The sequence below is a fragment of the Pinus tabuliformis genome, chromosome 1_2, assembly GCF_031772625.1.
Source record: "Pinus tabuliformis cultivar Carrire ecotype Pingquan chromosome 1_2, CPIR1, whole genome shotgun sequence".
Taxonomy (NCBI): domain Eukaryota; kingdom Viridiplantae; phylum Streptophyta; class Pinopsida; order Pinales; family Pinaceae; genus Pinus; species Pinus tabuliformis.
The window spans coordinates 98525966-98598054 of record NC_142298.1 but is presented as its reverse complement, the minus strand read 5'-3'; the positions used below and the strand labels follow the sequence as shown (position 1 = coordinate 98598054).

At 36.8% G+C, this 72089-nt stretch overlaps 1 protein-coding gene and 3 pseudogenes across 2 annotated transcripts; all 4 read right to left on the bottom strand.

Annotated features, from left to right (window-relative positions):
* Window positions 1-32576: 32576 nt before the first annotated feature.
* LOC149204663 (glutathione S-transferase U17-like) lies at window positions 32577-33849 on the bottom strand. The gene is made up of 2 exons (XM_089394770.1): window positions 33438-33849; window positions 32577-33291 (listed from the first exon to the last, which is right to left on the bottom strand). Exons 1-2 carry the CDS (start codon window positions 33768-33770, stop codon window positions 32911-32913), a joined length of 714 nt encoding a protein of 237 aa, XP_089250896.1. The 5' UTR covers window positions 33771-33849; the 3' UTR covers window positions 32577-32910.
* A 4296-nt stretch (window positions 33850-38145) lies between these two features.
* On the bottom strand, window positions 38146-39642 carry LOC149204662 (F-box protein SKIP2 pseudogene; annotated as a pseudogene).
* An 8534-nt stretch (window positions 39643-48176) lies between these two features.
* LOC149204661 (putative F-box/LRR-repeat protein 8 pseudogene) lies at window positions 48177-49673 on the bottom strand (annotated as a pseudogene).
* A 304-nt stretch (window positions 49674-49977) lies between these two features.
* Window positions 49978-50679, bottom strand: LOC149204660 (glycine-rich RNA-binding protein GRP1A pseudogene; annotated as a pseudogene). The gene is made up of 2 exons (XR_016253017.1): window positions 50444-50679; window positions 49978-50196 (listed from the first exon to the last, which is right to left on the bottom strand). The product of XR_016253017.1 is annotated as a glycine-rich RNA-binding protein GRP1A pseudogene (transcript).
* Between the last annotated feature and the right edge of the window lie 21410 nt (window positions 50680-72089).

The following is a 72089-nucleotide window of genomic DNA, read 5'->3' as shown; positions in this document are numbered from 1 at the left end:
GAGATAGATGAATTTAAAGTAGCCATGATGAAAGAATTTGAGATGACACATCTTGGTCTCATGAAATATTTCCTTGGCATATAACTTGAGGAATTTGAAAAAGGAATTTTTATTTATCAAAATAAATATGCCAAAGATTTATTGTTAAGATTCAGGATGCAAAATTGCAAACCTGTTCCTACACTAGTTGCAACAAGTACAAGTTTAAGCAAGGATGATGAAGGATCAAATGTCAATCCAAATTTATTCAAAAGATTGTTTGGTAGCCTCATGTATCTCACAACTACAAGACTGGATATCATGCAAGGAGTGATTTTGATTTCCATATTTATGGAGACTCCAAAAGGGACACATTGGAGTGCAGGAAAAAGAATTCTGAGATACATAGCAGGAACTAGAGATTGTGGCATAATGTATGCAAGCACAAAAAAGAAGGATTTGATTGGATACATAGACAGTGATTTTGCGGGAAGTTTGGATGATAGGAAGAGTACTTCTGGTTATGTGTTCCACCTTGGTTCAGGTGTGATTTCATGGGAATCTAAGAAGTATCCCATTGTGACACTTTTGTCAGCAGAAGCAGAATATGTAGTAGCAACATCAACAACATGTCAAGAAGTCTAGTTACGAAGAGTATTTGATGGACTCAAGTAGAAACAAAAAGGATCAACAGTAATATATTGTGACAACACCTTAACGATTGCAATATCCAAGAATAGTGTGCTTCATCGGAAGAGCAAGCATATTGATACTTGATATCATTTTATTAGAGAACTTGTGAGCAATGGGAGAAGTTCACTTGAAGCCTTATAAACCTAGTGATCAATTGGTCGATATATTTATTGAGTCATTAGCACAATATGTGTTTGAGTTTCATAAAAGGAACTTGGGTGTTGTAAGCCTAGCTGAGGCATAGACCAACATGCATGTTTGAGTTGTCATGAGTCACGTTTTAGTTTAGCAGTCGTAATTAAGGGGAGCGTTAAAATAAGATAATTACTCCTACATGAGGAGTTAGCTAAACATAGAGAGTCAGTTAACTGAGTGATTGAGTGTTTGAGTGTTGAGTCAGTTCGAGTTAAGTGATAGATGACTTTTAGTGTGTGGTTGCATGTAGATGCATGTTAAGATATTCTAGGCAAGTCGCTAGTTTGAAAAGGATAAATACCCTTCATTAGGTTCATTGTAAGTATCATGTTTTGTGTGATCAATAGAAGAACCACAACTTGTGTATTTTATATGTGAATTTTATGCTTTGTCTCCTCTGTCTTTCCAATAGGACATTTCACCATGTCGATGTCGATTTTGAAATGCACGTTTAAGGCAGGATGAACATCAATGCATTTGCTCACGCCATTTATTCCTCTTCACCACCACACTTTCTATATCAATTCCTGTTCATGAAACACAATGAAATTCAAGATAATTATATCTCAACATTTTTTATACTGCTATAATGCAGGATTTTTATATAAACAAACATATAAGCTCAATGATAAAGACTAAAAGTTACCTAAAATCTAGCCACCATGTACATATCCATTGAATTTTCTACTCTTATGCTCTCTCGTGAAGTAAATGGGACCAACTGGTGCCTGCAATCAAGAAACATTTAATGCCTAACATATAGTTAAAATATGCCTAACATGTGTTTGAATATAATCTTCTCCAAGATCGACAACAAGATTCAGGCTCTTGGGGTAAATCTAAGAGTAACATTGAGACATAATTAATGGCTAAGAAGTCAATAGGTCGAACCCAAGGATAGGTAGCAAGAGTGCTAATAATGTGCCCATGGGAGGCAAGGGCACTGACATGTCCTTCAACAAGAATGCAACCCTACTATGATATGATCGAGCGGAGATGGATGTATGATAAATTATATGTTTTGTATCCACCTAGATCTTGCTCTTGTGTTCCATTTATTTTCATTACCAAAGAATGGTAGAATGGAGTCCAATTAAGAAAGATATAGATGGCGGGCTCAAGATTGTGAATATCCCACGTGTTTTATCTGTTCATGGCAGTGTTGGCTTGATTATTGTTGTGGTTGAATCAATAAATTTTTGCTTCTTCTCAATATGTTTCTAGATGTTGTTGGGTTTCTTATATTTGCATTTAATATCCTGGTTCAATGCCTTTCTGATGTTGGAAGAGTTGAGAGAAAATATGTCATTGTATTTGGGAGACTATAAACCACAATCAACGGGAATCCATGTTTTTCCTTACGAGGGCTACAGTTCCTTACCATTAACCCATTCATAAGTATAATGACAACATCAAGTTCATTCAATACTATTTCATGATAATTATAAAATCTCTCTTTAGCCCAGATAGCCATCAACCACAACTAGGCTAGTGAGTTGGTTTTATGTACAATTTTTTATTGCTTGAAACTTTTTTCAATTTAAATTTAGAAGAATGGCTTGAATCACATGCATTAATTATTAAGATTGTAGAATTTGAATATTATAGATATTTTTAAGAATAATGAAACCATTTTGTTATTTAAAAAATGCAAATTCAGTTATAAAAAATTGCAATTCTAATAATTTTTTATAATTTTTAGATCTCATTATATTATCTATTTGATATTGTCATAATGTGATATCTTCTAATAGCCATCTAGTTTTAAGAGTTTATTTTATTTAATAGGAAAAAAATTAATTGAAAATGAAATGTAGAAATAACATATTGTTGTCAATTAAAATGTAATTTTTTTAGCTTTTCATTATGGAAATGCTAGATGAATATATGCACATCAAATTGAAAATAAGATTATCCCTTCAAATTTGATCACTGGTCACAATGTCTACGGGTTGTGGCCTGTGTGAGACAAGTGATGAGTCAAGTAATGGTGGGTCGGTGATAGTCCATTGAATCGACTGATTCCTTTTAGATCGAGGGTTTAGGTTTAACCTTGGATGCGAGGTCATCTAAAAACCCCGAGGGACATCCGATTAATGGGAGATCAATGACCCACGAAGTAAATCAAACTAAACTGTATAGGGATCTTTAAAGTATGAGCGAAAGTTTCGCCTTACTTATGTCATCGAAGACTATAATATCCCATTTCAGTTTCCGAGGCACCCATCGCCAGAGGGATAGGCTTGCCAGATTTCATGTCTCTCAGATTTTTTATTTATCAAAAAAATCAACGTATATATTTTAAATTAAAACTAAAATTAAATTTCAGAAAGTTTGGTTATTTATAAATATTTTAAAATTAATATTTTTTTTTAAATCAATATATTTTTAAAAATAAAAAATAAATATTTAAAATTATTGATTTAGTTTTGAATAATATTATTATGAGATTTTAAAATTTTATGAGTGGGTTTAATGGTTAAGAGTATTTGTTTTCTCCTAAGAGGTCATATGTTCAAAACAAGAGGGGTAGAGTATGTATGCCTTCGTAGACTTAGCAGTCAAATCGTTATGTAGAAGTGGATCTCTTTTCCCACAAACAAAAGGGTGTCATACATCAATTTGATATTTGGCTTAAAAATAACTTTAAAATTAGATTATATATATATATATATATATATATATATATATATATATATATATATATAACAAATAAAAATTTACCTCTCTAATTTTCTTTTGTGAATATACTAGCAATTGTCCCAAAAAAGGTACAAAGCGAGGCCGATAGGATTATTAAATTGGAATTGTTGAATTTTTATAATTATGATATTATGTGATAAAGGATTAAAAAATATAAAATCCCAAAGTAAAAGTTGTTCCAATTAAATTTACTTTATTATAAAAGAACATTGAATCTCAGTGCATATTGTATCTACATACCTATTTGAAAATGGAAAAACACCCACTTTAAATTCAAATTATACTCCTCTATTAACTGGAAATACTTTATCAATATGAAATCATATACCATATACCTGTCTTAACTATATCCACTTTATTAATGTGGATTCATGAGCTGGGTGACACTCGTGGCGATATAAAAGTTTAAAGTCAAGAAGCTAAGTTAAAGTCAAGAAGCTTGGTGATAATCGAGCATTTAAATAATATTTTTGAATTTTAAATATTTAAAAATGGTATATTTATTCTGCATCAAAAGATAGCTTTAATGATAGAAAACAAAAGCTGCTTTGCTTTTATAATTTCTAACTTCAAAAAACAGGAAGCTGCCTTTACTTTTATAATTTCGAAAAACAATGTGATAGAATTAAATAAAATATCATAGACTGAAATGAACAAAATTATAATAAAATATAATATAATAGACTGAAATGAATAAAATTAAAATAAAATATTGAACAAAGAAAGTAGTAATCTTTCCATACAAGTAAAATTTAGTAGCTAATATTGCAGAGGGAAATCCCATCATGTTACAGAATGAAATCCCATCCTATTACAAGTAAAACTAAGAAATTCCATATACCACAATACAAGTAAAACTGAAACCAATCTTGTAGAGTGAAATCCCATCATATTATAAAATGAAATCTCATTCTATAGGATTTATTAGGGTCATTACAGTGAAAATAAACATAAGTGGAGAGCTGATTCACAAGGCATGACATGGACTCTGTAGAGTGAATCCCATCATATTATAGAATGAAATAGCAGTCTAAAGGATTTACCAGAGACATTACAAAGATCACTATCACAGTGGAGATCTGCTTCACAAGGCAAGACATGGATTCTGCTTACAGGATGTAAGCCATTCATTCACCACAGAAACTCTTGTTGTTGAAGATGAGAAGCAACACAAAAGTTAGTCATTCCACATCTACTACAAAACTTACAACAATATTAACATCATGCAAATATTCTCATCTATGAGGAGCTTTGGGGGCCTATAGATTACAAGAGAATAGCAGAAATTCTTCACTAAACATGTTAGTAGCGTAGAGAAAGGCTGGGTAACCGAGCTGTATGGCATGTATGGCCACAGTTCTACGTGCTTCCCAATGCCTTTCACTTTCTTCAGTACCTTGTTCGGCTTCACATATCCCATGACTGTCACTTTATGCATCTTTCTATTTATATACACCGTTTGAACTCCTGCACAAAATTTCCCACAGAAGAGAAACAAAAGTTATTACAATCATCAAAAACCCAGCTTATATTAACGTAGAAAAGAAAATGATGGGCCAATTGGCCTGTAGCTTAGAGGTAGATCTCAGTTGCAATAGGTGACAAAAGTTAGCATCTCCTTACAGAAATCAGTAACAAAGCTAACGGATTGGTAATGAGCAAACATAGATCCTAAGGTGCAACTTTTCAAAAGCCCAAAGCTAAAAAAATTGGTAAAACAGAGCAACATGAACTCTGAGCTGAAAAACTGAAGAAACTTTAAAGAATTAATCAGCACACAAGTAGTTAATGCTGAAAGCATTTGCAAGGCAGTGCATCATTCTTCCACTTTGATCCGCATTTCCACCATATGTGTCAGTTCCCCTTGTGGTTTAAATAACCAAGAAATGCCTCTTAGTTTTCCAGTATTGAACGACAAATTTCAATGACAGTTTCACCAGAGGCGAGGGAAAAATTAATGTTCATTTTAACTCAGAATACTTACAACATAAAACCAATCAGGCTTGAAGCCCCATAGCCTGTGCTGGTTGATGTTGTGCCTGCTGCTGTTGGTTTTGCTGGTAATTCAAATGCCTTCTGAATAGCATGATGTGTGGCTCAGGACGGTGGATAGCATAGTGCACCCACCCACGAGACTGTTGCACCCCAATTCCTCGCCACTCATTCTGAAAAAATGATCAAGTCCAACATGGTGTCACAAAATAAATGCATACCAATTCCTGTCACAATACATGGCTTGGGGCACCAGAGGAGACATTGATATAAAAGGCCTGGGACAACAACAAAGAGTGTACCAAACCCAACGGAAAATAAATGATTCTTTTTAGAACTGACAACCAAATACAAAATAAAGATATCTGATTTGGATCATTGATACTGTAGAAGAAAAAGCAACTCTTATAATTGCCAGCTAAAAGTAGAGTGAATATTTCAACATGTTTCATGACATAAGCTGCATTTCATTTTTTATCAGAGACCTTTAAGTTTCTGTTTCAAATATTCCAAATTAGACAATTTAGAATTTTCAAGTATCCAATGCAGATATGTGACATTGCAAAATTAGACTTAGATCCCATGCAAAATTCCCTCTGGCCCATGTCCTAGTCCAGGATAGTAGAATTTCTGCTGTCTGCTAGGGTCAAACCCTGAAATTTGGCAGCAATCTGACTGAGAAATGCATCGGCTCAGGACGGTGGATAGCATAGTGCACCCACCGACGAGACTGTTGCACCCCAATTCCTCGCCACTCATTCTGAAAGAATGATCAAGTCCAACACCGTGTCACAAAATAAATGCATACCAATTCCTGTCAAAATACATAAAAGGCCTGGGACAACAACAGAGAGTGTACCAAACCCAACGGAAAATAAATGATCTTTTTAGAACTGACAGCCAAATACAAAATAAAGATATCAGATTTGGATCATTGATATTGGTAGAAGAAAAAGCAACTGTTATAATTTCCAGCTAAAAGCAGAGTGAATATTTCAACATGTTTCATGACATAAGCTGCATTTCATTTTTTATCGGAGACCTTTAAGTTTTCGTTTCAAATATCCCCAATTAGACAATTTAGAATTTTCAAGTATCCAATGCAGATATGTGACATTGCAAAATTAGACTTAGATCCCATGCAAAATTCCCTCTGGCCCATGTCCTAGTCCAGGATAGCAGAATTTCTGCTGCCTGCTAGGGTCAAGCCCTGAAATTTGACAGCAATCTAACTGAGAAATGCATCGGCTCAGGACGATGGATAGCATAGTGCACCCACCCACGAGACTGTTGCACCCCAATTCCTCACCACTCATTATGAAAGAATGATCAAGTCCAACATGGTGTCACAAAATAAATGCATACCAATTCCTGTCACAATACATGGCTTGGGACACCAGAGGAGACATTGATATAAAAGGCTTGGGACAACAACAGAGAGTCTACCAAACCCAACGGAAAATAAATGATTCGTTTTAGAACTGACAACCAAATGCAAAATAAAGATATCAGATTTGGATCATTGATACTGGTAGAAAAAAAAGAAACTCTTATAATTGCCAGCTAAAAGCAGAGTGAATATTTCAACATGTTTCATGACATAAGTTGCATTTCATTTTTTATCGGAGACCTTTAAGTTTCTGTTTCAAATGTCCCCAATTAGACAATTTAGAATTTTCAAGTATCCAATGCAGATACGTGACATTGCAAAATTAGACTTAGATCCCATGCAAAATTCCCTCTGGCCCATGTCCTAGTCCAGGATAGCAGAATTTCTGCTGCCTGCTAGGGTCAAGCCCTGAAATTTGGCAGCAATCTGACTGAGAAATGCATCAAGCCCTGTAAAAAACTCTGTAAAAAATTACCAAGAAATCATAGATTCAGATTTTATTTCAATCAACGGCTCAAACAGACAGTGAATCATTGGGCTCTTCTATACGATGGATATACTAGTTTACCAGGAAGTAGGAAAAGGAACAGAACCTATGGATATTGTTGCTTATTTTCTGAAGGAATTGGCAGGGTGGGATTACCCAACTCTTGTGACTTAGGTATATAGGCAAGCTCTTCATTATAAGACTGGAAAACAAGAGACCTATTTCCAAGCCAAACAATGGGAGAATACTGTAGGGGGCGATTTCTCATTTGTGGTTCCTTACCAGGAGATTCTAGATCCTTCCTGGCAAAGGAAAGAACAAAATTAATTGTAGACCTTGCATTTGGAACTTTAGTGTTGCCCAATAAGAAAAAAGAAACTCTGGTGTTTGAAGATGATTTGAAGGATACCCATGTCATCCAAAGTTGCAAGACCTTCCAGAGTTTGCACTTGAACCAGGTCTTACCAACTGAAGAAACTTGTTTACCTTGAGGGCTTAAGTATTCAGATGGGTAGCATATCTAAGAAACTCCATGAATCATGCTTCATATTCAAGGATTGTCTTAGTTCGTTGCTTAAGATCATGGAACTCATTCAATTTCTTCTCCAAGTATTCAGCAGAAAGGTACTTTGCTCGAAATTCCTTTTCAAATTGTTCCCATGTCAAGGTAGCCATGGAGTAGCCCAATTGGGATTCTAAGTTCGTCCACCATAATAGTGCACTCTCATTAAATTGTTATATAGCCAACTTTTCCTTTTGGTTGCTAGAATAGTTCCGCAACTCAAAACATAGGCATATTTTTTCCAACCAAGCTTTTGCTACCTCCCCTTTTGTGGTACCCTTAAAGATAGGAAGCTTAATTTTTTCCAAATCTCTATGTACATCTCCATTAGATGGTATTTCTTGCCTCTCTACTTGAGATGAAGAACCATGCACTAAAGGATTTCCCCCAACCCTACTAATCAAGAATTCAGTCATCTTTTTTAAAGATAACATCATATCCCTTACTTCCCTGATGGATGTTTGCCAGGTTATTTATCTTGGGGAGTTGGAGATGAGACTTCCTTCCTCCTCCTTGATGTTCTCTCCATGATTACTTAACCTGACCATGGAAAAATTCAGGTAAGTAAATAAATATTAGTAGGCAAGCCCAAGGTCATAGAGTTTTAACTTGGCTCTGATACCATATGTAAGGTCCCACCTTACCAACCATCAGTATTATACTAAGGCTGACTCAAAATGCGATTTAAGTTTAAGTTTTTAAGACGTAAAAGTTAATGCAAGGTCATATATCTATATTTTTAATTTTAATTTTATTGGTATTCTTTACACTACACACTAATTTCTACTAACTAACTAACCCATGGTAATATTAAACTTCTCATTAAAGCTACACGGTCATGGTTCCTCAAGATCCAAAACTTACAACTATAAGTCTTAAAATCACATTTAAATGATAGAGTCTTTAGTGGGATAAATAATATCAATCTTTACAAACCACAATTTCCAATAAGCTATTTATTCATTCTATTGCAATTAAAAGTGTTTAAGAGTGACTAATTTGATTTTGTTCTATATAATATGCCTATGAATTATTTGGTAAAACAAAGGGAAGAAAGACAAGATAATTTTCCTTCCATGGATTTTTAATTCAATGGAATGATCGTGCTTATTCTTTGAGATATTTCCAGAAACACCTTGGTTGCAAACCCTAAATTCACTTAGTCATATTTATAGACAATTCATAGATGTAATTAGCTACAACTATTGAATTATTATGTCAAACAGTTTGCAAGCATGAAATGTACAGCCATTGAGGCATTTTTTCAAGCACTTACAACCATAACCCTTAAGGCGATTTCACCAAAATTAACCAACATGAATCTAAGATTACATAATTTCTTTTTCTTTGTCAGTAATCCCAATAATTGAACCTATTACATAAGTAGAACTGCCATCCATCTTGATTGCTGCATATACAAAAATTTAGGCACATAATGACTATAAATATTTAATAACTTTTACAAATAGCTCGCAACGATGTAGCTACATCCATCGGAGAATTTTGAACAACAGCTAGCAGTCACAAAACAAGCTGGTAGCTATTAAACTATCAAACAAGCAGCCACAAGTTATTTAAACTATCATTGTATTAACCATTGAGACTTTAAAATAATAATTACAAGTTTATATAACAGACTGGTTTCATAAAAGAGATTACCAGGTAAATCACATCTTAAAAAATGTAGCAAGACAAACCACCAGGCAACAACAGCAAATCTGTAAAATATAGCAGATTACAAAACCAGATTTTGAAACTCTGGTTTTGGAAATCAAAGTTGGGGTGACATGCTTATAAGTGTGATGATTATTACATAGGCCCAAGATACCTGTAAACATATAGCTACAAATTCTAAACATTCATGCTTCTATAAGTCATATACCATTGAATGTTGCTATGTTTGGCTATTTTTAACCCTTACAATTTTTTAATTCAAACTTTTTTCCAAAAAAAATTCCTTGTGGAAATTCACCAAACATTCTGTATGCAACATACAACTTATTTTTTTGCATGTTTGTTTCTAGCCCATAGAATCCAATTGTTGTAATCTTCACTTTGATATCACAATGCAACATACCCATATCGATGTTTAGCCATGTAACTAGAATTATCGCTCTGTACACATTACAACTTTGAATTTTTTTTCAACTCGGATAGTATTTTCCATAAACTACTCACTTTGACACCAAATATAATATGCCTAATATATGATACAATTATGCATTCCTTAGAATTTGCAATCAATGTGCATCCATTTATAATATCAATTTAAAGATATAAAATAGCTAATAAATACCATAAACGCATGTATAAAAAGGACGCTTATCTTTAATGAAAGGACCAACTCGTTATAAACGCCAAATATTCCAGCCAAATATAAACACTACTACTTGAACTCTCTCAACAATAAGTCACACCAAAGCTGGCATTATGACTCCACCAAGGAAAAGGCTACTTAAATCAACTAAGTGTAATAGTCAATACTAACGTGTGAGAGCCAATGTAACAAATTATAGTAGCAATTCCAACCTATAGTATCTCATTTCCCGCAACTTCCACAACCCAATGAATTGTACCCATTCTTGGCTTCACAATCCCTTAAGTTATCACATTTCCCTTCTAGGGACTTACAACAAGTTTGTCGAGATGTCTTAAAGTTGTGTTTTGAAGAACTACGATTGCCCCCAATGGATTTTCAAAGCACCCTCTACCTGTCACACAACAAATAATCTTACCCACACAATCCTCCCTTCAAGGCTCTAGTGTACCCTAGGGAAGTTTAAAGAGAACTATACATAGAATACTACTTATTATTTACAAGTTTCATAAGAAACACAATTACATTAGCTTTTGCAAGCTCAAATCCTAATTTCCATCACAAATAACCATCATAAAATAGTACAATCCCCCTTGCACACGGTCGTGTAGCCCGAGTGGTTGGACGGTCGGCTTGCCGCCGCCCCACCCAGGATTGACTCTCGTTGCATGCTAGTTGCTCTGCAGCATATGTTCACCATTCTGCTTCGCTATTTCGGCAACCTATCATGTCAAATCGCGCATCTGTACATATCCATAATGTAAATAAATGTGAATAATTGTGAAATAATGGGCTCTATATAGCTTCTAATGGGACTCGCCCCCCCTTTACTTAAAAAATAGTACAATCCCCACATTTTCCATTAAACTTGCCCTTTTAATATTCACAACCCCTTTTTGTCAAATAACACTCATGAGTCATTTTCCATTAGTTGAGAACTCATTCCATCCCTTAGTAACTTAAAATATAATCATAATATCATAACCTAAGAATATTTAATGGTTCTTCCCTATATTTCTAGTCTTATTTCCTTCTTATAAATTTCTAACCTCGGATCCTCTTTTCTTCCGGTTAAAAATGATATATATATAGAAGGCAACTCTAACATGTACACTTTAATATTAAATGATTTTGAAACGAAACTTATTATGATGATAACCATTCGGAGATGTAGTCATCGATAACCTTAAATTAAATCATAATCATTATACAAAAATATGCGCATTATAAAAATCCCATTAAAAGTAAAAAGTATTGAGCGCAGACGTAATGCATGATTTCACGTTATCGTCTCGGCTTTGTAGGGAAATGCTATTTCCAACCTTATAGCAAAGTTAATGCGGCCTGACATGGCCGCTCGATACCCCGATATAACACGCCGTTTTTTTTCCCTAGTCACCGCGTGCGTGTTATACCTGGGTATCGAGCGGCCATGTCAGGCCACATTAACTTTGCTATAGGGTTGGATATAAGAGTCGCCAAGTCGTATGGTCAAAAGAATTTTCAAATTCTAGCTTAATTCTCAAGCAATTTTGAATCTAGTTTTTAGTCTTTTCGCTTTAATTTGTGGGTCAGATTAGTTGCCTGTCATTGGCAATATTGTCTCATAGCTTGTGTCACAATGTCTAGGGGCTGTGGCCTGTGTGAGACAAGTGATGAGTCAAGTAATGGTGGGCCGGTGATAATCCATTGAATCGACTGATTCCTTTTAGATCGAGGGTTGAGGTTTAACCGTGGATTCGAGGTCCTCTAAAAACCCCGAGGAACATCCGATTAATGGGAGATCAATGACCCACGAAGCAAGTCAAACTAAACTATATAGGGATCTTTAAAGTACAACCGAATGTTCCGCCTTCCCACGTCACCGAAGACCTAGATTCATTTTAATTTCCGAGGTACTCACCACCTCGAGGGATAGGTTTGCCGGATGTTAAAATAGATCTAATCTAGTTTAAAACAAAAGAGATTATAAAAAAAAAATATTAAAAGATTATAATCTAGTTTAAGACAAAAGAGATTATCAAAAAAATTTAATTTATATATATTAGTAAGTTTTTTTAATTATCAAAAAAATCAACACATATCTCTTAAATTAAAACTAAAATTAAATTCAGGATATATATATATATAAAATTAAAATAAAAAAATATTTAAAATTATTAGTTAAAATTAAATTAAAATAAAATTCTCTACATTTTAATTATTTATAAATATTTTAAAATGTAGTATATTCTTAAGAAAATAAAAAATAAAAAATAAATATTTAAAATTATTTTATATATATATATATACCTTTCTAAGAGGTTTCTGTTGTGAATTTGTTAAACGTCTGTCATGCTTTAGTTCTGACATGTGACCATCACATGGTACTCTTCAAAAATATTTATTAACTAACATGACAATTTTAGTTAATAAATATTAAGAAAATCAGCGATCCATGTGTTCGGTCAAATTGTTGACACGATATTAACCAACTGTTATGTTTTGAAGATATTTGAAAATAGTGGTGATTATTTTTTCTAACAATGTGTGGATTAATTTTTTTTAAATAGAATTATATTACTTTAAAATATTAGACTATATAGCTTTTTCCATTTCTAATAAACATAATACATAGTGATACATTTACAAATATCTTGGTCTCATTCGTTCATGGTTCTTTTTTATTTATTTATTTACAAATATTTTTAGGAATTTTCAATCGAAGATGATGACAGAATGAAGTTTTTGACACATTTGCATTTTCTTTATCATTATCTAAGTGATCTAGTTCGTGGGTGTATTTTTTCTCACTTATTGTTGGGGTTGGAGCTATGGATGAGTCTCTTTCTCTTTTAATTGAAAGTTGAGCTTCCTTTGTTGTGAGTTGAGAAGGCTCAACATGAGGTTGAGTTTGTGGGGGCTAGATGGGCACTAGATTCTTTCTGTTGTTGTGTGTTCTCTTTCTTGTGAACTCTAGTGGTCTTGGATCATTTAGCTCCCTTTGGATCTTTTCATTCACGGTTCTTTTTGTTATCATTCGCGTGGTATAGGGCACTTGCAAAAAGGGGCACACATTTTCAAGATATATGGGCTATTAATAATTCCTGCAACAAAAACTAGTGTTTTCATAATCCATCTATTGTGGATGAATCCTATCCCTTTCATTGAAAAATGATTTTATGAGAAAATCCCTTAGTGAGCTCCACTTCGACACTCGTGTGAAAAAATATGATAAGTCCTTTTGAAATTCCTTTCATTGTCTATTTTGATGAAGTGACCCAGTAAATTCCCTACATCTTCTCATATATCTCTATGTAAAAACTGAATGGAAAAATTCATGAGGCTTATTCAAACTTGGGTTGCAAGAATTTTCATGTTAAGAAGAATAAAGTTAAGAAACCATGGTTTGAAAGAGAGACCAGATCAACCCCAAAACCAAGGTCCTTCATAAAAAACCTTTTGTGAGTTTAAATTTTTAAAAAGCACAAAAAAATTCATAATACAAAAATGAATCATTTCGAGAAAAACGCATCATTGTATTCTTAGACCAATTTTAGTTCACCATTCTTGAAATGCACATGTTGTGGGCTAAGTGCCATTAAAATGGAAAATAATTTCCTTTTGTGCATATCTGCACCCAAGAATTGAGATATAACATTATCAACTTCAACACATGGTGATTCCCCTACTTGTTCCACCATGAATTTTGATCGTGAGAAATCTTCAGGGTTTTGGAGATGCAGATCATAACTTTATAGCCTCTTTAAAGGATTTGGGTTTGGATGAGAAAGGCCCACCCTAGCCTTTTATAGCTTCTTTAAAGGATTTGGGTTGGGATGAGAAAGCCCACCCTAGCCTTTAGGTCCTCCTTGGGTTGGGATGAGAAAGCCCACCCTAGCCTTTAGGTCCTCCTCTTTTTCTTTTTGATACCTGAGAAATCTAGACATCTTTCATTATGCCATACTTGTTGAGTGATTTCTAATCCTAAAGTTGTCTTCCTCCGTCTAATCCTAAGTTGTCGCATAAGATTCTCATGACCTAATCTTAAATCCTGGCTGTGAGTGAGGAGACGAGATCTGCACACAAAGGGATCCCATTGAGAAAAGACCGTGAAATTGTGCAGATCCGGGTTTAAAGGACCCACCTGCGGATGAGAGTTTTCAAACCCTGCATGTTAATTTTGATGAAGCCCGTCCTTGAATCTAAAAAATCCAACATCAATATCTCTATCGCTAAAATCATCTTTCCTACGACAACGAGCAAAAGGTCGCTTAAACACCACGTGGATCGCACCACAGCGACCCCATAACTTTTCCGTGGCCGAATAGGAGATTGTCAATAGTCCATCCCGTCGTTGCTTTTATTGTGGAACAACTGTTCGTTGAGTGGATTCCTCCTTTGTGGTTAAGGAGGCCTTCCTGCCACACCAACGCCCATCTTCAATGATGTTGTCGTTGATCGTCTGGTGCCCACGTAGATTCGGCCTGCAGAAACCGAGCAAAGCACCTGAAAGTGTTAAATTAATAGCAATGTGCAAACTGTTAGATACTTAGCTCGGACGATTTTTTTCAAAAGATGTTAATAATTTTCTGTGGGTCCCATTAAATTAATGACGCCTTAGGCTTTGGATTTTTAAGGTTGGGTATGTTCCTATGGATTTATTATTCAAGGGTTGATTCAGAACACAAAACGCTCAACGTGAACAAAATTTCCCTGCCATAAATAAATAAGGAAAACCGTAAATGGTCGCTTTAAATGATTTCGTTTGCGATAAACCAATGTACCTTTGCCGATTCTAGATTGAGGTTTTGGGAAGCAGACATAATTTTTAAATTGGTTTTGATTTATTATAGCCATGTTTATAATTCAACATAAAGGTATTGAAATTTTTACGCATTCAAATTGGAAAGATCAAATTTGGAAAATTTGATGTGAAATTCGCTCCACAGTTCGAAGACATTTTGAGTAATAAAAAATTTCCGACTGCGCCCTAAAATCACAAGCTATATATTCTTGAAAAGCCCTTACGTAGGCTACATGTTACCAGCAGCTTCTAATCTCCATTCCATAGAAAATTCGTATAGCATGCTTTGGCTAACAAAATCTCTGTTCATAGAATTCCCCAGTTGGCTTGAATCCCAGGCATCTTCTTATTATAATGTGGACCATTGGCAGTTATCAGACTTGTCATCAAAGTGCTGGTTTTCCCCATGTGATTTGAGATATGGGTTCTCCGACAAATTAACCATCCGTTGTTCCTTTGAAAATGGGCAAATATCGTGCTTCAAATCCAGAACGTGACTCGGGGAATGTCGATATCATCATCAGAAGCCTCGGGGACATATGAAAGATAAATCCCCACTTCGGAATTTAGGGTTTCGCTTTCTTACCCACTAAAAATATATAAGGCCGTCGAATTATCCTCGGAGTTGGAGGGGAGATGAGAAATGAAACATGTTATTGCAATATGTCTTACATAAGAATATTATTGTGTCGAATTATCCTCGGAGTTGGAGGGGAGATGCGAAATGGAACGTGTTATTGCAATATGTCTTACATAAGAATATTATTGGCAAAGCTATGGGTTGACAAAATCTGAAGCTCAAAAATTATTAATTAGAAATTAACTATTTTATTTCAATTTGTTATTTATTTATTTATTATTATTAATATTTTTATGTAATTTGACAGTACATAACAAGACATTATAACATCTCTTCCATATTGGCTTGGAGAGAACCTCTAGACTAAATGAGTGGCGATATTAAGAGCAACCTTACTTGAGATAATGTAAGAATATGTGGATGACAATGTAACTTGTAACTAAGGATAGAGGAAATACAATTTAGGATGAAAAAGGAAGCAATTGCATTGTCAATAGTAGGATGGTGGGCACATGGATTTATAGGAAGGCCATTAGTACTAGATGCCAAATCTAGAAAGGATATTGTCTAAGTTGTAAGGTTCAAATTACATGTTGAACTTACAAAGAGGTAGTGTAATAGATTTTACTGATGATAGGGAAGATAGAGGGGAATATTTATTACTAAAAGAATCAGTAGATGTAACATACCTAACATATTAATGTTGGAATAAAGATGTGAGATGTCAAAATATAACTTGAAGATTAATCTATGAAATGGAGGTTCTCAAATTTATGCTTTCTTTGAGTACTTTAAAACTTATTTCTAATACAACCATCATCTTCTAATTGTCAGGAGCTTTCCAAAAATATGAATTTCATTTCAATTTAAGCCATGGGCACAAAGTTTTCCCAATTGAAAATATGACCTCTAAGAGTCACATTAGCATCCTACCATACAACATGGAAGACACATGGCAGTCCTTGTCCATGCGTCACCATGTCATAGGGCCACATCCTCATTTGTACCTCATCATCTACCTCCTCAACACTATTGTGCACTTTGGCCCATGTCAGTCCATGCTACAACATCGCTCTATGTCTTCATGTCTTCGGCTATGCCAACATGCCACATCACTCAAGACCTGCGTTCGTGCCACATAAATTTTCTACCCAAGGTGCCATGTTAGAACCTATTGAGTTCTATTAGTATTGAGAGGAAACCCTAATAGTTATTGTTTGACCTTTTGATACATGATAACATAGGGCTCAATATCCCATGAATAGACGGATCACATGTTGTCCATTTCCATTAGCCAACAAATGTATTGGCATCCATCAATATTGCTTGTTGTACTTCCCCATAACCGATACTCGATATCTCGATAAAATTTTGGTCCTTAGTTACGTTGCTTGACAACCCGAGAACCTTTTGCCTATGTTGACTCACAAATATTATTAGGGCTTGTTAACATCAAGGTTTTAGCACTAATCATTATTTGAAGTATTCCCAAATTCTTATTGCCTAATATGCCTGATAGATGACATTCTAATCTTCGATCCCTAATCTCTCATAAGTCGATAACAAACATCTTAATAGCAAATGGATTTATGCCAATGTGGTCGGTTGATAGGGATGCCTCTATAAGTTAACAAACGTTGTGAGGATCCATCAGTATTAGGGATACACATTGCATAATGTTTAAAATATTCATCAACACCAATAACTTGATACCCCATTCTTTGGGGCTTAAGCCCCCTCTATCTAAGCTCTAGGTCATGGAACCCTTACCGGCCCATATGACTAGGGTTTAGAGCTAATGCCTCCCATCCCCAAATTTCCAACAATCAATCTTCCAATAGGAAAACAACATGATTTCAATGGGCTAGAATTTGATTTTGAAAGGTAAAATAGTATGCCCAAAAGACTTATAAAGCTTCTATGGTCCTTAGTAACCAAAAAGGCATCCATAGAAAGTTTGTGACAACACTACTATGACATGTTTACCTTTTATCCTTAAACTTCAGGCACGTTCTTGTGTAGTTAGTGAGTCTCTCTAGCACCCTTTTGCTACTCTCCCAACAAGGTCCTCTTGAATCTCTTACTACACCATCATGTCTATGAAGCGATGATTGACGGTCAATTCCTCTTTGTCTTCCTGTAGTATACACATTTTCAGATTAATTTTTTTCTCCAAACTTCCATCCCATGCTTCCTCTTATATGAACTTCACATCTTTGTTGATTATGACCTTCTTGGTTAATGTATTGTAGAGCTTGTATGCCTTAGATTCATCACTAAATCGAACAAAAATGCATTTCTCCCCCTTGCTATCCAACTTCTTCCTTAACTCATCCGGGACATGTCCATACGCCACACATCCAAACACTCTCATGTGAGTGGCACTATGCTTTCTTCCACTTCATGCCTCTTCACGAACCATATTCTTGACACTTTTGGTTGGACACCTATTAATGATATATGTTGCACAAGAGAAAGCTTCAGGCCAATAATTATTTGGCAAATTCTTTGCCTTCAACATACTCCTTTCCATTTCCCTAATGGTCCTATTTTTCCTTTCCGTGATGTTGGAATTTACAGGGTAAGTTCCTAAGACAGAACACTAAAGGACACCGCTCACAAATAGAACACAGATCAATACACCAGTGTTCTTGACGTGGTTAAAACCCTCAAAGAGGGAAACAGTCTACGTCCTGAGCCAACGCGACCACTTCAGGCAATTTATTAATAAAAGAATGAAAATTTACATAAGCTTATCTCATGAACAGTTACCATACAAATGACCATCCATGCTCTTTAAATAGAGATCATGGACCAATCAGGTGTTAAGCCACGGATAAAGTGTCGGTAATACCTAGGAGAGAATGAACCGTCAGATCACTCCATGTCTAGAACATATCGTAACCGTCGGATTGTCAATTACAAAAGTAAATAGTAAAGAAACACACTTTACCTAACTCTACACTAGAACAAGTTATACTTAACTATTTCCTATGTGTCGGAATATCCTAACATCTCCCCTTAAGAACAAATTGGGATATGATTGAAGGATGTACAAATATGACACAATCGGAGAAGGAAGGAGGCATTAGAGCCTATCCCCCTTAGTGACAACTTCCTGAACTCCAACCATAAATCGAAGTTTAGTAAACTTTTCCTCTGTGAGAACCTTTGTAAATATGTCTACAACTTGATCATTAGTTGAACAATATTACACTTCACTGAACATGGTCATGAATGAGCTTTTTGATGAAGTGCATGTGCAGTTTAATGTGTTTTCTGTGCTGATGTTGGACTAGATATTTGCATAGTTGAATGACACTTTGATTATCACACCATAGTGTAGTCGGATGCTGCTGCTGAAAGCCAAACTATGACAGGATCTGACGAAGCCACAGGGCTTCCTTACTAGCTTCTATGACACCACAATACTCTACTTCTGCTGAAGAAAGAGAAATGGCAATTTGTTTCTTGCAAGCCCATGTAATAGGTCCTGAACCAAGAGTGGACACATAACCTGCAGTAGACTTCCGATCATTAGGGTCACCAGCTCAATTGGAATCAGTGAAACCAACCAATAGAGGAGATGCTTCCGCACTGCAATGAATCCAAAACTGAACTATACCTTGAACATAACGAAATATTCTTTTAGCTGCTTTCCAATGACTTTCATGTGGGTTTTTGATGAAAGGAGATTTTAGGGTAAGGTAAAATCCCTTTCATATCAATTTTTTGATCTTGAGGCCTGTGGGTTATGGGCCCAAAAACCTATCAGAGGCGTTTATTTGAATTTAAGCCCTGGGAAACACATTTATTGGAACCATAGGAATACACGGAAATAAACCCTCCGAACACATAAGCCAGACTTCAAATATTATAAACTCGCATTCATAAATAGTTGTGTTCGTCTCTCAATCCATCCCTTTCTGCTGCGCTTTCCATTCTCCGATCACTGATCAAACAACTTGCACGACAATCCTCCACCGTTGATCACCTCCTTTTGATTCGACGGTTGACATTGATTTTGGGTGGACAAATAACACGAGGATTACCCACCTGAAAAGCGGTTTCCTCTCTCCTCCCAGTGCTACATGTCGCTTGGTTAGTGGAATCGGGTGTTCACCCCGAATTATTGCTTACCACTTCTACCTCGCCCAAAATACCACTTCGTCTTGAGAAACCACCTCTTCGCTAATCATCTTCCGCGCTCTTCCACCATGCGATGACCGTTGATCTATGAGATCCAATGGATCATGTGCATTGACCCATCCATTCCTCTTTAGCTTGGTCTCGTTTTCCTTTGATGGATCTTTGCGTTAAAACACAGATCTTCCACATTCGTTTAAGCATGCGACACAACAGTTAATTCTATATCTTTAGATCACCATCGATCGTACAACGATTGATGGTCGATCAACAAATCTCGCAACATAGGATTTAACTCATACAATAATACACAAGCACACAATTCAACACAAAGCACAATTTTTTCTATTTTATATAGTATGATTACAAGCTAAGGCATTTCAGCCTTAGAAACAAGCTCCCTCTCGATTACATTTTGAACACTCTAGTTTACAAATCTTTTCCTATCACTTTGTCTCGTCTCTCCCCTATTGAACACACATATTCATCATATATATATATATAAGGGAACATTGGATCGGATCACTATGAAGGATCCGATCACATCCTTTCCTCAAATCTCTCAACTAATCTCTCTATATGCATACATATGGCAGATTACATTTAATTAAGTCCATCAAACTAGCTCTATTTTAACATAAATTTGTCCCCTATTTTGCTCTGATGGTCCACGTCCTCCTTGCTCTGCTTTGGATTCCTCATTTAATTAAGAGTGTCAGATGCTCCTACATCAGACTCCCAAAGCACAAAAATTTATGACCTCCTGTTCATATGCTTCTCCTTATCCCTTAGCAATTCTACCCACTTCTCAGTGGAACTGCCTTCATGATCTTCTGTGAGATGCAACCAACCTTTGCAGTAACAGTCTTCCTCTGCTACATGACACCTCACCAATATTTCTCCTTTCAGCTTAGTCTTTCAGCATCTTATTGAGCATTCCTCACTCCAGGTTTGCTGCAAGTCTTCTCACCTCCTGTTGCCGCTATCTGTATGACAGTAAGACCATAAACTCTCCATACTTTAAACAATTGTACCTCCTTCTCCTTCTGCTTGCACTCCTTCTTCCTTCTCGCATGAAAACTTTCCCTTAACCTTTCCCTGCTCTGATACCAAATGATGAAAGGTGATTTTGGGGTAAGGCAAAATCCCTTTCATATCAATTTTTCGATCCTGAGGCCTGTGGGTTATGGGCCCACAAACCTATTGGAAGCGTTTATTTGAATTTAAGCCTCGGACAACACATTTATCGGAACCACAGGAATACACAGAAATACACCCTCCGAACACATAAGCCGGACTTCAAATATTATAAACATGCATTCATAAATCATCAAGTCCGTCTCTTGGTCCATCCCTTTCTACCGCGCTTTCCATTCTCCGATCGCTGATCAAAAAACTTGAATGGCAATCCTCCACCGTTGATCACCTCCTTTTGGTCCAACGGTTGACATTGATTTCGGGTGGACAAATAGCACGGGGATTACCCGCCCAAAAAGCAGTTTCCTCTCTCCTCCCAAGTGCTATGTGTTGCTCGGTTAGTGGAATCAGTTGCTCACCCCGAATTACCGCTTACCACTTCTACCTCGCCCGAAATACCACTTCGTCTCGAGAAACCACCTCTTCGCTGGTTATCTTCCGTGCTCTTCCACCATGCAATGATCATTGATCTATGAGATCCAACGAATCCTGTGCATTGACCCATCCATTCCTCTTTGACTTACTCTCGTTTGCCTTTAATGGATCTGCCACATTAGTTTAAGCACGCGACACAACAGTTAATTCTATATCTTTAGATTGCCATCGATCCTACAATGATTGATGATCGATCAACAAATCTTGCAACACAAGATTTAACTCATACAATAATACACAAGCACACAATTCAACACAAAGCACACTTTTCTATTTTATACAGTATGATTACAAGCTAAGGCATTTCAGCCTTAGAAACAAGCTCCCTCTCGATTACATTTTGAACACTCTGGTTTACAAATATTTTCCTATCACTCTGTCTCGTCCCTCCGCTATTGAACACGTAGGTTCATCATATATATATATATATATATATATATATATATATATATATATATATATATATATATATATATATATATATATATATATATATATAAGGGAACATTGGATCGAATCACTGTGAAGGATCTGATCACATCCTTTCCTCAAATCTCTCAACTAATCTCTCTATATGCATACATATGGCAGATTACATTTAATTAAGTCCATCAAACTAGCTCTATTTTAATAGAAATTTGTCCCCTGTTTTGCTTCGATGGTCCATGTCCTCCTTGCTCCTCTTTGGATTCCTCGTTTAATTAAGAGTATCGGATGCTCCTACATCAGTTTTACATAAACCAAGAAATAAGGCCAACAACAAAGGAAAGGTCAGGACGAGTATGGGTGAGAGACAAAAGTTTTCCTACAAGTTGATGGTATAAGGTACCATTAACTTTAGGGGAAGTACAAGTGACTGAAAGTTTGGCTCCAAACTGAAAGGGAGAAGGGGCTGGCTTACAATATTCCATGTGAAAATCGCGTAGAAGATCACAGGCATACTTGTACTGGTAAAGGGAAATACCTTCCTTGGATTGCGAGACTTGAAGACCAAGAAAATAATGCAAGTGTCCTAAGTCTGTCATTTCAAACTTCTTTTTAAGGCTGGACTTCACATGGCTTATAACATTGGGATCACTACCAGTAAGAATAAGATCATCAACATAAAGAACAAGAATGATAAGAGACTTGCCCACTTTCTTGGTGTAGATATTATTGTTAGAATGACACCTAGAAAAGCCAGTTTCTAAAAGAAAGTTATCCATTTTGGCATACCAAGCCCGAGGGGCTTGCTTGAGACCATAAAGGGATTTCTTAAGCTGACATACAAGGCTGGAGTCTGTTTGTATAAAGCCAGTAGGTTGTTCCATATAGATTTCTTCATGCAAGTCCCCATGCAAGAAGGCAGATTTAACATCCATCTGATGTACTTACCATTTGAAAGAGGCAGCAAGGGAAAGAACAAGACAGATGGAGTTCATTTTGGCAACAAGGGAGAAGGTTTCAGTATAGTCAATGCCTTCAACTTGTGAAAAACCCTTAGCAACAAGACGAGCTTTATGTTTATCAACTTTTCCATCTGGTCCATACTTGGTTCTGTAAACCCATTTGCATCTTACAAGGTTTCGTTCCTTTGGAAGAGGAATAAGATCCCATGTATCATTTTCCAATAATGAACAATATTATTCATTCATAGTTGCGTCCCAATCTGGATGGCCTAAAGCTTCTGCAAAGGTGTTAGGATCATAATTCGCTGAAGCTTGAGCCAGTAAAGAAGAGGCTATATCAAATTGAGAACGTGTACGTCGTTGATCTGTAGGATCGCCGGAAAGAGCACTTGTTGCATCTCGAGTAGCATGGACCCATTTTGGAAGCTGAGGAGCTAAAGGAGGATCCTGAGAAGGTGGGGGAGGATTGTCATCCTCACTGTCATCATCTGAAGAAGAAATATTTTCAGAAGTAGAAGGGATAGAGAGAGGTGGCACATCCGCTGAACTAGGCTTGTAGGCCAATATATTTTCATCAAACTTTACATCTCTTCTAATGACAACATTTTTGGACTTAAGTGGAATAAGTCTATATCCTTTGACAGCTTTAGAATATCCAACAAAAATACATTTTTCACTCTTAGGTTCTAAAGCTTTATGTTTCTCATCTGGAATATGGGCCCATGCTTCACTTCCAAAAACACGAAAGTGACTTACATCTGGTTTAATTAAGCTCTATGCTTCTTCGGGAGTGATATTCTTTAAAACCTTAGTAGGAGTGCGATTTACTATGTAATTTGCACAGTTAATTGCTTTTGCCCAAAAATTAGGACTAAGTCCTTTAGATTGAAGCATACAATTAGCCATTTTCTTTAAGGTGTGATTCTTCCTTTCAACTACACCATTTTGTTGTGGAGTATATGGAACAATATGTTGCATTTTAATTCCATTCTCAGTGCAAAAGTTGATGAATTTGTTGTTAACATATTCTCCCTCATTATTAGATCTTAGCTTAAGAATTTGATGCCCAGATTGTTTTTCAACAAAGGTCTTAAAGGCCAAGAACATGTTAAATACTTCACTCTTGAGTTTTAAGAAGTATACCCAAGTTCATCTCGAGAAATCGCCAATGAAAGTTAAGAAATACTTGTAGCCAGTGAATGAAACAACTGGAAGTGGACCACATAAATCACTATGAACAAGCTATAAAGGGGCTGAGGGGTGCTAAGAGGCACGTTTTTCAAAACTATCCCGATGATGTTTTCTGAGTACACATCTGGAACAAACACCATCTCTGCAAGATACCATTGGAAGACCTATCACCATATTTTCTTTACATAGATTCTGAAGGGAGCGATAGTTTAAGTGACCAAATCACTCATGCCAAAATTTGCTCACTTCATCATTATGAGCAACAAATACCGAGGGAAAATTTGATGACCCAAAGTTGTTAAACTTATACAACCTTGTAGAATCATTAGAAATGCCAGTAGCTAAAATCTGTTTAGGATCTCTTAGGTCCTTAATTACAACATTGTGAGGTGAAAATTCAACGATTTTACCTTCATCTGAATGAGTTATCTGATATATAGATAGAAGGTTGTAGGATAAGGTTGGAACACATAATACATCATTAAATTGACTATTGTCTAGATGAACAGTTCCCGTCCCTACAACACTAAGAGATCTATCATCACCGACATATATATTTTTGGTGTTGCAATCATTTAAAGAAGAAAACATGGCTTTATTTTTGGCCATGTAATAAGAAGCTCCAGAATCAATGAGCCACTCATGAGAATGAGAAGAAGAAGATACATTTAGTGCATAAACAGATCGAGATGCTTGACAACCACATGCAGAAAGTGCTATTCCTAAAGATGAAGTTGAAGTTGAAGAGTGATCCAAATGGATGTTATGCTTCTTCATTGTTACTTCCAAGGCTTCCATCTTCTTAAAGCATTTGGATTTTAAGTGGCCATCTCGACTACAAAAGTGGCAATGTCTATCAGTCTTCTTCTCTTTGTTTTTATTTTCCTTATCATTTTGTTGAAATGATTTTTCATTTTGAGACTGAAATTGCTTAGGACACTTGTTTGGTTGAGGACCATTCTTTTTAGGATCCTACTTCTTAGGATTCTTTGAATTTGGTTACTGTTGGGCGGCTAAGGCTTTCTTAGAAGAGTTTCCAAGATTAAGAAGACCAAGTTATAAGAGATTTTCTTGTTCTCTTATTAAATAATCACAAAAGGTGTCAAAAGAGGGGGACTTGTAATCTTGTCCTTGAGAAACAAAGGCTTCTCTAGTAGAATGGAAGGTGGAAACAAACACAGAGTAGGCTGGTCCCAACTTAGTAAGAATGGAATATATAAGGCTACCATCTTCTTTCTTAACCTTAGCACCTTCCAAGAGAAGTCTAAGGGTCTTGAACTTGGAAAATAAATATTCAATGGAAGAAAAATTATTGGGGTCCAATGTAAGCAACTCATTTTTGAGTTGATGGGCTCTAATTTCATTTTTAGTTCAAAAAACTTTAGTGAGTTGTTTCATTGCTTCATTAGGAGTATCAAGTTTTGTGATATGGAATCTAAGGTATGGAAAAATAAACATCCTTATCAACCCACGTGCTTGATCCTGCCTATTTTCCCATTTGGCTGTCTTATCTTCATCTTGAGGTTTGGTTTCTTGTCCTGAGGCTATTTTGTAAAGACCTTTACTTCTAAGTAAATCCACAATATAGGACCACCATTGGAAGTAGTTGGTGCTATCAATAATAACTTGGCATGGACTTTCAATTTTCAAAGAAACTGAAGCTGTAAATGCTGAAACTAAATGTTCCAACGGAAAGATCTCAAAAAATTAAGATTAAAAAAAACGGCTCTGAAAACGGCTTCTGGATGAAGACGTTATGGCCATTTGAAGAAAAGTTGTTGAAGATGTTGATGAAGTGAATGAATGTGCAGAAATGAATGATAATGTTATATTAAAAAAAAATCCTCCCCTTTCCAAACTTAATCCAATTATCTCACTTTTTAAAAAAAATTATGTGACTCGTCCGCAAGGGGTAGCTCAAGTGGCAATGGCCGTGGAAATGAAGTCTCACCGAACCGGAGATCTTGGGTTCAATTCTTGTGCTACCCTCTCTGGAAATGGGGTGAATAACGGACATGTAAAAACCCGAAAATGAGAGTCCTACCTAAGCTTACAAAAAAAAAAAATTATGTGACTCACTTTTATAAATAAGTGGAAGTCACTTTTACAATGGTACTTTATGAGCTACCCACTAAATTGTAACTTAAATAAAAGATAAAGAGACTTCAGAATTATAAGTGACTCACTTTTTATAATGGGTGAGAACACTTTTACATAAAGTAACTTTAAAACATAAATTACATGTGCTTTTTGAAAAAGTAACTCAACAAAAAGAAAGACTTGAACTCAACACCTCTATTCTCATAAAGTAACTTTGGACCAAGTGAGCTAGTTTAAAAGGTTAGTGATTTTTGGAAAAGATGAAGGATTTCTTTATTTTTTTAGTCACTAAAGCTTTGGGGTGTGTGCTTACTTGAAAAGGCTCTCTTTTTCCCTACCAAAAAAAAACCACAAAACCCAACATGGAAATACAAAAAAAAAAACAAACCTTACGGCTTGAAGTTAGCTTTAGCCAGAAACTAAATATTTTCCTCTATGTTTCTGATTTTCCAAGATAACACTAAGGCGCGGTGGAAAAGAGCATACGCATGAGAAAAATTCTTCCTTTTTGTTTCTGATTCGCTTAGATCGCACAAAGTTGAGGGGCAAAGAGCATATATAGAAATGAAAGGTATAGATCTGATAATAAAAAACAAAGAGCTAAATAAATCGAAATAAACATGGAGATGAATAGCTAGAACTGCAAATAAAGACTGTATACCTCCAGATCTTAAAAATGACGTAGCTAGGACTACCAAAAACATTTTCGCATGAAACGAAAGGGTTTCCTCACTGGAATATATGCTCCTAACACACTAGAGCAGTCCTCTTGGACCGAAAGCAGTCAGAAACAGTAAATCTAGGAAACGACAATCGAATACAGTTGTATCAGCTTCATATTTGGATCACCAATGGATGCGGCCCTCAAATAGCTCTGATACCATGTTGGAATTTACAGGGTAAGTTCCTAAGACAGAACACCAAAGGACACGCTCACAAATAGATCACAGATCAATACACCAGTATTCTTGACGTGGTTAAAACCCTAAAAGAGGGAAATAGTTGACGACCTGAGCCAATGTGGCCACTTCAGACAATTTATTAATAAAAGAATGAAAATTTACATAAGCTTCTCTCATGAATGGTTACCCTACAAATGACCTTCCATGCTCTTTAAATAGAGATCATGGACCAATCGTGTGTTAAGCCATGGATCAAGTGTCGGTAATACTGAGGAGAGAATGAACCGTCAGATCACTTCATGTCTAGAACATATCGTGACCGTCAGATTGTAAGTTACAAAAATACATAGTAAAGAAACACACTTTACCTAACTCTACACTAGACCAAGTTATACTTAACTATTTCCTATATGTCGGAATATCCTAACACATGACACCATTTTTTTGAGGTGTATACCTTGTTGTAAATTGCTTGTGAGTTCCAAGCTTCCTGCAAAATGGAAGGAAGTATTTTGAGATGTATTCGCTACCTCTGTCAGTCCTCAAAACTTTGATGTAGTGTCCACTTTTCTTTTCAACTAGAGCTTTGTATTGGTAGAAGTGCTCAAACTCTTCACTTTTTTGTTTTAGGAAGTAGACCCATGCCTTCCTTGTATAATCATCTATGAAAGTAAAAAAATAATAGTTGTCCCCACTTGATGGTGTTTGCATTGGTCCACATAAGTATGATTGGACAATCTCCAAAGGTGATTTTCCCTTATTGATTTTCCTGTTGGAAATGTATCTCTATGTTTTTTACCCAAGACGCATCCTTCACATAGGCTATCCGATTTTTCTATGAGTGGAAATCCCTTCACCATGCCTTTCCTATGTAGCAAATTCAAACCTCCAAATTTGAGATGACCAAATCTCAAATGCCATAACCAATTTTCATCTTTGACCTCTGCTTGAAAGTTTACTTGTGTGACAGTTGCAACGTTTCTTTCATCCTGTTGCGAATACATTGACAATTGTGCTTGGGCACCTTCTTTCTCCAAATCCAGTTTTATCTTTACGAGAAACATTCTATTGCTTGTCATCTGAACTTTTGCAATCAATTGTCTTCTTGGAGACTTATCCAAAATTGTGCACTCATCATTCTTGAAAAAGACATTTTAGCCCTTTTGCCTGAGTTTTCCAATGCTTATGAGGTTATGCTTTAAACCAGGGATGAAATAAACATCTAAAATGTGCTTCTTATCCCCCTTCTTTGTTAGAATATATACTCTTCATTTTCCCATGACAAAGAATTTCCTATCAGTCCCTAATGTCACTTCAGATTTCACACTTTCATCTAGATTGGAAAACATTTCTATGTTCCTTGTCATGTGGTTGTTGCACCTTGAATCTAGAAACCATACATCACTTTATTTTTCTTGTGCTACATTACAAGCTAAAAATATGCTATCTCATTTTGATTTTCCTTTGTGAAATTTGCACTTGGTTTGTTACTTATGTCATGCTGCTTCTTTCTACATTCATTTGCAAAATGACCATAATTCTTACAATAATGACATTGAACTTGAGGTTTATCATATCTCTGACCTTGTGCTTGATTTTAGCTTGGGCCTTGACTTGGATTTTGATTGATGTCCCTTCCACTTGAGCTTGAAGGGTTTCCTCTTCCGCCTGTGTGTGGGCTTCTTCCTCTTCCTCTAATATTTGATCTTCCTCTGCCTCTACCCTAACCAAATGAAACTTGTGTCTTGAAGGCATGCTCCATTGAGGAGTTTGTTGCTCTATTCAGTCTATGTTCATGAGAAACCAGTGATACATGAAGCTCATCCGCTAAAAACTATGAGAGATACTTTGTCTCTTCTATGGCCACCATAATGGCATCAAATCTTGTTGGCAAGCTTATCAATTTTTTCTCAACTATTCTCCTTTCCTCAAGTGTCTCACCATGAGACCTTATTTGAGTAACAAAACCAATTACATGTGTAAAAAATGAGTCTACATTCTCAGACTCTTTCATACAAATTGTCTCAAGGTCTCTAATCAACATTTGTAGTTTTATTGTCTTCACTTTTGCCATGCATTGGTAGGTTGTTTGGAGGGTTTCCCAAGCTTGCTTGGACTTTGTTTTTGTTGCAATCCTTGGGAAATTACTTTCATGAACTACTTGAAACATGTAGAAGAGTTCTTTTGAATCCATCTTCTTGTTTTTCCTCAAGAAATATTTTCTGCTTGTGACAAGGCATTGTATGTTGCTGCATCTATTGGTCCTTGAAACCCATTCTCCAACAAATCCCAAATATCTTGAGAAGAAAACATAGCCTTCCCATTCTCCACCAAATCCCAAATATCCTGGGAAGAAAACATAGCCTACATTGTTATAGCCCAATAATCATAATTTTTCCCATTAAATTGAGGTATCTGAGGATTAATTATAACCCAATAATCATAATTTTTCGCATTAAATTGAGGTATCTGAGGATTAGTCAAGCTTCTGCTTGATGCTTCCATTTCTGACTGTTGAGGAAAACAAAATCTCCCTACTCGTAAATATGCTCCAATTTTTTTTTGCCTTAAAAACCTTTTTTTTTACTCCCAGTAAAAACACTTGTTATTACACTAAGAGAATTTCACCTGCTCTAATGCCACGTGAAATATTTATGGTAGAAGAGTCTCCCCCAACTCTTCATTTGCGGAGATGAAATCACAACTAAAATGGAGCTAAAAACACAGAAATTTAACTCAGGTTGCGTGGTAAAACTAGACGTGAAAATTCAAAACATTTACACTTCACTAGGGGTTGCGAAGTAACTCTCTATAAAACCCCATAACAAATTTGTTTTGTCGACCACAAATTGCTCCATGATTTCCACTCTTTGATATTTTTTACATACACATATTTTTTAAAACATACATTTTTGACACATTAATACATGACAGAACAAAACCTTGAGACACAGGATTTGGGATGATACAAAAAATGTTTTTCTATGTTGTGGAGTACATATTTCAATGGCAGAATAAATGTTTGACCATACATATTTACCAACACTGCATTAAGTTCACATTTGTTCTTAATTTCTTGATGTGTGTTGTGAAATGCATAGTTTGTACTCCTGCTCCGAACTTTTATCCTTCAACTGGCAAACAAAATACGTAACTTGCAGTTAAAGGTGTACCACACATATGGTTGTTGTAAGTTTAATAACTATGGTGGTTGAGATTAATTTTTCCAACAACTTTTAGAAAGTGGTAACCTCCATTTGATAAAACCTGCATCTACATGCACATCGACCATACTTGCAACAATAAATAATTTATGCAATAATGATAGTGGCGACTATGGTACCAATTGAAACTCTACTCACCAATATTACTATAGGTCACATTTGCTTCCTTTTACTGGGAGAAAAGGGAGATGGATATAATGGCCTCGAAAATAGGCCATCCCCCAAGTCTAACATACAATACATACCTTTCAAAAATTAAATTCCAATGAATCACATCTTCATCTTTATAGACTTGTAGTAGTTTAATGACTTGAATTTTCTTGATCTCAAATCTCTTTTATTCATAATTTTTCGCTTCTTGTGCAGGAAGGAAACATCCATGTATAGTCAAGTTATTCTAGGCATCATCATCAACATATATTCTCCCTTATAGGTTTGTCCTTAGTCAAGCGACATGATCAAGAGCACTCATCAAGCACCATCTTGAATTGTTCTTGCAAGTTAATCTTCTTGATTTTTTGTATTTTCAGGTCTAGACCTGGCAACCTCTAATATTTCTATAGTCTTTGACTCAAGTATTGATGGAAATGGAACTAGTAGTGAAGGCATATCCTTTACATGCATAAAAAGAATGAACTACATCATGTGCACCAATAAAAACACACATTATACACAAAGAAGAAGGATTGGTAACTCATCCCATCACTTAGTGACTTAAAATATAATTATGATATTATAATTTAGAAATTTTTAATGGTTTTTAAATTAAACTCATTAGTTCAATTTCTAATCTTATTTCCTTGACAGAGTTCTAAGATCCCTTCTTTTACTTCATCAGATTTACAAAATAAATCCATCCATGCACTCCACAATGATATTTTCTCTATATCTATTAAACCAATATCAATAACCTTATTGAGGCCTTTGATAAATGCTGAAAAACCACCCAATGTGCTATAAATGAGGTCGATAGACTGATAACATTGTGATTGATTGATGGGGATGTCTCTAAGGTGTTAGGGCCAATGTAACAAACTTTGGTAGCAATTCCAACCTATACTCTCTCATTTCCCTTAGTTTCCACAACTCAATGAAGTGTAGCCCTTCTTTGCTTCACAATCCCTTAAGTTATCACACTTTCCTTCTAGGGATTTACAACAAGTTTGTCAAGAAGTCTCAACGCTATGTTTTGAAGAAATCCAATTGACTCAATGGATTCTCAAAGTACCCTCTATGTGTCACAGAACAAACAATCCTACCCACACAATCCTCCCTTCAAGGCTCTAGTGTACCCTAGGGAAGTTCAAGGAGAACTATACATAGAATACTACATATGTTTCACACCCCAATTTCCATCGCAAGTAACAATCATAAAATAGTACAATCTTCACCTTTTCCATTAAGCTTGTTGTTTTAATATGCATGGCCCCTTTTTGTCAAATGACACTCATAGCCCATTTTCCATTAATTGAGAACCCATCCCATCGCTTAATAACTTAATATATAATCATAATATCACAACTTAAAAATATTTAATAGTTCGTAACTCAAATTCATTCCTTATATTTCTACTCGTATTTCATTATAAATTTCTAACTTCCCATACTCTTTTTTTAACTTAAAAATTATATATATATATATATATATGAAATGTCTAACATATAAATTTCAATATTAAATGATTTTGAAACTATGAAATTTATTGTGATGATAACCATTCTGATTCAGAAATATAGTAATCATAATCATTATCCGAAAATATACACATTCAAACACAATAAAACCTTCCATTAAAAATAATCAATAACCTTAAATTAAATCATGATCAACCACCTTAAATTAAGTCATAATCATTATACTAAAATATACACATTCAAAAAGATAAAACCTTCCATTAAAAATAATAATATATATGAAAAATTACACATTGAAAGTTACATCATATATGCAGATTCCTTTTTAATGAAATCCAACCGCACTGTAAATTTAATATTTCGCATTCCATATATGTATGAAGTCAAATATATCTCGAAAGTCGGTTGGAGAACTTGGTAAAGAATTCACATTCCATATGTGCAAAGTCAAATATTTCTAAAAAATTAGATAGACAACTTGATAAAGAGCTAAAGGTCACATATTACCAAACTTATGGCTCCGAGATAACTCACAATATTGAACCAACAACACAATTAAATGGTCCTGAGTACCATTCACATTCCGGATTGTTTTCAAAATGCGACAATGTCCCGTATAAAATTGCTCACAAGTTTTGAATTTTATGCAATACTTTATTCTGGCTATAAAGGGTCTTTCACAAAAATAATTGCATTTCATTCTGGTTTCTATTACATTCTGAATCAACGCTTGCTTTTCATTATGGTTTCTGTTACATTCTGAGTCAACACACATTGAACAGTGCAATGACAGCTACATTATCGGAGAGATTGACCAAAATCTTTTTCAGAATAAATCAATGCACATTGAACAGAAGAATGCTGGCCATAGTACCGGCGAGATGACCAAAAACATTATTCAAACTAATTAACGTAAGACAGCTACATTTGAAAAGCTGAATATGACCAGATGAATAAAAGGAAAAACACTATGAATAACGCTCCTCTTATAAGGCCGCCATGTTTTGCCCTAATTAGAAGTAGGTGGTGATATCATACTGGCTCTCCTAGTGGATATAAATTCCGCCTGCTTGGCCACATCGGGCATTACTTCTTTCACTCCATCGGATTTAAAGAATCGATCCATCCATGCGCTCAACAACGGCATTTTCTCTGGATCTATTAAAACGCTATCGGTAGCCTTCTCGAGGCCTTTAATAAACGCCGAAAGACCACCCAATGCGATGTCAATCAAGCCGATCTGATCCCCTCCAAAATACGCTTTTCCTGCGAAGCAGTGGTTGGTTCGCAGGGCTTCCTCTATCAACAGAAAGTTTGTAACACTATCTTCTACTGCTTTCTGTAGCTGCTCGCCTTGGCCAGTGAAAACTCCTCGCAGACAGGGAAAGAGCTGAGGGCACATATAACAACCATTATCAGCAATTGTTTACCGTATAAAAAAAACATAATTGGAACTTTCGAAGACACAAATAGCAGATAAGGAAAGGGTTGATAAGATATGACTGCACGGGATTCCTAATGAAAGAATTAAATTACCTTATCGTCTACAAAGGCAGCCCAGAAGCGAGCAATGGCTCGGTCATATGGATCTTCGGGCATAAGATTGGGAGCCTTATTGCCCCATCCCTCCTCGATGTATTGCACAATAATCATGGATTCACAAACAGGCTTTCCATTGTGGATAAGCACCGGAATCTTCTTGTGAACAGGGTTTGATTTCACCAGCAGCTCGCTCTTAGGATGCATACTCTCTTGGATGAACTCGTAATCGATACCTTTAAGAGCCAGGGCTATGCGAACCCGCACCACGAAGGGACTCAGAGTCGCACCTAACAGCTTTACTTGCCCCTTTTCTCCCTCGGTTGCCATTTCACTGAAAATGTATTTCGAATTTTATGAGTCTGCCTCTTCTATCTCGAATATGCTATTGCTAATTGCCCTCTTCTATCTCGAATATGCTATTGCTAATTGCCCCCGACTACTATATATAGGCATCGCACTACCAAGAGTCCCAACCTTGCACGAGACCGGGCACGAAAACTACTTAGCGAAACACCGACTAAAAATCCCATTAAAACTAAAAAGTATAGAGCGCAGACGTAATGCATGATTTCACTTTATCGTCATGGTCAAAACAATTTTCAAATTCTAGCTTAATTCTCAAGCAATTTTGAATCCAGTTTTTAGTCTTTTCGCTTTAATTTTTTCTTTAATTTGTGGGTCAGATTTGGTTGCCTGTCATGGGCAATATTGCCTCATAGATTTCGTCACAATCAGTGTTACACCAGGTCAAGACCGCTCTAGCACGTCAGATAAGTGCTCAGCGAAAATTACGGAGTCAAAAGAAATTTTAATTTTGATGTCTACCGGTTTTAAATTTTTTTGAAATAACATTATAAAATTCCCGCTGCTCGTCCGCCTGACATTTCTGAAAATCACATGAGATATATTATTCATATAGGCATGAAATCCTGGACCCTCAGACTGGGCATGTTCATGAATCCGTAATTTTTAACTTATTTGCGTCATCATCTCCATGAACCACTAAAATATATCAGTGGGCGACTTCACAGAAATTTAATGAACATCACATCAAGGTTGTACATTGATTTGAGTAAAGGCAATGGGCTGAATGATAATTAATATGCATCCTGCATTTTTATTGGCAGTTGTTTATAACGCGACTTTTTGAAAGCTTTTCCAGTCAGGAATTTATTGGAATCGCAAGTTTGATAGCTAGTTTCTGCACAATGAACGCGTCCCAGGGGTTTTCCAGAGTGCTGAATCCAAATATGTAGTTAAAAAACCATTTTAACTGCAGCAAATCAAGATTTAGCCTCAATTTCTTCCGCCGGATTCTGTCACCGGAATCTCCAAAAAGTCGCATTATAGACAACTCCTTTTTATTGCACCTTCCTGGAAACTCTGCAATAGGGATAACCTCTATTCATGGTCAAATGTCATTGATGCCCTTTAGAGTGAGTACTCATAACGATGCATGGACATTATAAATTTATTTTAAGCATTATAATTTTTGTTTTGTTTCAATTTCTGTGTTAAAATAACATAATTATTTTTGCATGAGGGGTTGGTTAAACCTAGAGAGTTAGTTAAGTTAACTAAGTCATTTAGTATTGAGTTAAGTGGAGTTAAATGATAGACCACTTTTAATGTGTGGTTGGTTACATCTCAAGATATTTTACATAAGTCACTAGTTTGAAAAGAATAAATATTTTTCACTGAGTTCATTGTAAGTATCATGTTTTGTGTGATCGATAAATAAAACCGCAACACATGTATTTTATGTGTGAATTTTATGCTTTATCTCTTCTATCTTTCCAATAAAATAAAATTACACAAAAAAAGAGAACAAATTAACAACAATCAAAAAAAATATATATATTTTTTCTCATAGTGTTTGAGCATTAACACACCCTACAATAATACTACACACAGCATTATAACACATTCCAGCTCACCTAAAAGCCCCATTAATCATCATCAACTTACAATTTGCATACACGGGCATCTCCCTGAAGTCTGTGGCGTTAGTGGACTAACGGATCACCATTGTGGAAGGCGTTAGCACGCTTTGCATCACAGCAGCAGATGCGTTAATAAACCAACGAACAAGTGGTTAGAGTTATAAAGTGGAGAGGTTATAAAGATTAGAAAGTGTTTTTTTAGGTGGAGTAGCGAACACGTGGTTTATATACGGATAGTTATAAAGCGGAGAGGTTATAAAGATTCGAAAGTGTGTTTTGTTATGTGGAGTGATCTATTTTAGGACGGAGTTAAAATTAGCATTTGCATTGTATAGCATTTGCACTGTATGTTGTAAAGGAGACGTCGTAAGACATAAATTGAAGAACGCAAATACAACAAAAAAATATTTTCATAAAGAATAAAAATACTTATAATGAATTTATTATTAGATATTCCTATATATTGCACTATATGTTAGCCTCACTAATTGTTTCCCTTTCTTAATGTAACCTTTCACCACTATGGTCACTATAATATCAAATACAATATGTGTCATAACCAAAAACCATTATGAAAGTCAAAATACTTATATGTCCCATATCCCATATAAACCATAATATACTTTGATCACTCTTGGAGAATTGCAAACCCTTCCAAAATGCAACTTCTAACCACTATTACCTTATAATCCTTAAGGGAATAACTCTATTATTAAGTAAACCATAGTGCAATATGATTTTTAACACAATGAATTCTAAAAATTATGACCCCTAGTACACTCTCATCATAAACACATTGTAACTCCTAAAATGTTACAAGACATAAACTTTAATACCTAACACGTTAACTATAACATTAAAACTATAACCTATATGTACTTAAATTGTCTTAACATAGTGAAGGTAAAGAAGAATCAAGTGTGGCTCTTCAAATTCAATCCCACGAGAAGTGGATATAAAAAATGTTGACTATTATGTAGAAGATATTTTCACTATTGATATTGACCCCAGAACCATTTTATGGGAGAAACCTATGGTAATGATGTTGATGGGTACTCATTATTCTCCGATTAAATGGTATAATGGTGGCCTACATTTTATAAATAATTTAAGGTCTTAATGTTTGTATCTGGAGCCCTTTTCAACTACTATGCTTTCACAACCTTAATTGTATGCATTTAAAATTTTAGAGATTAGTAAGTTCTTTTCTAATTTAACCCTAGATGCAATAACATTAAGGAATATATGCATTTAAAATTTTAGAGATTAGTAAGTTTTTTTCTAATTTAACCCTAGATGCAATAACATTAAGGAACAAATACATACGACATGAAGAGCATAGCCATAGGGGTTAGGGTTATGTTTGAAAAATACTGTCTTGATTGTTTAGACATTCTTGGCCCTAACAAGGCATATGAGATGAACATTTTTGGTGTTGTGGCAATCAACATGAACAACATAGGTGTAGGGTTCGGGTTATGTTTGAAAAATACTGTCTTGATTGTTTGGACATTCCTATCCCTAAAAGGGAATACGAGGAGATGAACATTTTTGGTGCTGTTGTTTTTTCAATATATAACAGCATTAACTTGTGTTATTTTATAACATCGAACAAAAACTCAGATGTAAGTAAAAGAATGAACCCAATCCTCCGCGCAGGAAGACAACACGTATATAGTGTGGATGAATCACAGCTCTTCTAAATTTTATGTTTGTAAAGAACACATAATAAGATCATATAATCTTTATATAGCATATAGAAGCCAACTGAAGAATATCCCGTCACATATGTGCTGCTTTATATTATTCAAGTAAATATCAATGCCCAAATTGTGAACAGTTGCCGAACATCAATCTGACCCTAGATGTTAAATGTATTGTATAGTTTTTCTGAGCAAATGCAAAGGCTAGTAAAAAGACAACTACTATTTCCAAAGAATGGTACGTGCAGATTTATAAGAAGAGGAAAAATAAGAATGGTACATAAAAATTTATAAGAGGAAAAATAGAAAAGTTGCCAAGCATATAACCTCTTCCCTAATAGTTAACAAACGCCATGAAGCAAAACATTTATGACAGGATTCATCTTTTCAGGCATTGAAATACCAGAGGCCAAGAAAACAGAGAGCATGAGATAGTATAGAAATTAGATAAATTAAGCATAGCCAAAACAATTCTACATGCACAGAGACAAGTGCAAAATGCACCTGAAACAAGTCAAAAATGTAATTAAGATTGTTAAAGATCACAAAACTAATGGAAACAGACCTAAATGCTGTAGCCAAAACTTTGAATGTCGGCTGACTGATTATACAAGGAAGAATCTTCAAAGACAGGAATTGCCTGCTTACTGAAAGATGGTGAAATGCACTGAGATGCATGGATCTATTCTGGAATTTAATTTTGTTTCGGGCATTGCAAGGAAGCCCTAAGATACATGACTGAGTTTCATAAACAAACAGTAGTGTTCTGGAAATACAATATGAGGTACTGGATTTCAAATTACATATTATAGATCTGATCAAACAGAACATGTACCTACAACAAGAAACAAAATAGGCTCTAACTTCAACATCATGTAGACCTGTTAGGAAATAATCCAGTTTGGAATAGAATATAAAGGTTTACAAAGATTGGCTACAAGAATTTCCGGATATTCATAACAGTCATGCATCCTAGAGGTTCTCTGCAAAGAGAGAATCATCAAAGGAAATCAATAAAATACAATAAGCATCCTTTCATATATCTATCTCAGAAACTTAACCATGAGACTGGCCACCAAAAAAAGACCCTCTGAGCAAATTGGAAGCTGTTGTGCCCAATTTTATCTTGATTAAGTGACCTCTGCTTCCGCATAGCACATGAGTTGATTCTCTAATGACTCTGTCATCCCCAAGCTGAAGAGACCTCCTCTGCTCATCCTCTCCTGTTGTCTATGAACCACCATCAACAACAACGATTAGAGAGGCTCTTTTTTTCTGAACCTGACAGACACTTTTGGATGTTACTGCTTTACACCTTTTCACCTTTAATTTTATAAGGCTAGGGCAGCCGCTGGCAATCGTCACAAGACCTTCATCAGATATTGGGCAATTTTTAATGCATAGCTTCTTCAATGCTATGAACTTACCTGAAATACAAGACATCTCCTTGTCCCCAACACTATCACTGTTGCAGAGTGCCATTCTTTCCAGCACAGGGCAATTGGAAGCCAAGGCACTCAAACTCTCAACCGAAATAGCAATGCCCATCAAGACAAGTTCTTGCATCTGATGACATTTGTTTGCAATGGACAGTAACCCTTCCTTGCCAATTCTTTTGGACTTGCCACTATCAAGGTGCACCTTTCTCAGTTTCCTACATCCATTTACAACTGCATAAATACCTCAATCAGGACAATCAGACACCCTGCTCATATAAAATACTTCCAGCTTTGAGCACTTTGAAACAACCATCAAAACTCTATCACCTAAATGCATGTTTTCAATTTGCAATTCCATCAGCTGTTGCAAGTTTCTAGTGCTGATTTCCAACAATTGATCCCAAGACCTTGAATTCCGTGATAAAATGAGCGTCCTTAGATACTTGGATCTTGATAATAGTGGGGAAAATAGCTGCCCGTTATAAAGATATTTAAGGCACAATCTTTGTAGCTTACCTTGCCCTGGCCCTATTCTTTCCGTTTGAAAATATAATCTTCTAAGTCTTTTAGCTGTAAGATCTTCCAGTTCATTGCAATTCTTAAGTATTGAGTTCAAACCCTTTGCTCCAAATCCACATGGCCCACATGAAAATATCTTAATAAGAACACATACAAGTGAGAAGGACTCTAGACCCTCATCAGTAATCTCGATGCATCCCTTCAGTTTGATCTTCTTGAGATGAGTGAAACTCTTTCCAATTAAATAAACTGCCTTGTTGTCAATACTGGGAAATTTTCTGGAGCATTTCAGAGCCAGAACAGTCACATGTTCAAATCTAGTGATCAGGGCTGGAAGCAAGGAGGAAAGCTCAGTTCAAGCAAGGAGAACTAGGCGTTGCCTGCTTTTCGATTCAATGAGGTGCCATCTACTGCAGACTAGGGAACAAGCATTTCGATCTTCGTTTGTGAGCTTTTGGAAAATCGAGGCCAAGCATTCATCCGGTAAATATACAATGAGATCCCGCTCTAGATACACACCAAACTGTTCGACCTCGTTATTCTCCAGAAAAAGGCCCATTGGTGGAGGAGCTAAAGAAGAGTTGGATTGACCCATCAGACCTAAGAACTCAATCAGAAAATATTCAATTAGCTTAAGAATAAGTTTATGGGTTAAAAAACAGAAGGAAACAAACAAATTTGATCTGAAATTGTGCTTGACCAATTCTAGAACACTCCCAAGACAAGGTGAGAACTTGGGTCCCTGAGATCTCGACTCCCTATGGAACTCTCCCAGGTGAAGCTGAGTCCCTCTAGAAGAACTCGGGTCCCTGATAAGCACAAGCATAGAGTTAGGTTTGAGCTGAGCTCTTAACTTGGAACTCTCCCAGGTGGAGCTGAGTCCCTCTAGAACGATCCCTGATAAGCACAAGCATAGAGTTCTGTTTGAGCTGAGCTCTTAACTTGTTTCCAGTTAAAAATATTGCCTTGATTGTTTAGAGTCTTAGACATTCCTGACTCTAAAAAGGCATACGACATGAACAACATAGCCATAGGGGTTAGGGTTATGTTTGAAAAATACCGTCTTGATTGTTTAGACATTCCTGGCCCTAACAAGGCATATGAGATGAACATTTTTGGTGCTGTGGCAATCAACATGAACAACATAGGCGTAGGGTTAGGGTTATGTTTGAAAAATACTGTCTTGATTGTTTGGACATTCCTGTCCCTAAAAGGGCATACAAGGAGATGAACATTTTTGGTGTTGTTGTTTTTTCAATATATAACAGCATTAACTTGTGTTATTTTATAGCATCGGACTAAAACTCAGATGTAAGTAAAAGAATGAACCCAATCCTCCGCGCAGGAAGACAACACATATATAGTGTGGATTAATCACAGCTCTTCTGAATTTTATGTCTGTAAAGGACACATAATAAGATCATATAATCTTTATATAGCATATAGAGGCCAACTGAAGAATATCCCATCACATATGTGCTGCTTTCTATTGTTCAAGTAAATATCAATGCCCAAATTGTGAACAATTGCCGAACATCAATCTGACCCTAGATGTTAAATGTATTGCAGAGTTTTTCTGAGCAAATGCAAAGGCTAGTAAAAAGACAACTACTATTTTCAAAGAATGGTACGTGAAAATTTATAAGAGGAGGAAAAATAAGAATGGTACATAAAAATTTATAAGAGGAAAAATAGAAAAGTTGCCAAGCATATAACCTCTTCCCTAATAGTTAACAAACGCCATGAAGCAAAACATGTATGACAGGATTCATCTTTTCAGGCATTGAAATACCAGAGGCCAAGAAAAAAGAGAGCATGAGATAGTATAGAAATTAGATAAGTTAAGCATAGCCAAAAAAATTCTACATGTACAGAGACAAGGGCAGAATGCACCTGAAACAAGTCAAAAATGTAATTAAGATTGTTAAAAATCACCAACCCAATGGAAACGGACCTAAACGCTGTAGCCAAAACTTTGAATGTCGGCTGACCGATTATACAAGGAAGAATCTTCAAAGACAGGAATTGCCTGCTTACTGAAAGATGGTGAAATGCACGAGGATGCATGGATCTATTTTGGAATTTAATTTTGTTTCGGGCATTGCAAGGAAGCCCTAAGATACATGACTGAGTTTCATAAACAAACAGTAGTGTTCTGGAAATACAATATGAGGTACTGGATTTCAAATTACATATTATAGATCTGATCAAACAGAAACATGTACCTACAACAAGGAACAAAATAGGCTCCAACTTCAACATCATGTAGACCGGTTAGGAAATAATCCAGTTTTGAATAGAATATAAAGGTTTACAAAGAATGGATACAAGAATTTCTGGATATTCACAACAGTCATGCGTCCTAGAGGTTCCTTGCAAAGAGAGAATCATCAAAGGAAATCAATAAAATACAATAAGCATCCTTTCATATATCTATCTCAGAAACTTAACCATGAGACTGGCCACCAGAAAAAGACCCTCTGAGCAAATTGGAAGCTGCTGTGCCCAATTTTGTCTTGATTAAGTGACCTCTGCTTCCGCATAGAACATGAGTTGATTCTCTGTTATGCTCTTAACCTGCAAGACGAAACCAGAATACAGAATATGCGAAGAAATATACCCAGAACATAGAATGGTGAGAAACAACAACAAGTATTTTATTATTCAGAAAGCAATGTTCACTTGCCTCTTCGAGGGGGAAACCTCCAATAGAGCAGAGCTCGATTACAAAATGAGACACGATGCTCCTTGTAGGGAGTCTCTATCCTTTATATATGACTCATACATGCAATACCATGGATCAATACCATGGTTCTTATTAATACCATCTATCTAATACCATGGCCCATTTGCAACTAACTGTGGTCCTGTCATTAATTGCGGGTTAACCACTTACAATTATTAATATGGGCTTTATTGACTCCTTACTTAACTATAACTATGACTCGATCCTACTACATAAATAAGGGGGTTAGGGTGGGACCCTAACATGCCCTCCCCCTTAAGAATAGCCTTGTCCTCAAGGCTGAAGCTGCGGAAACTACTGAAGAATAGTGGCTGGTTCCCAGGTTGCATCTTCCGGAGAGGTGTCTTTCCACTTGACGAGGACTTCCCTGATCATGCGGCCACGTAGGTGCCGTTCTCGTGTGTCTAGGACCTGTTCAGGTTGGAGCCAAATTGACCCTTCTTCATCCAATTCAGGTAGACTGGTTTGAATTCTGCAATTGTTCCCAATCACTTTCTTGAGGCATGAGACATGGAAAACTGGATGGATTTTTGCAGTGGGTGGCAAAGCTAGCTTGTAGGTCACTTCTCCAATGCACTGAAGTACTTGATATGGTCCGTAAAATTTTGGAGATAGTTATGACAACCCTTGTCTTTGAGTGAAGTTTGCTTATATGGTTGCAGCCTCAAAATACTTGATCCCCTTCTTAAAATTGGTGCTCTGAGCGATGCTGATCTACCTGCTGCTTCATGCGGTTTTGAGCTTGATGAATATTCTCTCTAAGATGGGCGAGCATGGATGGGCAAAGGTTGTAATATGCCTGGTGCTTTGACTATCTCCCCTTTGTGGCGTTGACAGACATCGCATTTCGCTACAAAAGTAAGGATGTCCTTTTTCATGCTTGTCCAAAAAAATGATCTTCTAGTGCGATCATATGTCTTCTGAAAGCCTGAATGTCCTGCAATGGGGGATGAGTGCAATTCTGCCAAAATGCGGCTTTTGAGGGTGGATGTTGGTGATATTACGACTCTGTCCTTGTAGCGAAGAATCTCATCCTGCCACGAGTAGCCCTTGGTGGAATTTGGATCCGCCTGCAATTGAGTAATGAGTTGGGAGAGCCAGGGATGTGAAAACCATTCCTTGCGAGCCTCTTCAATCCATTCTGGAATGGGAAGGGAAATTGCGAGCAGGGTACTTTCCTCGTCAAATTGGTGAGATAATGCATCTACTACACTATTTTCACGCCCTTTCTTGTAAATGATCTCATAATCATATCCCAGCATTTTGGTGAGCCATTTATTTTGTTGTGGGGAGGATAGGTGTTGCTCCAAAAAATATTTAAGACTATGATGGTCTGTGCGGATTTGGAAACGTCGCCCCAGTAAGTAAGGTCGCCAGGTATCTACTGCATGTAAGATGGCCATCATTTCCTTCTCATAGGTAGATTGTCCCAGATTCCTCCCACTTAGTTGTTGGCTTGTGAATGCCAAGGGTCGACCTTCCTGCATTAAGACCGCCCCAATACCCGTACCCGAAGCATCACATTCAATGACAAAAGATTTGGTGAAATCAGGTAGTGCTAAGACTGGAGTGGAACACATGGCATTTTTGAGAGCTGTAAATGCCTGTTGTGCATCATCATTCCAGAAGAAAGAATTTTTCTTGAGGAGTTGAGTGAGGGGCTTCGCAATGCAACCATAATTGCGGACAAATTTGTGATAATAGCCTGTGAGACCCAAAAATCCTCTCAGGATCTTCAAGGTCTTAGGTTGAGGCCAATCCTACATTGCCTGGATCTTTTTGGGGTCCACCTTGACACCTTCACGCCCCACAATGTGGCGCAAATACTCAACTTATTCCATGCCAAAAGAACATTTGGACATCTTAACAAATAATTTATGCTTGCGGAGCAGTTGCAAGAGCAGATCTACGTGCTGAAGTTGTGCGGCCCAAGTGTAACTATAGATGAGGATGTCATCGAAGAAGACAAGGACAAATTTCCTAAGATATGGTTTGAGAAGGTGGTTCATAAGGCTCTGAAAAGTAGATGGGGCATTACAAAGACCGAATGGCATGACCAGGAACTCATAATGGCCTTCATGAGTTTTGAAAGCAGTCTTTGGAATGTCAACTTCCTTCATGCGAATTTGGTGGTAGCCTGAGCGAAGATCCAACTTAGTGAAGAATTGAGCCCCATTGAGTTCATCCAGCAAATCATCAACAACTGGGATGGGAAATTTATCTTTGACTGTCAACTTATTGAGGGCCTTGATGTCTGGACACATCCACCATTCCCCATCTTTCTTGAGCACCATGACCACCGGTGATGAATAAAGACTAATGCTGGGATGAATGACACCTGCTTCCAAAAGTTCCTTGATTATTTTTTCTATTTCATTCTTTTGGGTGAACGGATATCTGTATGGGCGCACATTTGGTGGTTGGGCCCCTGGAACCAAGGTGATGCTATGATCATGTTCCCCTTGCGAGGGTGGAAGCTCATGAGGCTTGTTAAAGACTAGCAGATGGTTATTTAAAATCTGTTGCATCTCAGGATGAATCAACAGAGAATTGGGTTCGACGACCTGGATGGCATTAAATTGAGCTATAACTCCATGATGGCCCTTTTTTAGCAATTTTTCCATCCTATGTGAGCTGATGATAGAGGGAGCTCCCGCCTGGAGTCCACGGAGGGTATGTGTGGAGTTGTTTTGCTTAAAGCTCATATATAACTCCTAGAAATCCATTGTGATTGGCCCAAGAGTGCGAAACCATTCAGCACCGAGGACAATGTCGCACCCTCCCATGTGTATGGCAAACATGTGGGTCTTCAACTGATAATCCCCCATTTGAAGTTTGACATTTTCACAGCGCCCTTCACATTTCATTGTTCCCCCATCCGCAATTTGGACTTGGAAGTTAGAAACTGCTCGTACAAAAAAATGCACCGCTTCCGCGACTTTTTGATGGATGAAATTATGTGTACTTCCACTATCAATCAAGACTACTACTGGGCGATGTTTAATAAAACCTCTGATTTTGAGAGTTTGAGGTGAAGAAATCCCTGCCAAAGCATGCAACAAAATAACTGGTTCGTCAGGGACATTGTCCTTCTGGTTGCCCTCTTCTACCTCCTCCGGTTCCTCAAGTGGTGGGGTTTCCTCTAATGAGTTGTAATCAGTGGCATAAATTTGAAAAAATTTAGGCTCCTTGCATTTATGACCTGGCAAGTATTTTTCATCACAGTAGTAACATAATCCCTGCTTTCTTCTTTCGGCCATTTCTGCAGGTGACACCTTTTGAACCTTAAGTGTTTGAGTCGTGCTGTGAGCCTGTGGGGGGCGACCCTTGGCGGTGAAATTTGGGCGAATGGACTGGGCTGCTAACGCACGTTCCACGTTACAAGCTACCTTGCAAGCCTCCGACCATGTGGGAGGGTGGTGTAGTCGGACGTGGGCTTGTATGGCCTCTTTAAGACCGCTGATAAAACATTCTGTGTAGAATGCATCTGGGAGATCCCTAGTGCAGAAAGCTAAGGCTTCAAAGGCTGTAACATATTCATCCACTGTGCCAGTCTGTCAGAGCTTAGTGAGACGACCCAAAAAAGAAGATTCCTGGTCAAAGCGCTCTGTAAGAGCTTTTTTGAAGGTGGCCCAAGTCATAAAACTTCCATTGCAACGTTGATGCCATTCCCACCATTGCCATCTTTCATTGTCCAAGTACATGCTCCCCACCATAAGCTGAGTCTCATTATCTAAGATGTTATTTAGATTGAAATACTGCTCCATTTGTGCTACCCATGTGGGCGGGTGAGAACCATCAAATTTATGCATATCCATCTTGGGAGGTCGCGGATAGGATTGTTGGTGGGTGCCCCAGAGGTGAAGAGAGCGGCTAGACTCACCCTCACTATGTCCATTGCCAATATACACCTCCTCGCGGGCTTCCTCCTTGCCCTTAGAGAGTGTGTCAGTTAGTTTGTCAAGCTAAGCTTGGATGGCTTGCAAGGATTGTTCAAGTTTGTCGATCTTCTCATTGGCCATAGCTTGAGCTCTAGTTTCTACCATGCACCGATCCGATGTATTTGAAATTTGGGACCGCCCGAATTTTTTTTCACTAACAATTGAATGGTACCACCTTGCTCAGCTCGTCGTCCTGATTCTTATGGGCTATATCACTAATAAGCGCCCCGGGGGGTCTCAGAGAATTTTATTTATTTATTATTACTTTTTTTTTTTTTTTTTTTCTGAATACTGTAGTAGTTGAATCCCCAAAATGTCAATGCTGCCAAAAGTCCTGCGAAAATCATGCCCCGGTATAGGAACCCCACACAACTACTCAGATCTGGTGGATCTGAGAGATTTGAATGGCTGATCGGATAGCTCTGAGCGGTGGCACTGATTGCTGCTGCGGATCTAATGGATCTAATATATTGGAAAGGCTGGTCTTCTAACTCGGAACTGCGGGACTGATGTGTGCTGCTACTGCAACCCCACTTGCAAGATCTGATCTGGCAGAGATTATGCGTGATCCCGAGATAGAAAAGGGGACTATGGTCTTGAGGAGTGTCAGGTGCTACAGATCACAATATACGTAAGGGTCTGACAGTAGTACTTGGCCTAATGTTTCAGGTCTCTAACTAAGGAGGATCAACCGTACCCTTAGCCGTACAACTCGACTACCCTATCGTACGGGCGAGTAATCTCTCCAAGTGTTGTTCTCAGTGTACTGTCATAGCAAGATGGCCAACGGTTTATCTATGGCGAGGTTTCAAAGGAGCTAGGGGGCTTCCGATATACCCAGAGGGTACTTGGAAGACAGTCCGTGCACGGTTCTGTCTAATGCGCTACTACTCGAAGGGGTACCCACAGGGGTTACAAGGGAGTCCAACAAGCGTGACCACCTCTTGTATTTCCTGCGTGCATCCCTCCCAAAATCTGCAGGTTTATGCGCTCAACGACAGATCCCATGGTTTAAAGACGCCGGAACACGTCTCTAGCCAAATTTTTTTTTTGCTAAGAAATGGAGATCCCACCGGCCCTGGAAAGAGCTCTGATACCACTTGTTATGCTCTTAAACTGCAAGACGAAACCAGAATACAAAATATGTGAAGAAATATACCCAGAAAATAGAATGGTGAGAAACAACAGCAAGTATTTTATTATTCAGAGAGAAATATTCACTTGCCTCTTCGAGGGGGCAACCTCCAATAGAGCAGAGCTCGATTACAAAATGAGACACGATGCTCCTCGCTGGGAGTCTCTATCCTTTATATATGACTCATACATGCAATACCATGGATCAATACCATGGTTCTTATTAATACCATCTATCTAATACCATGGCCCATTTGCAACTAACTGTGGTCCCGTCATTAATTGCGGGTTAACCACTTACAATTATTAATATGGGCTTTATTGACTCCTTACTTAACTATAACTATGACTCGATCCTACTACATAAATAAGAGGGTTAGGGTGGGACCCTAACATTCTGTAATGACTCTGTCATACCCAAGCTGAAGATACCTGCTCTGATCATCCTCTCCTGATGTCTGTGAACCACCATCAACAACAACGATTAGAGAGGCTCTTGTTTTCTGAACCTGACAGACACTTTTGGATGTTACTGCTTTACACCTTTAATTTTATAAGGCTAGGGCAGCCGCTGGCAATCATCACAAGACCTTCATCAGATATTGGGCAATTTTTCATGTATGACAGGATTCATCTTTGCAGGCATTGAAATACCAGAGGCCAAGAAAAAAGAGAGCATGAGATAGTATAGAAATTAGATAAATTAAGCATAGCCAAAAAAATTCTACATGTACAGAGACAAGTGCAGAATGCAACTGAAACAAGTCAAAAATGTAATTAAGATTGTTAAAAATCACCAACCCAATGGAAATGGACCTAAACGCTGTAGCCAAAACTTTGAATGTTGGCTGACCGATTATACAAGGAAGAATCTTCAAAGACAGGAATTGCCTGCTTACTGAAAGATGGTGAAATGCACTGAGATGCATGGATCTATTCTGGAATTTAATTTTGTTTCGGGCATTGCAAGGAAGCCCTAAGATACATGACTGAGTTTCATAAACAAACAGTAGTGTTCTGGAAATACAATATGAGGTACTGGATTTCAAATTACATATTATAGATCTGATCAAACAGAAACATGTACCTACAACAAGAAACAAAATAGGCTCTAACTTCAACATCATGTAGACCTGTTAGGAAATAATCCAGTTTGGAATAGAATATAAAGGTTTACAAAGAATGGCTACAAGAATTTCTGGATCTTCACAATAGTCATGCGTCCTAGAGGTTCCTTGCAAAGAGAGAATCGTCAAAGGAAATCAATAAAATACAATAAGCATCCTTTCATATATCTATCTCAGAAACTTAACCACGAGACTGGCCACCAGAAAAAGACCCTCTGAGAAAATTGGAAGCTGTTGTGCCCAATTTTGTCTTGATTAAGTGACCTCTGCTTCCGCATAGCACATGAGTTGATTCTCTAATGACTCTATCATCCCCAAGCTGAAGAGACCTGCTCTGATCATCCTCTCCTGCTGTCTGTGAACCACCATCAACAACAATGATTAGAGAGGCTCTTTTTTTCTGAACCTGACAGACAATTTTGGATGTTACTGCTTTACACCTTTTCACCTTTAATTTTATAAGGCTAGGGCAACCGTTGGAAATCGTCACAAGACCTTCATCAGATATTGGGAAATTTTTAATGCATAGCTTCTTCAATGCTATGAACTTACCTGAAATACAAGACATCTCCTTGTCCCCAACACTATCACTGTTGCAGAGTGCCATTCTTTCCAGCACAGGGCAATTGGAAGCCAAGGCACTCAAACTCTCAACCGAAATAGCAATGCCCATCAAGACAAGTTCTTGCATCTGATGACATTTGTTTGCAATGGACAGTAACCCTTCCTCGCCAATTCTTTTGGACTTGCCACTATCAAGGTGCACCTTTCTTAGTTTCCTACATCCATTTGCAACTGCATAAATACCTCGATCAGGACAATCAAACACCTTGCTCATATAAAATACTTCCAGCTTTGAGCACTTTGAAACAGCCATCAAACCTCTATCACCTAAATGCATGTTTTCAATTTGCAATTCCGTCAGTTGTTGCAAGTTTCTAGTGCTGATTTCCAACGACTGATCCTAAGACCCTGAATTCCGTGATAAAATGAGTGTCCTTAGACACTTGGATCTCGATAATAGTGGGGCAAATAGCAGCACGTTATAAATATCTTTAAGGCTCAATCGTTGTAGCTTACCTTGCCCTGGACCTATTCTTTCCATTTGAGCATCTAATCTTCTAAGTCTTTTAGCTGTAAGATCTTCCAGTTCGTTGCAATTCTTAAGTATTGAGTTCAAACCCTTCACTCCAAATCCACATGACCCGCATAAAAATTTCTTAATAGGACCACACAAAAGTGAGAAGGACTCTAGACCCTCATCAGTAATCTCGATGCATCCCTTTAGTTTGATCTTCTTGAGATGAGTGAAACTCTTTCCAATTAAAGAAAGTGCCTTGTTGTCAATACTGGGAAATTTTTTGGAGCATTTCAGAGCCAGAATAGTCACATGTTCAAATCTAGTGATCAGGGCTGGAAGCAAGAAGGAAAGCTCAGTTCGAGCAAGGAGAGCTAGGCGTTGCTTGCTTTTCGATTCAATGCGGTGCCATCTAATGCAGACTAGGGAGCAAGCATTTCGATCTTCATTTGTGAGCTTCTGGAAAATCGAGGCCAAGCATTCATCCAGTAAATATACAATGAGATCCCGCTCTGGATACACACCAAACTGTTCGACCTCATTATTCTCTAGAAAAAGGCCCATTGGTGGAGGAGCTAAAGAAGAGCTGGATTGACCCATCAGACCTAAGAAGTCAATCAAAAAATATTCAATTAGCTTAAGATAAGTTTATGGGTTAAAAAATAGAACGAAACAAACAAATTTGATTTGAAATTACGCTTGACCAATTCTTAACCGCCTAACAAAGGGAAAGCTAGATATTTTCGACAAAAACCTAAATTCTTAGAATTGATGTAACAGTTCCTAACAGTCCAACAAATGAAAACCAAGAATTTTTATATGGTGAATCTCGAGGAGAAGTGCGTGCAAACTCCGGCAGCGAGAGAGATTGAGGTGTGGGAGATTTGTTAAGAACCCAAAAGAATCAATCAACAACTTCATATTTGGGCATCTTAGGTGCAGGTATTGTAGTGAGGACAAAGGAGAGAATTCCTTTGGTAAAGTTTTGAGATGAATCAAATCTGACATACACTTCACCACAATCTTTTCGATGTGCATCGATGGCGCCCCTCATCGATTGCTCGTCGTTGAAGGTCACGAAGCCGAATCCACAAGATCTACCGGTTTCCCGATCACTTATAATCTGCAGAAAACAAATCCAGAGACAAACCCTTAGAAAAGAACTTTATTCGTCAAACCCAAAACCCTGAAGCAAACCCTAGTTTTGAGAAACCCTCAAAAAATGATTAAATCTGTGAAAATTCAAAACCCAAAAGCAAACCCTAATAAAACCTATCAAATTCAAACCCCAAAAATAATAAACCCTATTTATGAAAAAATGGACATGACCATGAGAATTCGAGAGATTAATATACAAATAATGGCTTTACCTTGGATTCCACGACTTCGCCATAGGGGCTGAAAGCCTCCTGCAGGCTTCTGTCATCAGTAGACCATGCAAGACCTCCAATGAAGCATCGGAACTCAACATCTGCTGAAGCCATCTTCTCAAAGTGAAGTTTAAGAAAACTTGACAGAACAAGAGAGAGCAAGAAACCACTAACACAGGACCAGCTCCAGGACCGGAACTGAAAACGAACAGAACCAATACGAACCAGGGATAGACCACCCCATAAACAAGTGAGAAAGTAGGGTTTGGGCTAGACAGGAATGGCGCACGCTAATATGGGCCTTAGATTTGGAGTGAGGCATGACAACTGTAAACCGTTTCTGCAACGAATTGGTAACCACCTTGATCGAACGACTGAACCTTTTGCAATCGTCTAACATATAATCTTGTGGTGCACAAGATGACAGGTGTGTAGAGAGGGGAGTTCATTTCAGAGGGAAACACCTTACAACGTAATTAAAAAAAAAGTTTGACCCATAAAAGGTTTGAGTTTGTTAAGTTTTTTAATTCATAAAGGGGTATTATAAAGGTTTTATTGTTTTATATATAGAAAGAATTTTTTAAAAGAATCTTTTTTTATATAAAAAATATTTAAGAGCTTTTGAAAAACTTTTTTACAGAATAAAAAATTTAGGGTTTTTATTTAAAGAGTATTTTTTTGAAAGAAAGTTTTACAGAGCTTAAAAAGGAAAATTTTAGGGTTTTTCAAAGAATTTTTTTGGAGAAATATGGTTTTATGAAATTTCGAGCCCTAGTTCCCACCGTTTATAGGGAAAGTTTATGATGTGTGGGCCATTAAGATGGCGACCACTTTGCAAGCACATGATATTTGAGATTATGTCCAGTTTGAGTTTTCAAAACCTAAGGATGAAGAAGAAGCATGAGCTCTCAGTAATGCAAAGAGAGAACAATGGAAGACAGACAAAAAGCTGAATGCACAAGCGTTGCAACTTATCCAAGGAGTGGACTGAGCAGTGTTCCAGAAGATTATGATCAGGTCCTCAGCAAAAATAGCATGGGATAATTTGGTGACAAAATATACAAGTATGGCTAAAGTCAATATTATTAAGTTGCAGAATACTAGGAGAGATTTTGAAAGTCTGTAGATGAAGGAGGCAAAGGACATTGATTCTTTCATAAATCAGGTCATAACTGTCGTAAACCAGTTAAAGATTTATAGTGAAGAAGTTAATGATCAAACAATGGTTGAGAAGGTCCTCAGATCATTGTCTACCAAATTTTATGTTGTGGTAGCAGCCATAGAAGAAGCCAAAGATTTGGCATCATTGACAGTTGATGAGCTGATGGGATCACTTCTATCGCATGAGGCAAGGATAGAGAGAAATAAGGATTCCACTTTAGAAACCGCTTTCAAAATCCAAGTTTCTATTTCAAGAGACAGAGGTCAAGGCAGAAGTAGATCGAGAGGCAGAGGACAAGGTGAAAGATATGGTGGTCATAGAGATGGTCGAGAAGAGCATGAACATGAAAGTGGAAGCAACTACAAAAGCTTCAACAATAATCAAAGAGTTGACAAATCAAAGGTGATATGTTATTATTGCAATAAATTTGGTCACTATGATTTTGATTGTAGGAAGAAGATAGTTGATTGAGGGAACGAGAGAGCTAATGTCACTATAGAGAGTACTAACTCCATGTTCCTAGCTTGCCATACCATGCATGAACCTTCTGCTAGTGTGTGGCTGTTAGACAGTGGTTGTAGTAACCACATGACAAGAAACAAGGATTTGGTTGCAAATTTCGATCAATCTGTGAAAACAGAGGTAAAGTTGGGGATTGATAAGACTTTGGAAGTAGATGGAAAAGGAGTGGTCAACATTCTCACCAAGTAGGGGGAGCCGAAGACAATCTCAGAGGTATATTATGTTCCTAGTCTCAAACATAATTTGATAAGTGTTGGTTAATTGACACAGAAAGGATACAGAGTTATCTTTCAAGGTCAATAATGTGTTATATATGACAAGTCCCCAAGGAAGCAGCTAATAGCAAAGGTGCATATAATGATGAATAGACTCTTTCCTCTAATTATGAATTTTAGTGGTCAGGTGAGTTCTTTTACAGTTGCATGTTCTGATGATTATTGGTTATGGCACTTTCGGTTTGGACACTTGGAATTTTTTGGTTTAAGATTGTTACAATAGAAACAAAGGGTTAGAGGATTATCTCCTATCAAAGAACCTCCTAATACTTGTGAGTGTTGCATCTTGGGAAAGCAACACAATGAAACTTTTCCAAAGGGAGTTGCATACAGAGCAAAGCAACCTCTTGAGCTACTGCATACAAACCTGTGTGGACCTATGAGGACACAATCGATTGGTGGAAGTTGTTAATTCCTTACTTTCATTGATGATTATAGTAGAAAGACTTGGGTTTACTTCTTGAAGCAGAAGTCTGAAACTTTTGCAAAGTTTAAGGAATTTAAAGCCTTAGCAGAGAACCAAAGTGATCGACAGATCAAGGTATTGAGGTCAGATCGTGGTGAAGAATATGACTCAAAGACATTTCATGATTACTGCAAACAACATGGGACCAGAAGAAAATTTACAACTAGGTATACACCGCAGCAGAATGGTGTAGCAGAGAGAAAGAATAGGACAATTATGAACATGGTAAGAAGCATGTTGAAAGGCAGAAACTTGTCTAATGAGTATTGGGCAGAAGTAGTTGCATGTGCTATTTATGTGATCAACAGATCTCCTACAAAGAGTGTGATGAACAGAGTACCAGAACAAGCATGGTCAGGTATGTATTGCATCGTATCTCATATCGAAGTATTTGGATGTGTAGCTTATGCACACGTTCCTAAGGAGCGAAGAGGCAAATTGGATGATAACAGTGAAAAATACATATTTACTGGTTATAGTGAGCAATCAAAAGCTTACAAATTGTATAACCTTGTCACAAAGAAGACCATAATTAGTAGAGACGTTGTGTTCAAAGAACAAGAGTCATGGAATGGAACTATATATAAAACAGTTGGTGCACAAGTGCCATTGATGGAAGAAGATAATGTAGCAGAAAAGTAGCAACACGAATCATAGGTGAAGACACCTAATAGAGACACACCAACAAGGAATCTAATATTTTTAGAGTAGCATGGATCTTCAAGCAGATCAACAAATCGAGCTTCTCCCAAAAGTTAATTAGGTAATGAATCAAGAAATCGTAAGAGAAAGATGAGAAGTTTGAAAGATATTTATGATGATTTGGATGTTAGTTCAAAATTTTTATTGTTGTCATTCCAACCTTCTTCGTTTGAAGAAGCAATCAAAGATGAAAATTGGGTGCAAGCCATGGATGAAGAAATTGAAGCTATTGAAAAGAATGATACATGGGATTTGGTTGATTTACCAAAGGACAAAAATCTCATTGGTGTGAAGTGGGTGTACAAGACAAAGTTGAATGAGAAAGGTGAAATTGACATATTTAAAGCTAGACTTGTAGCAAAAGGATTCTCACACCAACCGAGAATAGATTTTGGAGAAACGTTTTCTCTGGTAGCCAGATTGGATAATGTAAGAGCAGTTCTAGCCACAACAGCTCAGAACAAGTGGAAAGTATATTAGATGGATGTGAAATTAGCCTTCTTGAATGGAATTCAAGAAGAAGAAATTTATTTGCAGGAACCTCCAGGAGATGACGTTGAAAGTAACAAAGAGAAATTTTATAGGTTGAAGAAAGTGCTCTATGGACTAAAGCAAGCACCTAGAGCTTGGTATAGCAGAATTGATAGCTACATGATTAAGAATGGATTTTGCAGAAGCAACATTGAACCTACCTTATACACAAAGGTAAATGAGCATGGATAAATTTTGATTGTTTGCTTATATGTTGATCACATGATTTTTATAGTTGATTTTGAGATAGATGAATTTAAAGCAACCATGATGAAAGAATTTGAGATGACAGATCTTGGTCTCATGAAATATTTTCTTGGCATAGAACTTGAGGAATTTGAAAAAGGAATTTTTATTTGTCAAAATAAATATGCCAAATATTTATTGTTAAGATTCAGGATGGAAAATTGCAAACTTGTCCCTACACTAGTTGCAATAGGTACAAGTTTAAGCAATGATGATGAAGGATCAGATGTCAATCCAAATTTATTCAAAAGATTATTTGGTAGCCTCATGTATCTCACAACTACAAGACCGGATATCATGCAAGGAGTGAGTTTGATTTCCAGATTTATGGAGACTCCAAAAGGCACACATTGGAGTGCAGGAAAAAGAATTCTGAGATACATAGCAGGAATTAGAGATTGTGGCATAATATACGCAAGCACAAAAAAGAAGGATTTGATTGGATACATAGATAGTGATTTTGCAGGAAGTTTGGATGATAGGAAGAGTACTTCTGGTTATGTGTTCCACCTTGGTTCAGGTGTGATTTCATGGGCATCTAAGAAGTATCCCATTGTGACACTTTCGTCAGCAGAAGCAGAATATGTAGCAGCAACATCAACAACATGTCAAGCAGTCTAGTTATGAAGAGTATTTGATGGACTCAAGTAGAAACAAAAAGGATCAACAACAATATATTGTGACAACACCTCAACGATTGCACTATCCAAGAATAGTGTGTTTCATCGAAAGAGCAAGCATATTGATACTAGATATCACTTTATTAGAGAACTTGTGAACAATGGGAGAAGTTCACTTGAAGCCTTATAAATCTAGTGATCAATTGGTTGATATATTTATTGAGTCATTAGCACAATATGTGTTTGAGTTTCATAGAAGAAACTTGGGTGTTGTAAGCCTAGCTGAGACATAGACTAGCAGGCATGTTTGAGTTGTCATGAGTCATGTTTTAGTTTAGCAGTCGTAATTAAAGGGGAGTGTTAAAATAAGATAATTACTCCTGCATGAGGAGTTGGCTAAACATAGAGAGTCAGTTAACTGAGTGATTGAGTGTTGAGTCAGTTCGAGTTAAGTTATAGATGAATTTTAGTGTGTGGTTGCACGTAGATGCATGTCAAGATATTCTAGGCAAGTCGCTAGTTTGAAAAGGATAAATACCCTTCATCGGGTTCATTGTAAGTATCATGTTTTGTGTGATCAAGAAGAACCACAACTTGTGTATTTTATATGTGAATTTTATGCTTTGTCTCCTCTGTCTTTCCAACAGGACATTTCACCATGCCGATGTCGATTTTGAAATGCATGTTTAAGGCAGGATGAACATCAATGCATTTGCTCACACCATTTATTCCTCTTCACCACCACACTTGCTATGTCAATTCTTGTTCATGAAACACAATGAAATTCAAAATAATTATATCTCAACATTTTTTATACTGCTATAATGCAAGATGTTTATATAAAAAAACATATAAGCTCAATGATAAAGATTAAGATTTACCTAAAATCTAGCCACCATGTACATATCCATTGAATTTTCTGCTCTTATGCTCTCTCGTGAAGTAAATGGGACCAACTGGTGCCTGCAATCAAGAAACATTTAATGCTTAACATATAGTTAAAATATGCCTAACATGTGTTTGAAAATAATCTTCTCCAAGAGCGACAACAAGATTCAGGATCTTGGGGTAAATCTGAGAGTAACACTGAGACATAATTAATGGCTAAGTAATCAATAGGTCGAACCCAAGGATAGGTAGCAAGAGTGCTAATAATGTGCCCATGGGAGGCAAGGACACTGACATGTCCTTCAACAAGAATGCAACCCTACTATGATATGATTGAGCGGAGATGGATGTATGATAAATTATATGTTTTGTATCCACCTAGATCTTGCTCTTGCATTAGCATTTATTTTCATTACCGAAGAATGGTAGAATGGATTCCAATTAAGAAAGATATAGATGGCGGGCTCAAGATTGTGAATTTCCCACGTGTTTTATCTGTTCATGGCAGTGCTGGCTTGATTATTGTTGTGGTTGAATCAATAATTTTTTTCTTCTCAATATGTTTCTAGATGTTGTTGGGTTTCTTATATTTGCATTTAATATCCAGGTTCAATGCCTTTTTGATGCTGGAAGAGTTGAGAGAAAATATGTCATTGTATGTGGGAGACTCTATAAACCACAATCAATGGGAATCCATGTTTTTCCTTATGAGGGCTACAGTTCCTTACCATTAACCCATTCATAAGTATAATGACAACATCAAGTTCATTCAATATTATTTCAAGATAATTCTAAAATCTCTCTTTAGCCCAGATAGCCATCAACCACAACTAGGCTAGTGAGTTGGTTTTATGTACAATATTTTATTGCTTGAAACTTTTTTCAGTTTAAATTTAGAAGAATGGCTTGAATCACATGTATTAATTATTAATATTGCATAATTTGAATATCATAGATATTTTGAAGAATAATGAAACCATTGTGTTATTTAAAAAATGCAAATTCAGTTCTAAAAAATTGCAATTCTAATAATTTTTTATAATTTCTAGATCTCATTATATTATCTATTTGATATTGTCATAATGTGATCTCTTTTAATAGCCATCTAGTTTTAAGAGTTAAAAATTAATTGAAAATGAAATGTAGAAATAATATATTGTTGTCAATTAAAATGTAATTTTTTTTAGCTTTTCATTATGGAAATGCTAGATGAATATATGCACATCAAATTGAAAATAAGATTACACCTTCAAATTTGATCACTGGTCACAATGTCTACGGGCTGTGGCCTGTGTGAGACAAGTGATGAGTCAAGTAATGGTGGGTCAGTGATAGTCCATTGAATCGACTGATTCCTTGTAGATCGAAGGTTTAGGTTTAACCTTGGATGCAAGGTCATCTAAAAACCCCGAGGGACATCCGATTAATGGGAGATCAATGACCCACGAAGTAAGTCAAACTAAATTGTATAGGGATCTTTAAAGTACGATCGAATGTTTCGCCTTACTTATGTCATCGAAGAATATAAGATTCTAGATTCATTTTAATTTCCGAGGCACCCATCGCCAGAGGGATAGGCTTGCTAGATTTCATGTCTCTTAGATATTTTATTTATAAAAAAAATCAACGTATATATTTTAAATTAAAACTAAAATTAAATTTCAGAAAGTTTGGTTATTTATAAATATTTTAAAATTAATAATTTTTTTTTAAATCAATATATTTTAAAAAATAAAAAATAAATATTTAAAATTATTGATTTAGTTTTGAATAATATTATTATGAGATTTTAAAATTTTATGAGTGGGTTTAATGGTTAAGAGCATTTGTTTTCTCCTAAGAGGTCATATGTTCAAAACAAGAGGGGTAGAGTATGTATGCCTTTGTAGACTTAGCAGTCAAATCGTTACGCAGAAGTGGATCTCTTTTCCCACAAATAAGAGGGTGTCATACACCAATTTGATATCTGGCTTAACTATAACTTTAAAATTAGATTATATATATATATATATATAAATTGTGAATATATTAAAAGTGTCTCCTTCTTTAGTTGTGACATGTGACCATCATATGATGCTCTTCAAAAATATTTATTAACTAAGATGAGAATGGGCCTCCTCCTTCATAATTTGAAGAAAATTGTAACATTGATTTTTTTTAATAAAACATTACGGAAAATCATCAATCTATGTATTCAGACGAATTGAAGATAGGATATTAACCACTTGAAATAGGGTTATGTTTTGAATATTTTTTAAAATCGGGGTGATTGGTTTTTCACTATAATTGAATATAACAATGTAGTAATGTGTAAATTATTATTTTTTAAATCAAATTGTATTATTTTAAAATATCAATTTATATCATTCTATTCATTTCTAACAAGCACAATATATAGTGATATATTTATAATTTTTTTGGTTTTATTTCTCAGGATTGTTAGTGGGGTTTTCCTTCTTTCTTTTTCTTTTAAATTAGATAATATATTCATAAAAATGTTAGAGAGGTAAATTTTTATTTGTGATAGAGTATATTATATATATATATATTATACTCTATAAAGAATTATCAATAGAAGATGTAGATGACACAATGATGACATTTCCTTGAGACATTTCCATTGATGAAGGTTTTGGCATATTTGTAGTTTCTTTATCACTATCCATGTGATCTAATTCATGGGTGCATTTTTGCCCACTCATTGTTGAGGTCAAACTTATGGTTGAGTCTCTTTCCTTTTTGATCGAAAGTTGAGCTTCCTTTGTTGTGGGTTGAAAAGGCTCAACATGAGGTTGAGTTGAGTTTGATGTGGCTAGATGGGTACTATATGCCTTTTATTGTTGTGTGTTATCCTGCTTGTGAGCTCTAGTAGTCTTGGATCCTTTGGTTCCCTTTGGATCTTTCCATCCAAGTTCTTTTTGTTAGCATTCGGGTGGGTATAAGGCCCTTGCAAAAAGGGGAAGACATTATGAAGATATTTGTGTTGTTGACAATTCTTGCAACATAAACTAGTGTCTTCATAATCCACTGGTTATGGATAAATCTTACACCTCCGTTGGAGAAGGATTTTATCAGGAAACCCCTTACTGAGCTCCACTTCGACACTCATGAGAAAAAAATTAATATTTCCTTTTGAAATCCTTTCATTTTCTACTTTGATGAAGTGACCTAGTAAATCTGCCACATAAAAAAACCTTCATAAAAAACCTTCTGCCAATCCTCTAAGTTTTTAAAGAACACAAAAAAGAGTCATTTTGAGAAAAAATGAAACATTGATTGTTAGACCAATTTCGATTCACCCATTTTTGAATTGTAGATGTTGAGTGCTAAATGCCATTAAAATGGAATATAATTTTATTTTTTGCATATCTGTAACCAAGAGTCTAGATGTAACATTATCAACTTCAAGAGATGGTGATTTCACCATTTGTTCCACCATGAATATTGCCCTTGAGAGATATTTATGGTTTTGAGGTCTAGGTCATGGCTTTACGACATCTTTAAAGGATTTTGGTTGGGATGAGGAGGTAAAAACCCAACATTTATCTCCTCCTCTTATTCATGATACAAGATAAATCGAGCACCTCTGATTGTGGCATGAGATTCTAACCCAATCATGGATCCTGTCTAAGAGTGAGGAGATGAGATATGAGGCTTTAACCTATAGATAAATGGATCTTCCTGAGATTAATATCACAAGACTGTGAAATTGTCCAAATATTGGTTTAAATAATCCTTATGTGGATGAGGGTTTTCAAGTGTTGCATGTTCATTTTTATGAAGCTCGTCCCTGGATCTAAAAAACCCAACTTCAAGATATCTATTGCTAAAATAATCATTCCTACCACAACGAGCAAGACAACTTAAATACCGCGTGGATCGCACCACATGGGACCCCATAACTTTTCGGTGGTCGACTCACAGATTTGTCCATAGTCCATTCTGTGGTTTCATTCTATTTTGGAATAACTATTCCTTGTGTAGATTCCTCCTTATGGAGAAAGGAGGCCTTCCTAACACACCCATCCTCATATCGTTTGGTGAAAGGAGATTTTTCCTTTAGATGCCTAGCAAAGCACTTGAAAGTTTAATTTTAATAACAATTTGAAATTATTAGATACTTAAGCTCAGGCAAATTGTTTTAAAAGATGTTAATAATTTTCAGCGTGTCCCATTAAACTCATCAAGATTATTAACCAGAGTCAAATTAATGATGACTTATGCTTTGGATATTTTTAGAATAAGGTTGGGTAGTTCCTATGGATTTATTATTCAAGGGTTGATCGAGAACACAAAAGGTTCCTTAAATGATTCCATTGGTGATAAACCAATGAACCTTTGCCCATTCTAAATTGAGGATTTTTCAAACACAAATATAATTTTAAATTCGTTTTGATTTATTATACCCACATTTATGTAATTCAACATAAAGGTATTGAAATTTTTTACACATTGAAATGGAAAGATCAAATTTGGAAAATTTACTATAAATTTCGCGGGACATTTCGAATAATAAAAAATTTCTGACTATGCCCTAAAATCACAAGCTATATATTCTTAATAAGATTTTACATTGGCTACATGTTACCAATAGATTTTAGTTCGACAAAGAATGCAAAGGAAAAAAGAAACAATGAATGAACACAAATCTGGAATGGAGGAAACAAATCTTCTTGTCATTCAAAATTAGTTAAATAAAACTACATAGGAGACAAGGAAACGAGCAACAATAAATGACTGGAGAGGTTCCAACTAAACTCGACTAAACTCAACTAAACTCAAGAGAATAAAAAGTGACTATGACATCTAACACACAATGAAGTCAATATCATGACACTTAGCAGATAGTGACATTAATATCTCAAGACCCCCTCCTAAGCTCAATTGTTACAAGTGGTGGCACTTACAATGCCTAATATCCCTCTTTGAAATTCTAACACTTCTTTTCCCAATGGCTTTGTGAAAATATTTTCAAGTTCATCTCTAGAACCACAAAAAGCAAGTAATATGTCTCCATCATTGACAAGCTCACAGATGAAATGAAAATGTGTGTCAATGTGCTTGATTTTTTTGTGAAAGACATTATTTTTTGATAAATAAATTGTAGGAATGTTAGCACTGTAAATATGAGTTGGCTCCTTCTAAACATTGGAAAGATCTTCCAATAGTCTTTTGAACCACACTACTTGAGAAGCTATTGAAGTGGTAGCTACATATTCTACCTCTACTAAAGATATTGATATGATTGGTTGTCCCTTGGATCCCATGATATCAAAATGGTTCCAAGGAGAAAAACATACCTTGGAGGTGTTTTTGTGATCATCTAAACTTCCTGCATAATTATTGTTTATATAACCTGAAAGTGAGTTATCTTCAGAATGTGTGTATAGAAAACCATAGTCTAGGGTCCTTGCAATATATATTAATATTTTTTTTGCAACCTTCCAATGAGAAATCTTGGGTGATTGCATAAACTTGGATACAAAACTAGTTGAAATCCTGATATCAAGTCTAGTTTCAGTGATATGCAACAAACTACCAACTAGACTTGTTTACAATGTGGGATCAACTAATGGTAGTACATTGTATTTTCTTAGCTTGGTGCCTTGAGAATTGAAGTATCTATTCATTTGCAATTGATCATTCAAAACTTTTGGAGGATGTCAGTGGCATATTTTTGTTGACCAACAAAACTATCATTAACAGATTACTAAATTTCAATTCCTAAGAAGCATTTCATGACCCCTAGAGTAGGCATATCCAACTCTATTTGAATTTGTTGGAATTTTTAATTCTAGCTATTAGAAATCCTTCCTGTACCTTCTGATTTATTTCTTCCTACTTGTTCTATTAATTAACAAGTTATTTACCATGTAAATACTGAAAATAAATACAAGTACAGTCCCAACACATATAGATTATCAACTGAAGGAAAAAACAAGTACACAAGTGACACCATTGTTTTTGGACTAATGTCCCCTGAAAAACCCAATGCGGGAAAACCGGTGCAACTATCTGAGGGTTTTATTAGTAAGCAGTTTCAGAATACAATCTGGGTGCTAGAAATGGCACACCCAATAGCGAATGCCCTCAGTAGTAGTACCTCTCAATCGAAGACAGATATCAGCCCCAATCCGCCCCACAAAATCTCCTAGCGTCAGCCTCTCTAGCCTAGCATTAGCTCAGTGTCACACCAACTCACCCTACATCAGCCTCTAGAGGCACTGCGTCACCCACGCTGGCTCTCTCAGCACTGCACAACTCCTAGTTGCCTCTGTGTGGGCCCTGATTGGCTCTACGTGGCCTCTAGCTGGCTCTGCATCCCTCTCTCCTGGCTTCTGCGCTAATGCTCCTGGTACCCTCTCTGCCTCTCTTCTTCTATATTCACTTCCCCTCAGCTGCAACTCAGATCACTCCTTCGATTTCCTCCGCAAGCCCTGCCCGAGAAAATCAAATTCTTTGATAAACTCGGTGTGTTCTCCTAGTGACCCTCAAGCTTCCTCTTATACTTTTCTCGTTGACAATTCAACGACTGAGATTAAGTCCCTAATCAATGGCTGAGATTAAATTTGGCTTGATCCATGAATTTTGAACCCTTCCAACACAGTTTTATATTAATTCACATTAATATTTTATTTTCCCTAAGTTTAGACTTAGGGACTCCATTAAAAATATTAATTATTTTAATATCTCCCAAATTGTTTAGAATCCACCCAAATGATTTCTGGTTATTGGATATATCATGTTCTTTAGCCTCTCCACCAATTTTTGTGGCTAGAGCACATCTTATGCTACCCCAAATCAACACTAGATCTTAGCGAGGACTGTGCTCTAGTAATACTCTTCATTGAGCATCACCCTGATCATCTGGCATCGGTCTTGGTGCTGATGTTAGGCCTGCTTCCCAACATCCTCTGTACTGCTGCATCATGTACTGCTACCCATGGCCATGCCACTATCACTGATGCATCCGTACGACAACCCCTCTCATCATGCTGCCCATAGCACTGCCACTGCTAATTGCTGCACTGCAACTCAGTCACTGTGAAGTAAGTAACTGATCTCCCAACTCTGACATCTCTATCAGGCTAGAGACACCCTCGATGGTGAAACTCCCTCTGTCGTTGACAAGTGCCCCTTCTCTGACCTATGCATTGCTGCAACAAATCCATGCATCTCGCACTACTGCCTCACTTTGTCCTAGGAATCCTGCACTGTAGCTCCCTCTGTCGCTCCATTCACATTCCTCTCTACTGACATCCACCAGTAATGCTACTCCTATTCAGGGTTCCCATAGCAAGGTATAATCCGAGAGGCTGGGTACCTCAAGGATCCTGCCCCTCATCGCCTGTAGTCCATCTGACTACAACTCGATGTCTCCCCACTTCCTCTCAAGTGGCGTGTGAGAACTCATGGCATAATTTGTTGGCAGTATGACATAGGTTTGGTGCTATGACACAGGTGTTGTCCTTGATGGCAACCCACTCAGATGGCAGATCACTGTTCAGGCTCTCAGAATGAAAGAAAGAGAGGTATATGCAGGTTTCCTCTGACGAAGTCGTGTATACACGCGGTATTGCCTATCAAAAGTCGCGTAGGCATATGCATGCACTTTCATGCACGGAAAAGCGCGTACATGTGGGAAAGCTTATTTTTAGATCCATGGTATTTGGACCTATGGTTTTGGACCATGGTATCTCACCTAAAATGTTGAACCCAGGTATTTGGTCCAAGGTATTGGTTATTTATGGTTTTGGACTATGGTATTGAGTAAGGCCTAAGACTATAAAAAGGAGGAGATCATTTGGCAAAGGCATTGACTCAAGCATTGAATATCTTATGAAGAGGAAGATTTGAAATACTGGTGATTGGTTTATGGTGCATAGCTAAATCTGAATCAAGGAGGAACCTGAGCGCAAGAAGATGGATAAGTTCTATTGATGGGTCAAAACTCAAGTCTTGAATAGTAGTATCTTTGTGTGATTTTGATCTGTTATAATTGGCGCATGTCTTGATCTATAAATTTGATAATCTGGGTATAACCGATGTCTGAATATTTGAAAGAGTGAATTATCTTTTATAGATCTGTATGCAGGTTCGACACATCAGAGGCGCATATACACGCTAGTTTAGTAAACCAAAACAACGTATACACTGGTTGGCCTTAATACACAAGCGTATGCACGCAGGTTTCTGCATATTGAAGTAGCGTATGTCTCTTGAAATATGTTTTAGCTACTTTTGTTTATTGCTGCAGTGTTCTGGGTTCTGAATTGGTGTCTGGTTACTATTACTATTTTTTGGGTACAACATTCAGAGAAGTGATTATTTGATTCAACTTGTTTGGTGCAAAGGAGATTGGTTGATGTAGATATACTTAATGTTTGATTGATGTTATTCATGGATCTAGTCTGAAAATTTATGAAACATGGTCCCTGGAAGAAAAGAGAAGGTTTTAGCATTCTGTAGGTCAGCACCTACATACTAGTACCTCAGTTAGTACAAGAGCTAATGGGGTTGTAGCTCCCTTCCAGGAGAAGCTGGAGAACGAGAGAAGGTTGTAGCCTTCTGCAGGTAGAAGCCTGTGTACTGGTATAAGACTGCACCAGTACAGATCCATTGTAAAAAGAAGTTTCTAATTGAAAGAAGATAGAGACGAATTGCAGTAGGTGGTTTTCACCCACATTGGGTTTCCACCTTATATCTTGTGTTCTTGTGTGTGACTATCTGATCTGTTTTTACTATTCCTGGTTACTGTTTATATGGTTCTGATAGACAGATTAATGATCAACATCAAATTACAAGTCTGCAAGTTATACGTGAATTTCCTTAACTGTAGTTGCGTATATACGCTGTTTTCACTAACTGAAGTAGCATATGCAAATCTGATTGTGAAATGAAAAATAATTGACCTGATAATACTGATTCACCCCCCTCTCAGTATTATTTCCAACAATTGGTATCAGAGTAGGTCCTTCAGAAGAAGCTTGATCGCTTGAAGGAAGATCTATCATCATGAGCAACTACGAGAAAGAAGCATCGATCAGGCCACCAATTTTTGATGGGAGCAACTTCGTCTATTGGAAGGTAAGAATCACAGCCTATCTTCAATCTCTTGGTACAGAAGTCTGGGATATCATGGAAACAAGATACACATTTCCTTTAGCAACTCCCACAGATACAGCTGGTAAGAAGCATTATGAAACAAATGCAAAGGCTGTCAATACTCTATTAGGAAGTCTATCTCAATCAGAATTCGTCAAGGTTATGCAGCTCAAAACCGCAAAAGAAATATGGGACAAGATCGTTCTGAGCTATGAAGGAGATGATCAGGTAAAACGAGAAAAACTACAAACTCTCAGAATTCAATATGAAAATCTCAGAATGCACAATGATGAAAGTGTGGCTAACTATTTTCTACGTATAGATGAGATTGTTAATCGTATGAAAAACTTGGGTGAAGAAATAAAAGAAGTTGTTTTGGTTGAAATGGTTCTAAGATCTTTGTCTTCTAAGTTTGAATCAAAAGTTTTTGCCATAGAAGAAAAACAGAATCTACAGAGCATTACCATGTCATAGCTACATGGAATCCTAACCACTTACGAAATGAGAAAAGGGGGACCATCAGACAAGAGAGAAGCCGCATTCAAAGCCTCAGGAAAAGGAGATGACTCAAGACATATGTCAGAAGAAGAGGAAGAATAAAATTTTGTCAAGAACCTTCAATGGGGTTCTAGAAGATTCAAAGGTAAGATACCTTTCAAATGTTTTGCTTGTGGAAGAGTCGGTCACTATGCTGCCAAGTGTCCTCATAAAGATAAGCTTGACAAAGGTAAGGAACCAGTTAGGTGGAACAAAAAACAGAATGTAAGTAAGAAGAGCTATTACACACATGAAGATAGTGATGGATTTTCAAATAGTGATGAAGATGAACGAGGTAATGATTATAGAATTTTGATGGCTTTTGAAGATGATGATTTCTTGGATGCTATAGATGAAGAAGGTCTTTATGAAGAAATTTCTAAACTTAAAATTTGTTTAGAAGAAAAGAATATGATTATAGATACTCTGACATTCCAACTTGCTGAAAGGGAAAAACACAATGAAAAGTTAGAATGTGAAATTGTGGGACTTAGAAAAGACATTGAGAAAACAAAAGCTCTTAATCTTAGATTTGCTAAAGGATCTGAAACTTTAGATGAGATTATCAAAGTGCAGCGTTCTCCTCTAATCAAGACTATTCTTGGGTATACTGAAGAAACATCTCAAGCACAGAAGCCATCTACCTCCAAAAGTTATCTTGAAGCATCAAGGAGAAGTGAACAGGTTGACAATCGATAACAAAGGTACAATGAAGATCATCAGGTAAATCAGGGACAATTTACTTCAAGAATGAACAGAGATCACCAAGTAAATCGAGGGCAATCTACTTCAAGGATGAACAGAAGCTACAACCAACCGCAGGTAAATCATTCTCAATTTTCCTCAAGAACGAATGGCTATTACAATCACCTAGACAAAAGATTTGATGATCGCAGGAATTTCTTCAATGGCCAATGTTTCTCTTGTCATAACTTTGGACATAAAGCAGCTCAATGTGTTGCCTACAAGACCATCATGACCAGAGAAGCACAAAATCGAAGGAGTGTGACAGGAATCATGAAAATAACCTACAATAACTTTTCTGCTCTTGAAAATGAAATAGAATGTTCTATTTGTAACAACTTTGGTCATGAAGATGAATGCAGGAGTAGGTTTCGGCAAACAACTCAGAAGGAGGAAGCTTCATTGAGCCCCAAAACATGGAGGAAGAAAGAACCACAACCAGAAAGATGTGGTATAGCCTTATATGCAGAAGGGAAAGAAAATCAGTGGTACATCGACAGTGGATGCTCGAAACATATGACAGGTGATAAATAAAAACTTCAATCATATAGTGCCTTAGAAAAAGAAAAGAAGGTCTCATTTGGAAATGACACCCCTGCATTCATAAAAGGTAAAGGTTCTATTCTTTTGAAAGAAAAGGTCAAAGCTGGGAATGTTATATATGTTGATGGCTTAAAGCATAATCTATTAAGTGTCAGTCAAATGTGTGATCAAGGAAATGAGGTAATATTTCGATCAAATGGATGTATTGTTCGTGAGCTTGATACATGAGAAACAATGATCAAAGGCATAAGAGCACCAAATAATTTATACATACTCAAGGGAGGACAACAACATTGCTATCTAAGCAAGAATGATGAACACTGGCTATGGCACAAAAGATTGGGGCATCTAAGCTTCTCTCAGATAAGGAAAGCATGCAAATATCGGGCGGTTCGTGATCTCCCTGACATCAGAATCCTAGACAATACAATATGCAAATCATGTCAGTTTGGGAAGTAAACCAGAACTAATTTCCCTGAGAAGGAAGGATCAGCTAGTAGGCCACTTGAACTTGTCCATACTGATGTATGTGGTCCATTTAGGAAAAGGTCACCTCGAGGAGAAGAATACTTTATATTGTTCATTGATGACTTTTCCAGGATGTGTTGGATAGGACTTATGAAGCATAAAGACGAAGCTTTCGAAAAGTTCAAAGCATTCAAAGCCTTGGTTGAAAATGAATCAGATCGCAGAATCAAATGCCTCAGGTCTGATAGAGTGGGGAATTTACCTCATGAATTTTTCGATTTTTGTGAAGAACATGAATAAGAAGAATTCTCTACTGCAAGGATTTTTAAGAACATGGAATAAGAAGGGAATTCTCTACTGCAAGGACTCCTCAGCAAAATGGAGTAGTGGAAAGGATGAACAAAACGATTCAAAAAATGGCTCATGCTATGCTTGATGAGTCTAGAACTCCCGCAACCTTCTGGGGTGAAGCCGCTTTTGCTGCAGTTACTATTCTCAACAAGACAACTGTCCAGGTAAATAGCACTCAAACTCCTCATGAACTTTGGTATGGTAAGACTTCCACAGTAAAATACTTCAAAATTTTTGGAAGCAAATGTTACATCAAAAGGACTGATGAAAACCTTGGTAAGTTTGAACCTAGAGTAGATGAAGGCATTCTTCTTGGTTACTCTCCCCACAGTAAAGCATATAAGTGTTACAATAAAAGACTTGGAAAAATTGTTGAAAGTATTGATGTAGTGGTTGATGAAGAAGGAAGCATTCCTAGGCAAGTAAAATCTAAAGATTTCCAAGATGATGAGGACTATCCTTCAACATCAAATCAGAATTATAATGAAGAAGAAACCCATGAGGCACCAGAAGAGTAGATAAGGATATAAGAAAAGACTCCATCCAGGTACGTTCAAAAGAATCATCCTGAAACTCAAATTTTGGGGCAGAAAGAGGCAGGTGTACAAACAAGAAGAACTATTTCAGAAGCTTCAAGCTACCTAGCATTGCTCTCCTCCACTGAACCACAAAATGTAAGTGAAGCATGCAAAGATGAATGTTGGGTCAAGGCCATGAATGAAGAACTGGAGCAGATTGAAAAGAATAACACTTGGGAGTTGGTTCCTAGACCAAACGATAAAAATGTAATAGGCACAAAATGGATATTCAAAAACAAACTGAATGAAAATGGAGATGTTATTAGAAACAAGGCAAGACTTGTTTGTAAAGGGTATGCTCAACAAGAAGGCATAGACTTTGAAGAAACTTTTGCACCAGTTGCTAGACTTGAGGCCATAAGAATGTTCCTTGCTCTTTCTAGCTTTCAAAATATTTCAAATGGACATGAAGTCTGCTTTTCTAAATGGAGACTTGGATGAAGAAGTGTATATTGAGCAACCAGATGGGTTTATCCTTGGAAATGATCCAAAACTTGTATGTAGACTCAAAAAGGCTCTCTATGGCCTTAAACAGGCTCCAAGGGCTTGGTATTATCGTTTGGATAAGTATCTCCATCAACAAGGTTTTACAAAAGGATCAACATATAACAATCTATATATAAAAATTGACAATAATAAGTTGATAATACTTGTTGTATATGTTGATGATATCATCTTTGGCAGCAATGAAGAAGACATGAGTCAAAAATTTTCCTTGGTGATGCAAAAAGAATTTGAAATGTCCCTGCTTGGTGAGCTCACATATTTTCTTGGTTTACAAGTCCAACAAAACAAAGATGGTATTTTGCTGTCACAAACCAAGTATCTCAAGAAGATCTTGAAGAAATATGGGATGGAGGATTTGAAACCAGTATGTACCCCTATGGTAACAAGATGTAGCCTTAGCGCAAATGATGAATCAGTAGCAGTGCATCAACCAACCTATAGATCCATGATTGGTAGTCTGCTCTATCTAATAGGTACTCAACCAGACATTATGCATGCAGTGGGAATAGTTGGAAGGTTTCAGGCAAATCCAAAGGAAACTCATCTTCAGGCAGTTAAGAGAATTTTCAAGTATCTTCAAGGAACTCAAAACTATGGCTTATGGTATCTTAGAAGTATAGATCTCACACTTCATGCATATACAAATGCAGATTGGGTAGGAAGCGTGGATGACAGAAAAAGCACTAGTGGTGGTGCATTCTTCATGGGTTCTAGATTAGTATCTTGGTTCAACAAGAAACAGAGTTCAATTGCATTATCTACAGTTGAAGCAGAATATGTAGCTGTTGCATCTTGCTGCACACAACTCCTTTGGATGATGCAAACATTGCAAGACATGCAAATCAAGTGTATTCCACCTATCTCCATTTTTTATGATAATACAAGTGCAATTAGTATTTCAAAGAATCCCGTCATGCATTCAAAGACCAAGCACATACCTGTCAAATATCATTTTCTTCGGGAACAAGTGATTGAACAAAAGATTAAATTAGAGTATGTTCCCTCCAAGGAACAAGTTGTTGATATACTCACCAAACCACTGCCCAGGGAAACATTTGAATACCTCAGACAGAAGCTGGGAGTAGTCGATGCATCATCTTGCTGTTGAAACTTGTTTGTTTCAAAGAAAAGTGGGTGTACGTGAGTTTCATGAGGAGGATCTACATACATATGCTGGTTTATGTGGGTACAGTCGCGTATATGTTGGTTTGAAGACAAATAGTGGGCCAGGCTCAGGAGGAAAGGAGTCTGATATGGGTCTAACAGAGACCATCTGGCACAGGTTCAAGGGGAGCATATATATTATTCTAATAATGCATTGTTGGCATTATCCAAGAAGATCTTGTTTCAAGATCACAGTGTTTTGGTTTCAGGGGGAACAGATGCAGAAGGAGAACATGGTTGCTGGTCTGAATGATGATTGACAGATGCTGCTGATGATAGTTGTTGATCATAGTCTGGTTGTAGATATTTCGTCTCTATGTCATGTATTTCTTTTCTTATCAAGGTCATGTAACGGCCTTCTTTTATTTCCCCACTATGCCTGGGATGGATAATGTAATGTTCTTGTTTTACCTTGTGTAAACTTTTGGTGTATCCCCACTTGGTTGGGAGATGGATGTATGTATGAGTCTTTGGTGGTAGGAAGGTCACTTATGATGTATAAAGTTATGTATCTTCTTGTAGAACATCTTCCTGCAGACCTTGCCCACAGTCAGGGGGAGCATGAACAACACAGTAGAGCAGAGAATTCAGCATGAACTCAGGGGGAGCATAATCCTTTGCCCTTGATGTCAAAAGGGGAGAATGACTTTGAGTGACTTGGGGTTGCCATCAAGTCCAAAGGGGGAGATTGTTGGCATTATGACACAAGTTTGGCGCTATGACACAGGTGTTGTCTTTGATGGCAACCCACTCAGATGGCAGATCATTGTTCAGGCTCTTAGAATGAAAGAAAGAGAGGTATACGCAGGTTTCCTCTAATGAAGTTGCATATACACGCGTTATTACTGATCAAAAGTCGCGTATGCGTATGCACGCACTTTCATGCACGGAAAAGCGCGTACATGTGGGAAAGCTTATTTTTAGATCCATGGTATTTGGACCTATGGTTTTGGACCATGGTATCTCGCCTAAAATGTTGAACCCAGGTATTTGGTCCAAGGTATTGGTTATTTATGGTTTTGGACTACGGTATTGAGTAAGGCCTAAGACTATAAAAAGGAGTAGATCATTTGGCAAAGGCATTGAATCAAGCATTGAATATCTTATGAAGAGGAAGATCTAAAATACTGGTGATTGGTTTATGGTGCATAGCTGAATCTGAATCAAGGAGGAACCTGAGCGCAAGAAGATGGATAAGTTCTATTGATGGGTCAAAACTCAAGTCTTGAATAGTAGTATCTTTGTGTGATTTTGATCTGTTATAATTGGTGCATGTCTTGATCTATAAATCTGATAATCTGGGTATAACTGATGTCTGAATATTTGAAAGAGTGAATTATCTTTTATAGATCTGTATGCAGGTTCAACACATCAGAGGTGTGTATACACGCTGGTTTAGTAAACCAAAACAATGTATATGCTGGTTGGCCTTAATACACAAGTGTATGAATGCAAGTTTTTTCATATTGAAGTAGCATACGTCTCTTGAAATATGTTTTAGCTACTTTTGTTTATTGCTGCAGTGTTCTGGGTTCAGAATTGGTGTCTGGTTACTGTTACTATTTTCTGGGTACAACATTCAGAGAAGTGACTATTTGATTCAGTTTGTTTGGTGCAAAGGAGATTGGTTGATGCAGATATGCTTGATGTTTGATTGATGTTATTCATGGATCCAGTTTGAAAATTTATGAAATGTGGTCCGTGGAAGAAAAGAGAAGGTTGTAGCCTTTTGTAGGTCAGCACCTACGTACTAGTACCTCAGCTAGTACAAGAATTAAGGGGGTTGTAGCTCCCTTCCAGGAGAAGCTGGAGAACGAGAGAAGGTTGTAGCCTTCTGCAGGTAGAAGCTTGTGTACTAGTATAAGACTGCACCAGTACAGATCCATTGTAAAAAGAAGTTTCTAATTGAAAGAAGATAGAGACGAATTGCAGCAGGTGGTTTTCACCCACATTGGGTTTCCACCTTATATCTTGTGTTCTTGTGTGTGATTGTCTGATCTATTTTTATTGTTCCTGGTTACTGTTTATATGGTTTTGACACACAGATTAATGATCAACATCAAATTACAAGTCTGCAAGTTATACGTGAATTTCCTTAACTGTAGTTGCGTATATACGCTGTTTTCACTAACTGAAGTAGCATATGCAAATCTGATTGTGAAATGAAAAATAATTGACCTGATAACACTGATTCACCCCGCCCTCTCAGTATTATTTCCAACACAGTTATCATCTGT

Excerpts from the sequence above, each read along its gene's own strand:
- LOC149204663 (XM_089394770.1), bottom strand. The coding sequence starts at position 33,770 with ATGGCAACCGAGGGAGAAAAGGGGCAAGTAAAGCTGTTAGGTGCGACT. Across the intron at positions 33,292-33,437 it reads CTGCCTTTGTAGACGATAAG|CTCTTTCCCTGTCTGCGAGG; the intron begins GTAATTTAATTC and ends ATGTGCCCTCAG.